Source organism: Aegilops tauschii, chromosome 3 (assembly GCF_002575655.3).
Source record: "Aegilops tauschii subsp. strangulata cultivar AL8/78 chromosome 3, Aet v6.0, whole genome shotgun sequence".
NCBI classification, from domain to species: domain Eukaryota; kingdom Viridiplantae; phylum Streptophyta; class Magnoliopsida; order Poales; family Poaceae; genus Aegilops; species Aegilops tauschii.
The window spans coordinates 549845088-549917176 of NC_053037.3; the positions used below are offsets into that span (position 1 = coordinate 549845088).

At 44.4% G+C, this 72089-nt stretch overlaps 1 protein-coding gene across 3 annotated transcripts; it reads right to left on the minus strand.

Annotated features, from left to right (window-relative positions):
* Positions 1 to 16604: 16604 nt before the first annotated feature.
* On the minus strand, positions 16605 to 51864 carry LOC109761644 (protein HASTY 1). 3 transcript variants are annotated; one of them, XM_045235148.2, is made up of 40 exons: positions 51685 to 51858; positions 51438 to 51539; positions 50857 to 50901; positions 50690 to 50770; positions 50566 to 50611; positions 50417 to 50487; positions 50156 to 50319; positions 50006 to 50077; positions 49682 to 49916; positions 49470 to 49532; positions 42988 to 43248; positions 42702 to 42815; positions 42462 to 42597; positions 42209 to 42378; positions 41685 to 41783; positions 38526 to 38613; positions 37460 to 37710; positions 37250 to 37354; positions 36102 to 36205; positions 35685 to 35979; positions 35213 to 35412; positions 32280 to 32750; positions 31887 to 32202; positions 31036 to 31185; positions 30843 to 30923; positions 29880 to 29996; positions 29698 to 29787; positions 29535 to 29630; positions 29412 to 29471; positions 29260 to 29322; positions 29105 to 29191; positions 26222 to 26320; positions 26051 to 26119; positions 25711 to 25785; positions 25385 to 25465; positions 25222 to 25311; positions 25088 to 25147; positions 24974 to 25015; positions 24830 to 24895; positions 16605 to 16994 (listed from the first exon to the last, which is right to left on the minus strand). In XM_045235148.2, exons 1-40 carry the CDS (start codon positions 51757 to 51759, stop codon positions 16953 to 16955), a joined length of 4932 nt encoding a protein of 1643 aa, XP_045091083.1. In that variant the 5' UTR covers positions 51760 to 51858; the 3' UTR covers positions 16605 to 16952. The 3 variants fall into 3 exon arrangements, 2 of the variants coding, with proteins under 2 accessions (XP_045091083.1, XP_045091084.1); XR_006672508.2 differs by lacking the exons at positions 16605 to 16994; positions 24830 to 24895; positions 24974 to 25015; ... (3 more) ...; positions 25711 to 25785; positions 26051 to 26119 and having other exon boundaries at positions 26251 to 26320; positions 29535 to 29641; positions 51685 to 51863; XM_045235149.2 differs by lacking the exons at positions 16605 to 16994; positions 24830 to 24895; positions 24974 to 25015; ... (6 more) ...; positions 29105 to 29191; positions 29260 to 29322 and having other exon boundaries at positions 29393 to 29471; positions 29535 to 29641; positions 51685 to 51864.
* Between the last annotated feature and the right edge of the window lie 20225 nt (positions 51865 to 72089).

The following is a 72089-nucleotide window of genomic DNA, read 5'->3' on the forward strand; positions in this document are numbered from 1 at the left end:
AAGTAGATATTGATTTATGTTCAAGCGATGCACGTCCACGATCGCTAGATAGTGATACATGAATGAATTGTGCAATCTCTCTCACACGCATCTCATTTCCCTGTGGCATCGAAATCACACACGCGCACTTCATGTATTTCTCTCCCTCCGTCAAGGTTAAATTCATCTTTCTACCCCGTCCTACAAGTCTCTCACACAGAAACACACACGCTCTCTGTCTAACACGCCCACCCCTTTAATTCCGCCCACCCACAGCCACTAATGTCTCAAAGTATAATAATGTCTCTCACACATATGCCTAAGGTTAACTCGAGTTCCGGAACCATATGAATACATACAATGGGATTCCAACAGAGCACCTTTTGTTTTGAGATTTCTCTCTCTCTCTCTCACACACACACAAACACGCGCGCGCGCACACATTGTTTCTTGCTTCATTTTTTCCGGCACTTGCATGCACACCGTTTGTTTATCTTCGTGATGCTTTAAGTATGCCTCGCACAAATGCTATCTACCTATCCCTTAATATAGCTAGATATGTGTCACACAAACTCCTTTTCCCTACTACCAAGATGCCCATGCGTTGCACGGAACATCAAGATGCATTTGTATGAGTAGTTTATCTTGTGGGAGAAAAGGATGAACGAGGGAATGCCTTATTTGCAAATGCCGAGAGGGGTGTGGGTATCTTTTTGCAAAATTGCCATAGTTTCCTTCCTATCCGTCGGATATAAATCGGATGGCCTATATTGCAGGATGGCAGGAACACCATCATCACCAACTCTGTTTTTTATAAGAGTAGAGATATGTGAGTGTCACTGCCCCCCCCCCCACACACACACCCACACACCCATACTCCCACACTTCCCAACATCGAAGGAGTAGGGTGACACCTCGATCTTGATACTCGATTGGCTTCTCTCTCAAACATACACACACACACACACTACCCGACACCGAAGGAGTAGGGTGGCACCTCGATCTTGATAGTAATCTATCTACTCCTCTTTCAGACACACACACATACACACACACTCGCTAGTTGTGCCTCTGTGCCTACCGCGCACACTCTCGATACGTCTTTCTCTCCCTCCCCCCCCCCCCCCCACCCCAACAATGACAGCAGAAGGGTGACAACTCGATCTGATCATAATTTGTCAATTGGTTTCTCTCTCAAACATTGTGTCTCTGTGCCTCGCTTAGTAGCCCCCTCGATATGTAGACTTCTCGCGCGCGCACAGCTGTAGTGACGATGACGCTGAACCCATCGTGCCTTGTTTTTACCGGCCTCATGTGATAGTTTTCACCCTGTTTTCTGTTAATTAACAAGGCAACCTTTTCTTTGTTACTACTAGTGAATCTGAAATCATTCGGGGCAGACATAAAATATATCACTTCAACCCAATTATCGCAACAACTATTTTTAAAGAAACTAGCTAGCTGCTCGTGCGTTGCACAGAACATCAAGATGCATTTGTATGAGTAGTTTATCTTTAAAGGCTGAACGAGGGAAGGCCTTATTTGCGAACGTGGAGAGGCGTGTGGGTATATTTTCGCAAAATTGTCATAGTTTCTTTCCTATCCGTTAGATATAAATCCGACGGCCTATATTGCAGGATGGCACGCACACCATCATCACCAACTCTGTTTTCTACTCCCTCCGTTCCTATATACTTCCTCCGTCTGAAAATACTTGTCATCAAAATGGATAAAAAGAGATGTATCTAAAACTAAAATACGTCTAGATACCTTTCCTTTTATCCATTTTGATGACAAGTATTTCCGGACGGAGGGAGTATTTGTCTTTTTAGAGATTTAAACAAGTGACTATGACCGGACCTTACCAGCATACTCAAAAAAGTAGTCCATAATTTTGATGTTATCCTCTTTTCTTGGCGGTGCAGTGCCATCTGGATACCTCATAAATAAATCAAGGAGAAATCTGACCCCTTCCTAAAAAGACATACGGAGCAAAATGAGTGAATCCACACTCTAAAATATGTCTACATACACATCCGTATGTGGTAGTCCATTTGAAATCTGAAATAGACAAATATTTAGGAACAAATGGAAGAGTACACATAGAGATATATCTCCAGCATGGTCTACAACAAAAATGTGCTGGACTGGTTAGCGTCGGATGCTCGCAACGCGATGACATGAGTTCGAATTCTTTCTTTTAACTTTAGATTTTTATATTATATATTACTTACTTAATATATACTTCTTTCACTACTGTACTAACAGTGGAACCCATAGAGTACTTAGAATACAAGATTAAGGATGGACTTGTTTCTTTTTAACTTTCTGTACGAAGCTGTAGCCACCCTGCAAGTCACGTGTACACTGTACATGCAAGTAACTTTTTATAGAGGGACAATCATACAGGCAATTAACTCAAATGGATTGGATGTCACTCTATTATTTCCAGCATAAGAGCATCTCCAATGGCAGCCGGCAAATTTCCTCCCACTTCCTTCCGCGGAGGACGACATCAAACGCCAGCGGCATACATTTTCACAACTCTGACCAACCAGATGAAATTCGTGCAAACACGGACTGATTTCATATAAGCATGAAGGATTTTGTATAGAAAAGCCGGATCTTCATATAAGCATGATGGATCTCATTACATTTACATGAACTAAGCGGTGCCAATCCGGCTCTCTTGGTATAATTAATACTCCCTACGTCCGGAAATACTTGTCCTAGAAATGGATGTATCTAGACTTATTTTAGTTATAGATACATACAATTTATCCATTCTTAGAACAAATATTTCCCGCCAGCTGGAGAGGGAGTACATAATCTAAATGGCCGCCCGCGGATCCCTTTGTCTTCCTCATGTCCGTCAGACACTTGCAGGGTCGACGAAGGTCCTCGGAAGAGACGAAGCAGCAAAGAAACCACCTGAATGAGCAGTCGTCACCTCGGCGGTGGCCTTCATTGGTCCCAAGTGGCGGCAGCCTCCCGTGTTCTACTTCTCCTCGATGATGGCGGCGGACACGGAGAAGCTGGCCACCGACTCGTCGCTCTCCACGCACCCGGCTTCTGTCTCTGCCTGCATGGCGCTGCCGCGGGCACGGGAGGCGCGCCCACAGACACGGGAGGCACGGCCACCACAGACATTGGAGGCGCGGTACGACACGGCAGCGACGACGCCCGTACCGGCGTGCTCGCCACCATGCTGGCGTGAAGCAACTCGCCACTCCTCATCGAGCTGAACTGGAGCAGCGAGTTGCTGAACCACGTGCCTGCTTGGGGCGGCAACTGGCTCCGTTGGGCCAAGCGAGGTTCGTGAAGCACCAAGCGGCCTCGCCCGTATCCGGAGGGCTCGGCGAGCCACCCAGCCGGGTAATATGCCGGAGAACGGCTCCTCGGAAGCCATCGGAAGAGTGGAGAAAATGGTGAAGGAGGAGATGGGGGAGCGGCGGAGAGGTGCGATTCTTGCCCGCTGTCTGCCTGGCCTCGTGTAAATAGAGGGCAGACGGTAGGAGCTTGGCCGGCGTCTGGCCTCGTTTAAACTTGGGGCGGACGGGAGGAGCTCGGCCGGTGTTGCGTTTAATTCCGGCTCGCTCATATACGGACGTGTGGCCGGAGTAGGAATCTCGGTTTGCATGTGGGTTTAACGGAGGGGTTTGATGGAGGCGAGGAGGCGTGTTCAGCCGGGCGTGCAGCGGGCGGTGCAGTACTATTTGATTTGACAGCAGTAATGAGCCGTCAAATCACAAAGGCCCTCGCCTCTCGTGAAACCGACCAAGCTAGACTGCCCCGCCCTCTAGCCTTTTAAAAAATGTATATACTCCACTTTTGTACAGTAGTAGTTTCAATGGATTGCGCCATGGAGCAAAACGTGAAATTAAAAAAAAGGTGGTACATATAGAGAGCGCTCATCGCCAAATTATGCATATAGTACTATTAAAAAGCTAGTGCGTGCTTAAATGGGGTGCTAAATTCTATTAAAGAAATACTAGTAGTATGTACATACTGAAGAGTTAAAGTAACGAGAAGAAACATAACATAGTTCTGCTGGGGGCTCAGCATAACACACCCCTCAAATTAAACTAAGCACACCTAAAATTAAACTATGCAACTAATCCGGTAGACACTGCATTAGAACCACCATGAGCAACGACACTGACACCTTACTCACTCGGAGTCCTCGTCCACATCCTCGACTTCGTCCTTGTCCCTCTTCCTCTTGGCCGATACTTCTTTGCTTGAACCGCACACTTGGCTCTTGCTCTTCATCCAACCCTTGTAAATATTGAAACAAAGGTAGCCATCCATTGCAGCGTAGTGGATGTGGTCTATATCTAGTACATTCCGCTGCCATGCATGACGATGAAACGTGTAATGAGGTTTCTCCAGTTTTCCGTACGAAGGATGAACCATGGCTCCTGCCAGGGTCAGCATTGAAGGCTGGCCACTGGAGGGCAGCAGCCGATTCTTCTGGAGGTCGAAGGGGTTGCCTACAACGAGGCCTATCCGACCCAGGACTTTTTTGTCATTCGTAAAGTCTACAGTAACGAATTTGACTAGGTTGCTCTTGAGGAAGTTCTTAAGATCCAGGCATTCAATGTCGGCATGGCATATGTGGTAGACCAAGCATAAGTCATGCACGCAAACCTAGATCACGGCGGGCTTCTTCCTCTCTTCCTCCTTTAGATCCTTCTCTCGTCCCAGGACTGTGGTGTACTCAACATCTAGCCCAGCGACCCACTCATCATCTGAGTTTTCGAACATGTGTATGAAGCGAGAAAGGCATCCTTTCACCGCCGCAAAAGAACGGGTGTAGATGACGTCGAACTCATCGCCGGTGATGGTTCTAACCTTGTACACACCGCCGATCATGGAGATTTGGGACGTCATGGATTTGGGAGGAGGGTTAGGATTAGTGGAACTGCCGTAATGTGAAAGGACGGGACGACTAGGAGCGAACCGCCGTAATATTAAAGGACGTGCGGGGACGAGTAGGAGCGAACTGCCAGCGTGCGAACGGCAGGGTAGTGGCTTTCCATTCTCCCATGATACGGGCTTCCGAGAGCCCTTGGATCTGAGATTGAACGGTTGCATGGCGTGATTCTAGACCTATGGGTGAATATCCTATCCTGGAGGGTTATTCTGCAAATTTTCAGCAACTTAGCATGCGACTGTTCGATCTCAGATCCAAGGGCTGCCAGCAGCCCGTATCATGGTCGCGCCTACCACGACCGTCGCGTCGCTCACGCGGTCGTGCCCTTGGAGATTTAACACGGTGTTTTAGGCTATCTGATGTTGGCATGTCATACATAGTCATCACTTAGTCACTCATACTACAACAAGGTTAGCTATAAGGTTGGTTATAAGTGTATTTATTTTTTTTACTCCTCTCTATCTCTTTCTTCGTACTCCCTCCGTCCCATAATATAAGAACGTTTTTGACACTAGTGTAGTGCCAAAAATGTTCTTATATTATGGGACAGAGGGACTAGTATTTATTGCATTTGCCAAGGAGTGACCTCTTCCAATGAAATGGTGCTTAGATGAGGTGCTAAGGGCATTAAATGGCTTAGCAATCAAGTCCCCAATGCATAGGTGCTTATTAGTTTTTTGTTGCTAAGTTTGCTCCATTTAATTAGCTATAGACTCAAAATTGTCTTTTCACCTAGGTACATGCGCTTAGCACCGTTTCTTCCTTGGGTCACCAAACTAGTCTCTCTCTTCTTAATTAACTTGCCACATCAGACTTTATGCCTATGTGGCAAGCTTAGCACCTGTAGGAGCAAGTACTACAATAGTGGGCTATAAGCCCGCTTTACATGGCATTTTTGCATATGTAGAGGAAAGAGGCAAGGAAAAAGTGGAGAAGTGGGCTCTCATGCAAGAGCCAGCCTCAACTACATGGTGGAGCATTAGGAGAGGCACATGTATGGAGGTGGTCAGGAATCGGGAGACTCGCGCCGGTCGTAGCGCCGCAGTTAAAATGATAATGGCAAGTCAAATCATGGGGCCCCACCTGTCCAGCAGTAACTCGCTGTCAAATCACACAACCCTACATTTGCAACAACCTACTCCCTCATCCTCTCGCGTCTCTGTCGAACCGACTAGGCGGAACTGCCCCGCCTACCGCGCAGGAAAAGCCCCGCCCTCGACTTTTAAATAGTACTACAGTATAATCCCTCCGTCTAGGTGACCAAGGTGGAGAGGAAAACGAGAGAACTTAATGTTTATTTGCTAAGGCTGGTTGTAATGGTAGTATCATAGCTAGTATCATGCATGCCAACTAGGCAATTTTGATGAGATTTCGTAGAATTAAATGAAGAAAGTCAAAGTTGAGTATCATATCATGATACCGTATCATAATAAATGCTATGCTACTATGTGTCATACATGGCAATAAATAAAGTACTACTCCCTCCGTTCCTAAATATTTGTCTTTCTAGAGATTTCAACAAGTGACTATATACGGAGCAAAAAGAGTGAATCTACACTCTAAAATATGTCTATATACATCCGTATGTAGTAGTTCATTTGAAATCACTAAAAAGACAATTATTTAGGAACGGAGGGAGTACATGATACTAATATATGATACTAAGCATTATTAATATCATTGCGTGCAATGAACTGACCACTGCATGTCATGTTTGATAGTCTCAAGTCAATAAAAGCATACAAGCCCCACATCTCTTATTGGTTGATTCCTCTATTTATGTCAAAAAATAAGAAACATCGTGAGACTTCATGCACCACGCCTATGTGTTTACTATTTGGTTTTCGTAAGATGACTTACTCACCTAGACAGAGGGAGTATTCGATTTGACAGCGGGCGGCGCAGTTCCCGATACGGCTTTAATGCAGACGAGGGAGGGAGTGGCGGTTCCCGAAATGTTGAACGGCCAATGCATCCTCCTTCAATTAATGCATGAGGGAAGTAATGGGAGGAGGTCCGGGAAAAGAGGTTGCACGATGTGAATGCAACGCAGTTTGCCCTCATATAAAGGTGCCCCTCCATTCCAATGCATCTACCATATCGTATGCACCTAAGCATTTGCCTAAGCACCTACACTAAGCGCAAAAGAGCTCACTCTAGACCCATGGCGGCGATGCGCGCGAGCCACCAGCGGCTATGCCAGATGGTCCACGACGCCGGCCTGCGGCATGGCACCGACGATCGTCTCCAGACGGTGTTGGAGACCGGCTGGTGGATGGCCGCCGTCGACGCCAACTACGACTCTCAGTTGGACCAGATGATCGTTGCCACCAGCAACAAGTTCACCGTCCTCAAGAAGCTCGCGGACGATATCGCCGTACTCCTCCAGCCCGCGCGCCCGGGCTCCTCATTGCCTGCCACCCTAATCGGCCTCCATGGCCGGAACCTCTTTCAAGCACCGGTGGCCCTGCGACTGCCCGCCGACGCCATGAAGAATGTCCACCTGGAGGTCGCGCTCGCCGCGAGGCGCCTCGCCCTGCAACAATTCGTCGACCTACACATCCACGTGTACGAGCAAATCGTGTACATAGGTATCTACAAGGCCAGTGAGGACGCTACGACACTGGCCTTCCTCAACCGGCTGGAAGCCTTGGATGCCTTTGCTGAGAAGCACCTCGACCTCGCCACAAAAGCCGCCGCTCCTTAGCCGCCAGTCGCTGGTCGGCGCACTAAGTTGAGGAGGAGGAGGTCGTACGTTGAGGGATCCATCTTTCTTCTTGCCTTCTGTAACCACCACTGCGATCTCATCATCGTGGCCGTAATTCTAATTGTGTTGTTGCATTCTCGTTCCAGTCAATACCGACATGTGCGATCCCTTTGCTTAATTATATGCATCACTGTAACTAGTACTCCATCCGTCAATTTATAAGTTGTGCTTACCTTTTCCATCAACTTCGTGCAACGCGCGGGCATCTTGCTAGAAACACTAGAACATGTTGGACCGCGTGTGACCAAACCGACGATGCGCCAACCTAGTACTACGTACCCTGCTTATCTGGCGGAAATAGCCCCTCCCTAGCGTTTCCAATCGTTATTTCTATCTATCGATCGTGCCAAGGAGCGGAACCAAATGTTACAATTTATCCATGTTTCTCTACTCCTACTCCTATAAAGACTCAGTTGGTGATGGTGGTGTGTCTGTCATCCGTCGTTTGTGACCATTAGATCTGCATCTAACGGCTGTGAGGTGAGTTGTGGCATTTTTGCAACAATAGCCCACTTCTCTGCTCCAATTTGCAGAAAACCCCTTATTATCTTGAAAGCAACCACATCCCTCCCTCACCTCATCAAAACAGCCTGAGACATATATTTTGAGTGAAAAGTACTCCCTCCGTTCCTAAATATTTGTTTTCTAGAGATTTCAATAAGTGACTACAAAATGAGTGAATCTACACTTCAAAATATGTCTATATAATCCGTATGTGATAGTCCATTTGAAATCTCTAAAAAGACAAATATTTAGGAACGGAGGGAGTAATATATTAGGAGTATATCAAAACAAGAGTGATTTCTTTCAAGTTTGTGAACAAGTACTACTATTCTACTACTTTGGATCCGTCGCAACGCATGGGCACATTGCTAGTAAAAGGAAAAGGCCTGCCGCGTTCGCGTCGCACCCCCACACGCCCGGGAATCGGGAGTACTCCACGGCCTGTCCGCCACGACACATAGCTTAGGGAAGGCGTGTTGCCCAGCATTTTCACTTTCATGTGGGACCGCCGTTGAGCAAACCGACTATTGGCAAACCGCACCCCGCCCGCCGTCGGGTTGGAAAACAGAAATGAGGGGAAGATCTAGCTGTAGCACGGAAGCCAAGAAATTTGGTGTCAGATGGGGCTCGTTGATAGAATAGGAGCATTCCGTGCTAGTACTACTCCTACTAGTACCAAGTTTGTACTCCTAATATATTACTAGTACTACCACTATACAACTAGTAGGTACGTGCACGGCACAACATCGTAGGAACAAAAAACGGGAAGATCTTGTTTTGGGTGATTTATCTTTTTTTAGTCAACATAGTATGAATAATATGATGTGGGGGGCAGCAATGAAGCTTATGTGGCTTGGTTGCATGGCTACGAAAGGTTAGAGAAAAATAAATAGATAATGTGTTTAGAGTGCACTCCACTAAATAGATATACTTTGGATCCATTGCAACGGACCGACACATCTATATCTATACCCCCTATATAGTGTGTGAAAAACTTTGAAAGTTGGTCGTTGGATGAAGCCAATCCGACGGTACAAAGATGGCAAATCCAAGCACTACTGGCCGTTGGATATCATCCACCAGATTCTGCCACATGTATAATCTTGAAGACTCCATGGTTGAACTTAATTCATGACTAACTTTGCCACAACTAAGCTTAGGCAAAGTTATTAGTTCTTCAAAATGAGAGCCACAAGTTGGCAAGCCTAAGGGAATCTTGCCACATTTTTTGTGTGTATGTCATGTGGGACCTTAGTGTGGCTTGCCTAAGGTGTGGCTTGAACCAAACACTCACCTAAGTTAGTCAAACTTGTCTAACCTTACGTGTGGCAATCTTTGGCAATCTTAAAGTGTGGCAAGATTCCCTTAGGCAACCCAAAGTGTGGCTAACAAAGCAACTCAACTAAGGCAAGTGTGGCAAGTGTGGCAAAAATCATGTGGCAATATATGGCAAAGATAGTCACAATTCAAACAGCCCTACTAACCAAACAACCCCTAACCTTAGGTAAGTTTGGCAACATTGTATGATAAATTGTGGCATTGCTAGGCCTAAAACCAAACAACCCTTGTGTCTGCCACAAAAAAAATGTGGCTAACAAAATGGGCACCACAAGTGTGGCAAGATTTGGCAAGAAGTTGAGTCTATGACATGTGGACCATGTAGCTAGAAAAGTGTGGCAAGCCACAAGTGTAGCAATGAACCAAACACATGCCTAAGATATTGTGGCATGCCTAAGCTTAGGCGTGGCAACCTTAGGCTACAAACCAAACATCTATATCTATATCTATACCCCTATATAGTGTGTGAATAACTTTGGAAGTTGGTCGTTGGATGAAGCCAATCCGACGGTACAAAGATGGCAAGTCCGAGCACTACTTGCCGTTGGATATGATCTACATTCCACCAGATTTTGCCACATGTAGAATCTACTCCCTCTGTTCCTAAATACTCCCTCCGTAAACTAATATAAGAGCGTTTAGTATACTAAAATAGTAATCTAAACGCTCTTATATTAGTTTACAGAGGGAGTATAAGTCTTTGTAGAGATTCCACTATGAACGACATACGGATGTATATAGATGCATTTTGAGTGTAGATTCACTCATTTTGCACCGTATGTAGTCTGTAGTGAAATCTCTACAAAGGCTTACATTTAGGAACGGAGGAAGTAGAAAACTCCACATGTAGAAGCATAATGCACAAACCACCAGAATCTCATGCGTGCAATGCACGTGTACCTTACTGGTACTAGTTGGTAGTAGTAAGAAACAAATTCCGGTTTTGGCACGAGCTCGTACTGCGGGAGCACCGCAAGGCCTGCCGCAGGAGTTACATTTCCCTCTCGGGGCCCACGGGACCGAACTTCAGTGGCTTAGTGCCCGGCCTATGAGTCAATGACATGCGGACCTTAAATGCGGCTGGCCCACATGTCATTCTCATGGTGGTGGCGTGGTTCGCGACTCACTCGTTCGAGATGAACCGGCCGGTGGTGGCGTGGCCGTGGCGAGGGTGCCACAGCTGGGCGTCAGGGCGTTACGAGGCGTAGATGGCCACACCGGCAGGTACTACCTGTAGTACAGAAGTACTCCAGTTGAGGATTGATGCCCGGGACGAAATGTGTCACAGCCGCTGGATGAAAATTCGATGGTGCGTGAGTACGGATCGGAGCACAGCAGCGGAGCAGGCAAACCGCGTCCAATCGGGTGTGTCTGTGGTAGAAAGTTGATGGTCGTTGCAGTTCAGCTGGCCCGCATGTCATGCACACAAAGGCAGAGGAGCGGCGGGGCCGAGAGGGATGAGGCGCACGTCGGGGGGATGAGGATCCCCTGACGCGAACATCCTACCATTCTGTCACTGACATGTGGGACCCCCAAGCGTGGGTCCCACCTGTCAGCGAAGGAAAGGCAGGGCAAGGCAGTGATAGCCACGTCAGAGGATCCATGTCCACCTCGGGGGACGTCATGCCGTGGGTTGGAGCGGCGTCGTGGGAATCGTGTGTGGGTGTGGCAGTGGTAGAAACAAGAAACGTGATGGTCGTCGTGATTCAACTTCCATGGACAAGTTGTCATGTCTACTAACACATGTATATCAAAACTAGAGTGTTTATATTTCAAGCACGTGAACAAGTATTATTCTACTACTTTGGATCCATTGCAACGCACGGGCCAGCGCATTGGTAGTAGTAGTAGTGTCTATCTCTATCTCTAGAGGCCTTCCCTCATTCATCCTTTTCTCTCACAAGATAAACTACTCATACAAATGCATATTGATGTTCCGTGGAACGCACGAAGATGTTTCCTTGGGGGTCTCTCCAGCGCGGCGTGGCCATAGTTGCAAGTTGACGCCCCTTGAGATGCCGACGTTGAGGGGCACTCGGATTTCCTCCGAGAGCAGGTAAGATGAGTTTGATCATGTAGTAAATGCATTCTAAAGACTACTTCCGTGTCCATTTCCTAATTCTCCCCCTGCCCACTGTTTCACAGGTTAGGCTCGGTGCGATTGGAGATTGGCTTGCATATGTACGGGAGGGTACCAACATCAATTTGCACAACATTTACAACGGTGACACCGTTCCCGTAGAACCTTTGTCCAACATTGGGATCAGCCATGCAACGGGCCACCGCATGAATTGGTACGATGGAACCACAGTGAGATTGAATAAGATAGCACGAACCTTGCACATGGCGGTCAAAGGCGGACCATGCTGTCTGCGGCCGATTTGTAGCCGTACGAGTACCAAGACGTTGTGCTCCTTTCTAACCACATCTTCACGGTGACAAACCAGGGGACTTATTCGTATGGGACACGTCCTACGATATACTCCCTCTCTCCCATTTATTTGTTTTGAATCTTTTCGTTTTATAAGTTTCAAATTCAAATTTAGAGCTCCCCATCACATGTTGAGATTACAATGTCCATTAAATCGTTGCGTGCATGTATAGTAAAGAAACAAATCTCGAGGTTGGCACGAGTTCATGCAGCGGTAGCACCACAAGGCCTGGCGCAGGAGTTACATTTCCTTCTTCAGCACCTTACTACATCTGCCTTTGAGTCAATAACATGTGGACCCGATAGGTGGCTGGTCCACATGTAATGCTCCCGAAGGCGGAGGGGCAGTGGGGCCGAGAGGGGTGAGCCGCAGGTCGGGGGAATGTGTGGTGTCATGGGTTCAAGCGGCATCGTGGGAATCGCGTGTGGCTATGGTAGAAACTTGATGCTCGCCGCATTTCAGGTGGCCCACATGTCATGCACACAAAGGCAGAGGGGCGGTGCGGCCGAGAGGGGTGAGGCGCACGTCGGGGGACGTGGTGACATGGGTTGGAGCGGCGTCGTGGGAATCGCGAGTGGCAGTGGATGAAACATGATGGTCGCCGTAGTTGAACTTCCATGGACAAGCTGTCATGTCTACGGACACATGCATTGCATACCGATCACTGGAAGGAGTAGTAGAGAAAGCTATATATGCGAACAAATAGTTCCTTCTAGTCAAGCGGACCCATGCTACTACTTTGTTCCAAAGACATGCACACCATCGAAATAGTCCATCTATATCAATATACACCGAGAGGGAATAAATTTTTTTACAAGAGAGGAAATAGTTCATCCATACATAATGCCCTCCTGCTGGTGCAGCCTTTTCTTCTTCTTCTTCTTCTTCTTCTTCTTCTTCTTCTTCTTCTTGTTCTCATTTTCTGTGGGAGACGGCTTCGCAACAAGCTCTTTGGACCTTCAGCTATCTCAAAACTCACACGAGCATCGAGGGCAGCATATTTTATCCGCTCGTACGTCAAGGGATAATTCTCCCATCCAGACGACCTTAATGCCACCGTCTCGTCACCCTTCTGAAGATTTGTACCGAGCACAAAATTTGCTATGTCGAATAGGGATGGTGTCTGTTTATCACAATCTTCTACAGGAATTTTGATTCTGGTTTGTAGGTCAGCGATGCTTTCCAATCAAGGTTGTACGGCTCCAGCTTCTGTTTGTCCCCTTTGATGGCTGCCCCACAGAAGTATACGTCCTCCCGAGACAAGAAATCGTGAAGCTCACCTGGTATGGAGGGCGCATGTATGATGTGGTACACCAAAACATCATTTTTGAGGCACAGCTGAAGGACGGCGGCGCATTGGATCTTCCCAGTGGCACGCTCCGTGTACTCTGCGTCGAGACCGATGACCCTCGTCTCTACCTTTTCGAGGGAGTTGGATACATTGTTGATCCACTTCCGAACAACCCTTGGGTGGACGGTGACGGTGGCAACTATGCTCAACGAGCCTTCGACGAGGACATGTTGGACGCTAAAAACCTGCATCTCGATCTCTTTCGCCATTTGGAACCGCTGGAACGGAGGGCTATGGTTTGGAGAATTAGGATTAGATGGCTAGTCTAATTGAAGTAGTAGATGATTATTTAAAGATGTTAAAACAATGTGAACGCAATGGGGTTTGGATGAAAATGAAGATGAAGGGGAGGTGAAGAAGCCGAGGAAAATCGGTTCCCGATGGAGAAGTAAATGGGAGAAGTGGCGTGCAGGCAGCTGATTAGACGGCTAGGTAGACTAAACGAAAAGGCTATGCGGGTAGACTGAGGAGTCGTACCTGTTCGTGTACGTGCCCATCCTTCCTGATAGGTGGGACCTATGCAGACAGATAAAAAAATGTGTCGTAGCTGGTTCAGATGGATATTGGCACGTGAGTGGGAGACACAACATTCTCTGGTTAAGGAATACTACCTCCGTCTAGGTGAGTAAGTCACCTTATGAAAATCAGGTTTTCCCAAAACCTTTAGGCGTGGAGCATTAACTTCCTGCTCGATCCCCTCCCAGCCTCGTTAGCCAGCGTGCTGTTCCTCTGTTGCCGCATTCTACCTTTCCATTTTTCCTTTTCTCAAGTGTGGAACGATCTGCATGCCGTCCTTGATGCACCAGAAGGACCACTGCATGCATCACGGCAGGGCGTTGATTGGGCCTGCTTGGAGAGCTGAAAAGGCATCCATATAACTACGTATTAATTGCTGATTTTGCTTCCATTTGTAACAGTGTCGTGGTTGGAAGTTTTGCTCGTCCCGGTGCTCTTTCTCGTCCAATCTACAGCCACCTATGTTGCGCTCATCTAGACGGAGGGAGTACACGGTTATCCTCATCAAAGGCCCATCTTCACGCTTCCGCATGCACGAGAATTTGGTTCTGCTCGCAATATGGATGATACATGGAGGATGAAGTGAACAGGCATGCTAGCACGGGAGACCTATTTCCGCTATACAATACTGGAGTACTCATGTTCCTACTAGTAGTAGTAGTAGTAGTAGTAGTAGTAGTAGTAGTAGTAGTACAACCGTGGTACACTTGATGGTCAAAATACTATTCATCCGGTCCTCACAGTGAAGTGACAACACCCTGCGCCTGACACTAGTCCACGCGGCGTGTTCGGGTTACCAAAGTCAGCCTCACCCTGTGAACTGTGCAGTCTATCACCGCCGTTGTACAGCACATTGGCATGCCTCGCCTCGTCTCCCTCTCCCCTCCCATAGCACCACTCCATCTCCATCTCCGTTTCCGTCTCCATCTCACTGTGCCCCCGTGTACCGTCGCCTCGCTCGCCTCCCCCAGTACCACTATTCCCTCGCTAGCCGCTCCAGCACCGACAGCCTTCTCCCCCGTAAATCAAGCCCCCAAAAAAACCCCACCTTCCAAGCTCCACCATGGCCGAACGCGAACCGCACAGCATCCATATGAGCCGCGATTGGAGCAATCTCCCCAGTGACATCCTCGACCTCTGTTGTTCGTGTATGGATATGTTGAGCGCCCCGCGGCTGGCTGCATGCTCGAGGGACATGCACATGGCCATCGTCGAAGCGAGGCCTAAGCTTTTCAAGACACCCTGCTTGCTGCTATCTGGTCTTGCGAGATTGGCTCACCATGATACGGAGGCATACATGATGCCCCTCGACTTTAATCCGATCTCCATTAGCCGAAACTTCTTTGCAGGTATGTAGTGGGTTGCCGTACATCATTTCCCTCGACTTCGATCCGATCACCATCGCCCGAAACTTCTTGGCAAGTATGTACTGGGTCGGCATGAACTCCCACTGGATGGCTGCCTTCAGAGAAGACGGTAAAAAGTTGATGCTCGTGAACTTCAAGACCTCCCATGAGATTATCCTTCCTCCGTTGGATTATATAGAGTTTTGCCATCGCGGTCCAAGTCATCTAGATTACCACGTCAGTTGGACGGACCTTGTTTTGCAGAAGATTGTAATCTGCCAAGTGCCCACACGACATGCGAATTACGCAGACTTCAAGCTAATTGCCTTGTTCGACCGCGGACTCGCCTATCTTTACGCCGGTGCCTTCTTTAGCTGGAGACAACTCAGCTCGCAGTGGATCATCGTCAAAGCTAGCGCCACCTCTTTTGCTTTGGTGTTCGTGTTGGTCGCCTCAATCTCGAGCTTCCTCCTTTTGACGGCCCCCTCCATCTCGAGCTTCTTCGTTTTGAGATTGATGTAGGCCTTCACTTGCTCCTCTTTTTCTTGACGCTTCCTCTCATCCTCTGCTTCCTTTTGGGTCATCATGCCTTGCCAAGTTTCTTGCAAGGGGAACGACGCCGCACCACGCTTCTCGTCCACCTTGGAATCGGTCTTGCCTCTTGGCTACTTCCCTCCCTCGTGCTGAACAACGGCCAATGACCCTCCTCTTTTGGGCGGTTGTTGATCTTTAAACTTGAGGAAATCTTTGATGATCGTCCAACAATGGGTGATGGTGAATGGTTTGCCGCCATGTTGGTCCTTGAAGGCTTCCAAAGAGTTGAATGCCTGCAAAATGAAAGTGAAGGCCACAATGTAATAGAGGACACAAAATGCAACGAACATGTAAATATGGTCATGCATCGGATGCATACCGACTGTCCACGATGTTGTGGAGGAGCTCGGCGACTGCCCAGTGGGCGGCGAATGGGCAACAAGCAGACGCTCGCCACGGCCATGTGGTCGTTGGAAAGAGAGAAAAGAAAGAATAAAAAAAGAAAAATGTGGTCCATTCCTCCCTGTATATGGTGTGGATATGAGGATTACTGGGACAAAGTAGGGAAGGGTCCGATTGAGTGGTTATTTATTCTCTACTGTCTGGGCAGTGATCACACTGCAGTGAGTGTCTTGGTTTTAGATGCTACTCACGGCATTTGTGTCATGGTCTACCCTTCTCTGCCTGAAGCTTTCTTTCCGTTCTAAGCTCACGAATGAGAGGTATTTGGACTCGATGGCTATAACAATTCCAGTGCCTCCATGCAGTCACTTTCCACCACCAGCGGCAGATGAGTCCAGTGCAAGGCCAGGGTTAGTCCTTCCTCCATGGCCTTAAGTTCCACCGAGGGAATGTGTGGTACTGCAACGGAAATGCATAGCCCACATGTACACATGACATGTTGCCCAAGCCTCTTTTTCCGTGGATGAAATACAGATACAACAAACTCCTCTATCACTAACTTCTCACAAGATGCTAAAAAAAACTACTGTATATTACTACTAATAAAGATCCAGAGGCATCCGTGCGAACACTCCGAACTATTAGGTGATCATCCAGCAACACAACTTTTCGCATAATTCAATCCATCCCCAGAGCAGCATGTTAAACGCCACATGAAAAAGATGCTCTAAAAGAACACATAGCTAAAAAGGGTGTGCCATGAAAATTGATAGCATCTTCTGCCCTGAGCTTGTGTTGCTCGATCTGGTTTCCCCAGAATCTGATATCTGCAGTTGATGTGATCCTATTACGTGGGTCTCATTGATACAGACTCGCTTGATTTAAACACCTGTACAAAAAGGTGCAGTACAAATAAATAAACAAACAGATGAAGAACAATAATTTGTATAACCTGACAGAGCATAACTCGCAGTGCCAGAATTCAACAAGAAAATAGATCGCTTAGAGAAGGCCCCATTTTTTGGCCACTAGTCCTAAATCTTGTGGATCTGCACCCTTTCATCCATGTCCCATTCGTTTTAAATATAAGGTACCTACGAGATTCAACTTTGATCAACAAGCAAGTACTAATTTTATGTTCTAACCAAATCCACCGGGCGGCCTTGTCCTCATCACCCACTCCCTTATTTTATGACCTAACCAAATCCACTGGGCCGCCTTTTCCTCATCACCCACCCCCTCACCAGTACACTCCCTCCTATAATTCTAAGTTTTTGGTGGCACCAGCACTGAGTGCCTCACACTGCTTACTACCCACAAAAAGTAGATTGTGCTAGGATTTAATTAGCAAATGTTAGTGACCACATATCTTTATGTCACTTGATTAAGTCATATAGATTCCTCACAAACGCAGATCGCAACATATGTTGTGTAAACTGTTGAAGTCACTCTATGTCTTCAATTAGTCGGAATGGATTTGGTCCAACCGACTTACTGAGTTCCTTATACAAAAGGTCACTCCCTATAATAATAATTGCCCATGTATGTTCATCAAGAAATCCTCGACAGGATTTTGCAATATCTCAGTGTGTTGATGATTTAACATCATTTGACAACGCGCGAGTTATTGACAAAGCATGTGATCATCCTAAGACAGGACTTTGAGAAGGATCTGGGTAATAGCAATTTTGCTTGGGATCAAAACTCAAGCAACTTCACACATGTATTACGGTACACCAAGTTGTCTACATAGCGTTGTGTGGCATTAGTTGTAACTCCTGCATATCCATGGTACCGACCCTTCGTTGCAGGTTAGTGTGATCCTCCAGTCCATTGATCGAGTATATCGTACGCTGTGTTTAGCTAAATAATGCCGGATTCCACTGTTTCCAAGCTGGTTGTTTTGGAAATTAATGAATGGTTCTAGGTTGGTTATTTTTAAAATGAATTTACAGTTTATAGGTATCTTTCATAAGATGAACTTTTGGTACATTCCTTTTACACCATAGCATTTCACTCCTGCGATCAAAGTATATTCTGTAACAGCACAAGCAAAAAATTCAATATGGACAAGTCATATCCAGCCAAAACTCTCGTGGATGTTCAATCGCAGACACGCTTTGTTTCCTACTTGGTGTAAGAGGCATCTCATGTAAGTCTCCTAAAGAGTTCCTATTGGCTATATCCACCAATCATTCTGAACTACAACACTTGAATTCTGTACGTGGGGTTGATAGTACTGAGTACTGAATCACCAACCATCCAGTATATCTAAGATAATGTTCCTAGTGTTGCTCGCATTCAACCAGGTTACAGAATGGGCAAACAAGATCATGTGACAACCTTGCAGATTTATTCACCAAGTCCCTTCCATATTCAACATTCCATAAATATGTTCATGAAATTGGTATACGACAACTTCATGATTTGCAGGGATCAGGGGAGTCACTCTCTAATTAACCTGTTCATACACCATATTGCACTCTTTTTTCCTTTTTGAGTTTACTCTCTAGGTTCTCATCTAGGCTTTTAATGGGGTAATATCTCTACAATACATATGCCCGACTTTTTATTTTCCCCACCGGGGTTTTTCAAAGAAGTATATATGACATATCTATTGAGTGCTACCTTGCGAGATAAATTCACTAGAGGTCATTGGACTCGCCCTCAAATTTCACTTCGGTCACTAAACTCAGGAATACCCAAAATACGGTCAATAAACATTCATCGATGGTCACTGCACACGCTTTGGCTCTGCATTCTGCCAATGTGGCATACTGCTTGACCGATTGAACGTCCACGTATGTGTAGTACATGATGATCATTCAATCGAACACTTCGCTTGCACCCATGAGGCTAACGTCCGTGCCCGGGACTCGCTGGTCGCTGCAGCCGGATGCGCTGGATGTTGTCCTGGTGTCGTGCCAATCAAGGACTCCATGCTTGGCGTTGGCGCCTGCGTCGTCCGTCGTCCTGTCGGACAAGACAAAGCCGCAGGGCCTCTAACTACTACTTTAGAGTGCACCGTCGCAGCCGTTGTAGAGGGATGCTCATCAGCTCCGAGGCCAATTAGTATGTGGTAGCTTGATTGCTTGCTGCCATGCCAGATGTGCCGTTCCAGATCGAGGCAAGGGCGCGCCACGCTGCATCTTAGCCCAGGAAGAGGTTGTCAACGATGAGCAGGGATCAGGTCCAGCGAATCAAAGAACAAAGAGGTAGCTCTCATGACCATCGTTGGGGCCTCTAAGGAGGAAACGCATGCCAAAGCTCCCCAATCGCATCACGGCGCACTAGGAGGGCAGGAAGAAGCTCCTCGTGGATGTGGCTTTGGCAGGGTTGTCAAAAAGAAGGCAGCTGCGACGACAGCAATGAAGACAAAGGTTGTCGAGGCGCCAACATGGAGGACCTCCGCGAGGGCAAAGCGCTGGCAGGTAGGCATGCACAATTCCAGTTTTTGATGCAACAGGTTGGTACTAAAGCTACATGGAGATCTTGCATTTCCTGCCCTCCCGTGACATCTTCAGCTAAAATTACCATCTAAAGGATTTTCATATCATCAGTACCAATCCATCCGTTAGGCAAGCCGTCGTGCAGCACACACCAGGCATGCACGGACAGAGCACACCACCGCTGCGCGTACACACCAAACTGCTACTATCGAGGCATGGTGGAGCGGGGCCGGCAAAGAGCATCAGGGCCATGACTCAACGTCCTTGGCTGCCTTAGCGAATGGCAGAGTTGCAGAGCCTCAGAGCCTCATCTTGCGCACTGTCAGCTTGGTTCATCGCGACGCCATTGTAATTCTTCCGGTTCCTGAAGAAGCGGTGTGCGCCCTCCTCAAGCAGCCGCCGCCGGCAGACCTCTTTCGCCGTCGCCAAGAACTACACTGCATGTTTGCCGCTCGAGCGAGAGAGAACGACCTGAAGGAAACAGCACCACCGCTGCCCTCCTCCATCTTCCTCTCGCTGCCAGCCAGCGAATCCATGGCTCCACGCTCGTAGCTGAGAAAGGACTCCACAGCAAAGGGAGAGGATGGCTGACAGAGGTGGTCAGCCAACGATGGAGGAGCACGGCGGAATTGGGGGAGGATTTTCACGGTACCATCTACTACACGAGCGTTTCGCAAAAAAAAATCACCGCAATGAATCCGTAGCCCCGCGCTCGTAGCCGGGAGAGGACGCCATGGCAAAGGGAGAGGACGATTGACAAAGATGGTCGGGGGATGATAGGGACCGCGGCGGAATTGGGAGAGGAGGATTTTCACGGCATCATTTACCAGATGAGCGTTTTCGCAAATAACAAATCCCGGCGCATTGGGGGCGCTCGGGGGCTCCGGCGCAAGGGAAAAACACGCCTGGCCCACACCGCCGGGCGAAAAGTCAAGCCAATCGTCCAGATTCGATTTGCCTGCTCGGCAATGGACTCGGACGATGAGGAGGCGCTCGCCGAGCTGCTGGAGGAGGAAGCCGATGCCGACGTCCAGGAAGAGGAACATCCCATGGTCCTCACCGCCCTCGCCGGCCTACTCGCGAGTAATGAAAAGCCGCAGCGAGGTGGCTTGGCGCCGGGGCGGATGAAAGCAAAGAACCGGCATCGTCTGGAAGGCTACTGCATGCTCTACTCCGACTACTTCGCCGACGCTCCACTGCACGGCGACAAAGTATTTCAAAGCTGTTATCGGATGAGCCGAAAGCTTTTCCTCAGGATTGTGAATTCCATCCAGAAGTTCGACAGCTACTTCAAGTGCAAGAAGGATTGCACCAGCAAACTTGGATTCACCTCAATCCAGAAGTGCACGACAGCGCTGAGGATGCTTGCATACGGAGCTCCCGGTGATTCACTCGACGACTATGGGCGCATGGCCGAGTCCACCACAAGTTCTGCAGGGCAGTGGTGGCAATGTTTGGACCGCAATACTTGTGAAACACCCAATGCGGAAGACACTGCTCGGATCCTAGCACAGAATGCAGCAAGAGGATTTCCTGGAATGCTTGGAAGCATCGACTGCATGCATTGGAAATGGAAGAACTGCCCATTTGCTTGGCAGGGGATGTACAAAGGCGCCAAAGGCGGTTGCAGTGTGGTACTTGAGGCGGTGGCCACACAGGACCTCTAGATTTGGCACTCCTTCTTTGGTATGCCAAGAACTCACAATGACATCAACGTGATGTAGTGCTCCCCTGTCTTTGCCAAGCTTGTTGAAGGTCATTCTCCTCCGGTAAACTTCGAGGTCAATGGGCAGCACTACAACAAGGGGTACTACCTAGCTGATGGCATCTATCCGAGATGGTCGACATTTGTGAAGACTATCTCAAACGCTGTGCCAGGAGGCAAGAAGTCCTACTTTGCCAAGGTTCAGAAGGCTTGCAGGAAGGATGTCGAGCGGGCATTTGGTGTGCTCCAATCTCGATTTGCTGTTGTCCGGCACCCTGCTCAGACCTGGTCGAAAGATCAAATGTGGGAGATCATGGCTTGCTGTGTCATCATGCACAACATGATCATTGAGAGCGAGCAGGAAGAGCCAGTGTTCGACACTGAACCATACTACAGGCAGGGTCCTCTTGCCGAAGTTGATCACCAGCTACCGGCGACCTGGGCTGCCTACCTCAACATGCGTTAGGAGATCCGAGACCCACAGGTGCATCAACAACTGCAGCAGGATCTGGTGGAGCATCTATGGAGGATCAAGGGCGACGCCTAGCTCGACGTGTGATGAAACATGAGTTTTTATTTTTGAACAATATAATTTGTATTTAACTATTTGTTGTTGCACTATTTGTTGAACTATTTGATTTCCATTGATTTTCTATGATGAACTATGTGATAAAAGAATTATTTATGTTGAGAATTCACGCCGAACCACGCCGAATATGGGCCGATTCTCGCCGATATCGGGCCGAAAACCTGGCCGACATCGGTGCCTGGGGGCGACAGTTGGGTGCCCAACCGCCCCCAGAGCCGATTATACCGCCGGCTCGCCCCCAGGCTGCGATTTTTATGCCTCCTGGGGGGGCCAACGGCTGGAGATGCTCTAAGCTTTTCTTACACGAATTATCAAGACAATAACTCTTATATGTTGTATCATTTTATCCATGTTTTCGTAGGTTTGAAGTGGTTTTAGCAACATATGAAGACACTTTTCTCCTCATACTTCTCCCCACATGTTTTTTAACCTGTATCAAGATGATGTTGCTCGCAAAGATAAGCATTGATTAGGAGGGTTGTTTGGAAATCAATGGTTAACTCATGCTTATGGAACAATCAAGTGGTTCCTAATTTGCTTGCATCTCTTGTAACACTATAAATACCTCAATTCATCATTAAGGATTACACATTGTTTACATTACATCATTAGTTTATTCTCTCATCGTTTCTACTTCCAAGACATTATCATCATCGTCGTCGTTTCTACTTGTAACACATTATCATCATCAAAAGAGAATTATTGTTCCTTTCATAGTGTTATTACTCTTCCTAACTACACTGGATACAAAACACGTTATCATCACACTCCATCGAGGTAGAAGAAACTACGCCGATGAGATGTTGTTTCTCACATCTCTTTCTCCGCCTTCTCATGGAGGATCGCCACCATCGCTTGACATTGTCGTTGCTTCGTCCACCATTGTTGGGGTGCTTCACCTCAACAATTATGCGTCACAGTGGTTGCAGCCACCACGCTGTGTTATGGACAGCGCCACTATACCACTGGACATCCTCGCAATGACCGCCACGCCGCCCCAATGAGTGCAAGGGCCAGAGACCTCAACCTATGGTTAACGGCTGGATTGAGCGCCCCATCGCTGGATGCAAAAAACGCCACCAAGCCTTGATCCTGCCGCATAGCGGATGGCCTGCTGCCTAGTGCACGGGTACAAACTGTATCCAGTGTGCAAACAGAGGAGGCCGTGCGCGCATCACAACCATCACCATGAACCGCCATGAACCGACGAAGGAACGAGCTCGCGACGAACGTGGGACCAAGTGGCCCCTACAAGCCGGTGCGAATATTTGTCTCTACCGACACACTGTCATCTCCCTACACTTGAGGGTCATTGCCACTTCTACGAACGCATTGCCGCCGACGACAATCAAGCTCGCAAACGAGCACAAGCACCGCAGCCTCTAGCAACACCTCGTTGCGCGAGGAGGGCTTCATCCCTCCACCACTGATAGAGCTTGAGGAAACACGCAAGGAGGCGCTACACCTTGAGACCTGGCTCGACGAAGCAACCAGAGCCAGTTGGATCAGTTGGACCCCGAAGGGACCCTAAATGTCGGCCTATCACATACAACGGGCACCAGACCTGCCAAGACCCAAGTCCATGCGCTTGTGGCCTTTTTGCTAAGAACTCCCTATATTTTTAGGTTTCACATAAGGTCACCCTATCAGTATTGTTTTTGTATTTGTATTGTTTAGCTCCTGCATTCCAAAATCCAACTTTGACCATAAACTAGACAAGTAATATATATTTTTTGTGACTTAACAAGTATACCATTGGAAACTTCTTTTGAATATAAATTCAGTATACCATTTTTTTCACATATAACCCCCATTTGGTTGTTCTAATTTATGGTCAAAGTTCAATTTTGAAATGTGTGCACGCCTTATTCATTGGAATGGAGAGAGTAGGATGCGGAGCGGTGGAGGTCAAAAGCATGCAAAAGAATCAACCTACAGGACATAGGGGGACCACACTTCCAAAAAATCAGAGAAAGGAACGATGAATAGGGACCAGCACGTGCCCAAGAGAAATCATTAATTCCTGATTGGGCGATCTGACGATGGAGTGGGTAGTCGATGCATCCCGAGATATCAGCCACGCCGCGTGATTTGAAGATTTCTCCAATGTACAATGCAAATACACAGTAGCCACGCGCTCGAGCCAAGCAACAACGCGCGACCTTATGTAGCCCACGGCTCTCTAACTCCAATCACAGCCTCACTGACCTAACCCTTCATTACTCCGTGTGCTCGCTCAGTCGCTCTGGGCATCTCGCCACCAACGCCATTCCTGAGTTCATGACTTATTTTTTAGATTGTTCGTGATCCAGCTTACCGCTCGTGTCTCCGTTTTCTAGTGGAAGTGTCTCAGATTTATTTAGATACTGCATGGAGGCTTTGGACTGCATTCTCAGTTATATGATGTTTGTATTATTTAGATATTGGTTGGGAGGCTTTGGACTGCATTCTGGATTATATGATGTTTGTAAACCCTAATTCTATATTTCTGTGGGCTTAAAGTTTTGGCATATTTAGACGCACCAAGATTAGTATTATGATATACATGTGCACTAGTAAAAGAATATATTGCAAAAACGTTTGTGGGTGCAAAGCCTCCATAGCCCCAACTCTGGATCTGCCCATGCTGCTTAATATGTACTCCCTCTGTCCCATAATATAAGAACTTTTTTACACTAATATAGTGTCAAAAGCGCTCTTATATTATGGGACAGAGGGAGTAGTTATGATAACAAATGACAAAAATAAGTTTGGTGGCGTGGCATGAGGCGGAGTCAGGTCACTAAAGGTGGTAGGCCAACAACAACGAGGCAGTTCTGGATATAGGAAGGAATGGGCAGAGATCAAGGGAGGACAAAGCTAAAGATAGGAGTGGCTGCAACGTGGGATCAGGTTCATTATGTGGCAGCTTACGTGCTATAGTTATACTTCATACAACAAATGTTCCAGGTACAGTGCACGAGGATTTAAAAAATGCTCACCTTCTCAAGAGGTTGTCTAAGCATGTCGTAGTATTTATGTTCATAATGCCTTGTGTCCCTCCAAAACTGAAGAAGCAAACAAAATAGTGAACACAACAACACAATAGTCCCAAAGTTATAGCAAGATATTATACTTCAACATACATGCTCAAGATTTGCCTTCCACACCTCGTTTGCATAATCAACCTGTCAAAAGTTGACGATGAATAATTTCCATGAATACAATGAGTTATAATTGACCTTTAGGAGGAAGCCTACCATTTTAACAGCGTCATGACATGTGTCATCATCTTTTCTTGGTAAGAATTTTTGAAGATCCTGATATTCGAGAAAAAGAATGGCCCTAATCAACCATGTAATATGAGAAAACAGAGATAGCAAAAGAAGTATACCATTATTGCTTGGATTGCATAACATCCATCAAAGCAATGCCCAGTCAAAGCATTAAATTGATCCAATAATTTCTTAAATGATTCTTTATCCTTCAAAAGGAAAAAAAAATGTCAACATACGAAATATGGAATTAAATATAACAGTTATAAATAAGCAAAGTACCCAATCAATAGAAGAATCATCAGTACTGAAAAAGCCTTCTTCATCCAGCAAATCCATCAAGCTTGCAAGTTGACCTTTCACCTGGAATTTTTCAATGTAAATACATGGTTCAACTCAGCATTAGATTATACTCTCTGAAAATTCTAAACCATGGTGATGCAAAGTCTGAACCATGAATTGTTCAGAGTTAGGTGTAGTCTTTTTTTTTTGCTAGAAGAATTGTATTAAATTATTATTGAGAAGTAGGACAAGCATCACCAGGGAGAGAAGACTACACCTAACCTCTCTGAAAAGTTAAGTTGAAAATACAGAACAGGTTTCCATACCTCATCATTAAGATCTCTCAAACTCTGAGTGTAAGAGTTCATTTTGTGTTTCCGCTCAGCAATATTGGTCATCCGCTATAAAAGAGTAAAAATGTGTAGGAGAATAATTTGTAACATAATCATCAAAAACATAAGTACTCCCTCTGTTCCTAAATATAAGTCTTTTTAGAGATTCCAATGCGGACTACATACGGAGCAAAATGAGTGAATCTACACTCTAAAATATGTCTATATACATCTGTATGTAGTCCTTATTGAAATCTCTAAAAAGACTTATATTTAGGAACGGAAGTAGAAGAGTATAAAATCGACCAAGGAATTCATGTGAAGTAACAAGTACCTCAAAGGACATTTTGGCAAGATCAGGATCCAGTTCTGCAAACTTCTCATCATCTCTACGAGCACTTTCCTGAAAAAAAGTCAGCATACAAACAATGCATAAGGAAATTAATAGATAGATGTGTCGAGCCATATAGTGAAACATTTCCAACAACAGAAAATGATGTTCTACCATGAAAGAAGACAAGTCAATAGCATCATCCCATGTGCATGTAGCCAAATAATTATCGAACTCTTCATGCAGACGTACTTGTTTTTTCGCTGTATAATACTGGAAAAAAGGACCTCCCAAGTTAATACAGACTAGAAGGTGACCAAGTTAAAAGAGCTAAAGCACCAACAAGTCAAAATTTAGTAGTCCTGAGATGGTAACAACAATGAAGGTACAGAATATAAGGCTGAATAAGTGAATATAGATTACCATTTTTTGAAATTATAGGTTCCCATTTAGTTGTATTTTAAAGTGATAAATGATAGGCCAGAGAATACAGGAGTAGGTCGAAAAGCAAGAACACGCCATTTTTACAACTGAATTTCAAGAGAATTATACTCCGTATGACATAGGGGCAAACCAGCTCAGCCCTGGGATAGTTTGCCAGTTCAAGATCCACACAACGCCCGGGCCTTATTTGGAGTGGGCGAGTGGCTGTTGAATGCATTATCGACAATGTTGAGACCGACCAAGTTCTGGTCTGACTGCTGGTTGCAAGCTAAAAACAGTGGCGGAGTTGGTCCTAATTTGTTCTCTTAATTCTCAAACAAGACATTAATTGGTGACGCTGGCTCAAGCTCGTACCAACCGAAGATAGGTGACTGACATTAAGGGAGCATTAATTGTGCAAGTTATTGTCAAATATCTTCAAATTTGGGATATGGTTGACAACCTTGTCTTACACCATGATGTGCCGAATCAGCACAAATGGCGCCTAACTCAATCAGGCTCCTATACCAGTAAGTCCACCTACGATGGTTGCTCTCTGGGATCCATCGAGTTTGCGCCTGGAAAAGGATTTGGAAATCTTGGGCTCTGCTGCTTTGATTTTTCATCTGGTGGGCTGTCAAGAAATGCTGCTGGACAGCTGATTGGTTATCTAAGCATGGGCTGCCACACTCTGCTGCTTGACCTTTGTGTGATCAAGAAGAAGAAATTCAGCACATCCTGGTTTCTTGTGTGTCTCATGGCAAGTCTGGATGCTGGTTCTCCAAAAGTTGGTATATCAGCTACTGCCCCCCAACCTGGTGCAACTTTTTTCTCCAGGTGACGGTGCAGTGTAATCAAGAGGGCTCTCCTAAAGAGATGAGGAAAGGTCTTAAGTCCCTCATCATTCTGGTTGCCTGGGAATTATGAAAGCACCAAAATGCTTGTGTGCTGAGAGAGCAAACCCTTGTATTCATATGGTTTTACAAGTGGTGGCTAGTGAAAGTCGTTTGTTGTGCTTTGCTGGAGCTGCAGCACTCCACAAATTGCTCCTGTGGTCGCTTACCCTGGACACTTAGTCCACCTTGGGGTAGTGTGTGATAGTGGTCGCTGTTCTTCTGTGTGTGGCGCAACTGCTTTTTTGTATGTTCTGGGAGCAGGCCTGTCAGCCTCTCCTTTGTACTCCCTCCGTCCGAAAAAACTTGTCATCAAAATGGACAAAAGGAAATGTATCTAGAACTAAAATACATCTAGATACATCCCCTTTTATTCATTTTGATGACAAGTATTTTCGGACGGAGGGAGTACTTTATTCCTTTCTTCTTAATGAAACAACACGCAGCTCCCCTGCATCATTCGAGAAGAAGAAAAAGGGCAAAAGCTTATAAATAGGTGTTTTCCTGGCTTATAAGCCAAAACTAAGCCTAACGAAACACCCCTAAGCTTAAGGCAGTAACTTTTGTAAGCTTGCACCTTCAGCAGTCAAGCTTATAAACCTCAAACAGAACATAAACTGAGTTTAGTGAAACAGAATTCAGAGCTTAACTAAAAGCTAATGTATAATTTTCTGAAGGATCCTGAATCTCACTTTTGGCAGAAAAATTGGACTAGGCTGTTTTCTCTGGCTTCTTTGCCTTGAATAATACTTATATTTTATCAAGACACCATACAAGTACCACTGTAACACTGATGCTAGATGACACCAACAGGTAAATTAACAACTCTGACATTCCTCCATCTCTGTTTGTGATATACTATATTACAATGAAGTGGCTTATGCCGGACTTCACTAAGTCTACGCAGGTTGATCCCCCAAAAATAAAATCTTATAAGTATGTTCAACCATTTAAACAATCAAAGCTTGTCAGCTGGCAGAAGTGTATAACAAGTTGAACCAACAAGTCTACTGATGAACTACAACATATACACAACAAAAGAGAACTCATAGTTCTGTTCACAACGAGTCAACAATTGCATGCATTCACGTCATATGCTAGTTTTAGATACAATCTTCCACATATGAGCATGTGCACACCAAATGTTATACAATAGCTATGTGTATAGCCCTGTGCTTGCATGTAACAGCTCCTCAGTTACTAGCTTAATAGGTACTCCCTCCATGCTTGAAAAGAAGGAAGAAGGCATACAAGTTTTGCCTACGGTCAAAAGGCGCAAAGTTTGACCAAGTTTATAGGAAAAACTATCAACAACAACAACAATACTAGATAGGTATAATATGAAAGTATATTTTATACAAAAAATACAATACCAAATTAGTATAACTGAATACACAATAAAATATACTTTCATTAAGAGTTCAAAAATGAAAGTATATTTTATTGTGTATTCAGTTATACTAATTTGGTATTGTAGTTTTTGTATAAACTTGGTCAAACTTGGCACTGTTGAACTTCAATCAAAATGTGTAAGCCTTCTTTTCAAGCACGGAGGGAGTACATAATTGTGTTACACAGTTCTAGTTATCCATGACACATTTATTGTACTATCTGACCATCTCGTCAACAATAATGCTAAATCTATTAGAATATCAGTGCACATAACACAGTTTGGATTTAAAATATGCATGGATACAACTTTGGGGATGGGGAAATACAATTAAAAATAGTGATGGCGTACCCCAAACTGTTCCTTCTTACTCTCAAAGTATACCGATGCATATGGCCGCAAGTGCGCCAAGAAATCATCAGGGTCAGGTTCCAGTGGCTGTGAGAAGGAACTAGATTAATGAAGTTCTGGCCACGCCCCCCAAAAAAGAAAATTAATGCACAAACCTCAATAATTGCACACCCTTCAGCTAACTCACGGGCACTTATTAGCAGTTGCTCCTTGTGGCGCTAGAAAATGTCAGTTTTTTAGCTTGCAACATAGGCGACAAAAAGTAATCTAGGAAACATATGAAACAACTTTAAGACATCATAATAACCTCACGTATCAAGGGATGAAACTGAGGCTCCCAGAAAATCAACAACGAATCAAGGAAAATCTACAAGAGAGATAGTCAGTCCAACCTTCCGTTAAATGGATCACAGAGTAAACTAATACTTACATCAACTGCCCTTAGTGCATAACTTCGCCAAAGATCAGATTGTGGTTGACAGCTTTCCACAAGACGATCCATAACATCATCCGAACAATCAGTTTGCTGTAAATGATCTAAGATCAAGTTAGGGATGCCCCTGTTACAGAAAAGTAAGGACCAGGCCAAATACCTTAACGTAAGGTTTCAAATTGATAAGTTCGACCAAAAAATCGTAGATCTCTTCAGTACGTCGCCGATAGCATACATCATACTCCTTTCTCTTAAAAACAACAAAAAAAAAACTAACATGAAACAGGAAGAAAATGCATGCGCATATTGCAAGCTGAAGGTTATCAAGAATACAGTACTCACCTGTAGCATACGGGACATGATTCGCAAATGAGGATGTTGCAAGCTGTTAATGGCATACTTTGCCTTAAACTCTGGATTCAATCTCTCAAGAAGAGCATCACCATTTAAAAATTTATGCTGCAAAATTAGTTCATTAGTGCAACTTACAGTTTTACTAACAAAATATGAAGTCAGAAAAATTGTAGTGTTCTTAAATCCCCACTAAAGTTATGTTGTACAAAACAAGGCTTTCGAAGGCAACTCCTAAAGGTAACACCCAAGGCTTTTCTGGTTGTATCAGTAATCTAACAAGTTTTTTTCCAGCTCTATAAGGGCGTACCCAGTGCTGAAAGCTCCCAAACAAGGTGGGGTCTGGGAAAAGGAATTTCTAGACAGCCTTACCCTTGCATAATAATTCTGCACGGAGGCTGGTTCAAACTCAGGACCTCCAGGCCACAAGTGGAGAGACTACTACTGCGCCAGGCCCGCCCTTCTTTTTCCAGCTCTATCTCTAGAGGAATTTGTTTTAATTTGAAATGACTGTATCAGAAATCAAACAAGTTTTTTCCAGCTCTATCTCTAGAGGAATTTGTGGAATTTTGAAAATAGCAAACAACAGCTAAAAAAGGCGATAAAATAAATTAAAAATTAAAAATAAATACCCACTAAAAAGAATCTTTGCCTCCCAAAAAATTGATTCTTGCAAGCACATACATGCAACAGGCTGCGTGCCTCCTTAAGTTTAAAAAATCACAATATTTGCATTTGTTCATATGGTTGACTTCGATTGGCACAATAGGACGCCATGGAACCACAAGAAACACGATGGAATCTAGTTAGTCATAGAAGGCAAACAAAACATGTGTATGGACACCAGAAAACAAGTTTCGTTGACTACATGGTAAGACACAGCTAAGCATTTTATTCAACATTGGATAGTATGTGCTTAATAAATAAATATCACATGATGGAGCAAAAATTTACCTCCAGACAGTCATTCATTGTATCCACCTCATGCAACATTTCCATATAGGTAGGAAAATATCTGTCAAATTCTTCGTTGAACTGCGCAAAGCATAAAAGGGAACATATTGGGAAGAAAAATAAGCACTAGAAGTAAGCCGAGTAACTTCTTTGAATGTGAGACATAAAATATAAGAAAAACAAGATAACTCACCTCCCAATTCCACACAACGTGCTTTGGGAAAATATCTGGAGCAGGCAAAGACGCACGATAATGAAGATCCTTCAATTCCTTATTGAGCCAATCGATGAATCCATCCGCACAGGTTTTTCTGTCTGCCATTTCGCCATTCGTCATAGTAACCTGGTAAAAAATACATGCATCATAGCAGAATTCACTTACAGTGTTTGACTGAACCGAGCTTTGCCTAAAAAAGAAAAGGCTAATGCCAGCATACCAAATCAACATAAATACCTATATGCTCGTGATTTAAGTTAAGCTTTACAAAAGTATCTCGCAGCTAAGGCCAATCATACTATAGGGAGCTAAATGGAAAATCCAGGACTAGCAACCAAATTGCTTTGTTACTACAGTGCTCTCATGGATTATTATCCACATGATCACTCAGACATCATTACGTTGCATCTCATGCCAATAATAATGTAATACATTTTGGACTAGAAGTATAACAATCACCGAGAAATGTCAATATGCTATTTGATTTAACGCAGTTTACTCCGAACCATCTCAAAGAATTGGTCCATCAGCAAACAGTACTCAGCTAGATAACAATGAATACAAAAGCAGTCATGGCATGTCACTGTTAAAAGTAGACCTTGTAACCATCAAATTTACAGACTCAGGCAAGGTATGAAAGCAGTTTACATTCATAACTTATCAAAAGCAGTTACAGACACAGAATTTGGACCTGCTGTTTACGAAAACAGGACAGAAAATTTCCATAACACACATTTTGTATTGATTTGAGTGCACATATGGCTTGAACCCTTGAGATCACAACAAATTACAAGTATATAATAGGAGGAGCTACATTCATAACTTGCCTGATTTTGTAAGTAAACGTTGTATATTTCCTGACAAAGGCAAACAATATCCTTCATAGAACTCACTTCTATGCCTGAATTTGACTCCGATTTTAACCGTGAGATTCCACTTGGGGGACTCCTATCATCAAACCGGACAAGAGTTGGAAGCATTTCATTCAGAATAAACTGTTTTAGTCTCTCATCATCAGTAGCAACGGCAAGGCGGATCAATGCATGAAAAAAGGGTAGTGCTTCCTTAGCTGATTGATAATCCACCAAACACCCAAACAAGTACATACTAAACCTCCCAAAGCAATTGTGAAGTAAAAGATACCTACAAGAAGCATTGCTAAGCAGTAAGTAATTGTGAAGTGATCACACACAGAAAACACAACTGAATGACGTTCATACCCCATAAGAGAGCTGGAAGATATGGATTTCAAGTCAGACTTTGGACAATTCAAATCCGGAAGGCCGCTATTAAGTTCTTCTGATGCTAAGACCTTGAGCAAAGAAGATACAGAACGAGTGAACTTAATCAGTAGCTCCACTTCTAATTTCTTGAGTTTTTCTTCTGGTCCATATAGATCACCAAAGAAAGCTGGTACTTTAGCTCGGCCCTCGTGTATAAGACTGAGCCACGCATAACGAAAGATATCTTCACAGTAGAAAAATAAATATTCCAACAACAACAGCACCCATTCATCCCAACGTTCTCGAGGGCAATATCTGACTAATGGAATGAAGGTGAGCTGTATAAGTTTCCCCAAATGATCAAATTCCATGATGCTTATATCCGCTACAAGAGCGTGGTTGAAAAGAGAACTGTCCAGTTCGAAAATTGATCTTCCAACATTCGCGCACAAGCCTATGACATTGTACCTGCAACATTATACAAAACAACATCTTTCAAACACACAGACAATTGAAAGATCAGAGGGAAGCAGTTCAGTGTCATCTGGCACATTAGAACCTCCACTGCAGGGTATTAAATAGTGATCTGAACATAAATGAACATGTTGGCCAACTAAAAGGCGACATGTCCAACAGCTAGGTGTAGCAGAGATGCGCATGCTGGAATGGATAGGCCACTTAAGAAAGGATCGGGTCCGGAATGAAGATATCCTATATAACTAAATAGTTGATCCCCAGTATCTTAATTCTCTCAACATGCACACATGTCACCTCATCACGTCACTAATATTTTCTCTTAACATGCATGGGAAATGGTATTTATATTCTCTCTCAACATGCACACATCCCAACATGCCATCTCATCAGTAACACTAATTATATCTCTCAACATGCATGAGAAATGTTACTCATGTTCTATATAGGTTTACAACTATATAATAATCAAATACAATATATTATATCTATTTTAATTTTCATTTAAATTTCATCAAAAAATGTTACAACCAATCTCCGTAGCAACGCACAGGTTATCATCTAGTTTAATTGGAAGAAAAGCGATGCATGATTGCATACAGCAAGCGGCACTCCAAAAGAAGCAAGGGCACTACTAACACATCAAAATCCATGCATGAAACATTAAGTTCAGTTTCCAGCCACATCCTGCTAATGTAAGACGTTTTGGCCGTTCAATTTGAACTGCCAAAACGTATTACATTAGTGTTTTGGCAGTTTAAATTGAACTCCCAAAACATCTTACATTAGTGGACAAGAGGGTTTACTAGAAAACTGGATTTGGTTACTACATTTCCAAACAGTGAGGAATTTGACGAATATGCGGTCTACTTGTGTGCACTTCTTTCGGTGGGACAAAATGCAATATGCAGATAAGATGAACAGTGCTATGCGGACAACAAAAATCAGATGATTGGGGAACGATGATTAAATCCAGCCGGGGAATCTCTTCCTCTTCCCCTGCACCGGCTGCTGGATTCTTAAACGTCCATAGATCGTCCACACTTTGTCGTGTGTGGAGCAGTTTCGGATAAGATTTCATATTTTAAGGAAAGTATTACCAGCACTGGACACACTTCAAAAGAAGCAAGGTAGAGTGGTGGTAGCACAAGAAACTTCACAGCATTAGCAATTCTGTTTGGGTATTAATTATTATCTTCAAAACTGCTATAAAGTCTCAAATCTTTCTGAAGAAAGCAGTAAAAAACTACAGCAATTGATTAAATTGCATAAGATATTTAATAACCGCGTCCAAGCAGTCTCGTCTTGATCCCACCAAAATCAATACTCACATGAAATTCCACATTTCATGATACACAATCAGGCTTCAACACTTCCAGCATGTGCAATCAAATAAAATTTAACGAACATTTGGAAGAAGCCACATTTCTTGTCATCGAGTGAGTTAACGGATGCTTACTGTTCCTAGAGTTAATAATTGATCTATACCACTTAACCCCTAGTCCAAATTATTAAGGAACTAAGCAACCATAAATCTAAGCAAAAGAACTATCCCCAAAGAAAGCTATCCCCAAATTATTAAGGAACTAAGCAACCCCTAGTCACATTTCAGGAAGGACCGCAACACGGCCCTTTTCGACGGCGTGCGCCGCACATGGCTCTGGGCTCGAGCCAGAGCCAAAGGCTTAGATCGATTAATTCCTGTAACCTGAAGCTAGCACTATGAGGCTGAGCAACCTCCCTCCCTGCTCAACCAGCGCTCTTGGTGTCGCCATCTTGTGTACGCCACGGAGAGTAGCCCTTCTCCCCTACCTATCAATGGAATGATACTCAATAATGCGTATTCGTGAAAAGAAAAAACTAACATCGCACAAGATTTTATCAGGCGCAGCAATGACTTGTCAAGAGTGTTCAGTATATTTTGACTGATCAAAAGTACACCCGGCCCTCCATGTAAACTCAGAGCAATAGCTTGTCAAGGTATACTGAAAGCTCTGAGTATCGCTGCTGGGCTGGTTATACATCGCACAAGATTTTATCAGGCGCGGCAATGACTTGTCAACATACAGATAGAACCGATAGAGAAGCTTGTGCAACATTGTCTGAGATGGTTTGGGCATATAGAGCGCAAGCCTCCAGAAACGCCAGCATGTCAAGAGAGGTCGGGGTAGACCAGACTTAATATGGGAGGAGTCCGTAAAGAGAGATACGAAGGACTGGAATATCACCAAAGATTTAGCTGGACAGGGGTGCGTGGAAGTTAGCTATCCACGTGCCCCAACTTGTTTGGGACTGAAAGGCTTTGTTACTGTTGTTGTTTTAACATAAAATGCACGACTTCACAATATGGAAAGGGTGAATATCACTAATGCAACCGGAATACAATTCTTTCAAAACATATATCTCTAGAAATAATAGAATCGGTTTGACAAACAGGTGTGAAGCAGCAGACTTACCCAGTCTCTCGAATTTTACGCAAGCATGTTCCGATAGCATCCACCCTAATAGCGTCGACTCCATCATTGTCAGGTAAAGTATTATTCTCCGCTAGAAAAGTGGATATCTCCATGGTACTCATGAGTTTAGCTCTTCTAACAATTTCTGGCAGATCATACGCAGAGTGATCCATCCAAGCCATGTGTATAAAATGAAGGATCTGAAGTAAATGTGAGAGACACTGTAACTACATAATCACAATAAAACATGAAAAATAGCAATGTAAAATATGGTAGTTTCCACAAGCATTTGAACAGAGGGAGACCCCAAAAAATACCACTAGTTGTGTCGCCCATGTAGATACATCTCTGCAATACTGGTTTAAAAACAGAAGTGATTTTCCTAGTTACTGCCTGAAAAAATCCTAAAAATTCTATGGGGGGTCTACTATCACAATCTGCAAGGAATGAAGTGTTGGGGGTAGTTATTTACCCGTAAGAGCAGGGCAAGCATTAGTTGTGGAAAGGTAGATGAGTACAGATAATTGGTAGTTGATGTTGGACGGCATTTTTCCTGTGTTCCCGTAGAATGTTCAATTTTGCTTCCTTTGATCTCCTCCTCAAATGACTCTACCAACAAACATATTGTCTTCATAAACTGATCATTGCAAAGAAGGCCAGGTAGACGATATGCATAACTCATGTATTCTTCATCCCACTCTGGCTGGGTCCAAATTTTGTTCAAAGGGTTCAACAGAGACATAAGCAACTGCTTCTTGCATTCAATCCTGACAGACAAAAGGCATAAACTATGTTTTGCATCATGATTAGCTGTAGTGAGTGAACTTTATAACTTAGCGCACTTAATACAACAACATGGAATTCCAAAATGATGTTATTGCCAATGTACCCAGGGCAGGCCGTCACACTGATGAATGCTTCAGACAGGAGATTATGCTCCCAAAGAAGTAGCTTGGCCTTTCCTTGATAGCCTGGCGTTACTTTAAACTTACCCTGCACCATCGATGATACTAGAACAGTCAGGAATGTAAATCCCTAGAGCAGCATAGCAAGCTACAATGGCTACTTTCAGTATCCAACCCTCAAAGTGAAACATAAGCTACGATGTGAACCAAACAAGTTGGGCAGGCTAGTGCTGAAACCCACAAGATTCAGGATATTCAAAGAAAAATAAAACTTTCCCACTCTCCTAAACTCTGCAATGTTTGACTGCTCGAGGACAGCAATCTCTCCACTTGGGCTCCATCCCTTCCGTTAGCTTCCCTATTCCTCTTACCTATGCTAGCACTAAAATTAGATGTTTATTTTTGTCCCTATTTGGGGCTTCTTCCACCTCTCCATTGCTAGTTCTCTCCTCAATGGCCATTGTCAACCCATCATCTACCGGTTGAGCATGATTTAGCCTGGGTACATGTTTAATGCTAGAGTGCATTGTTTAGTTGGCAAGATGGATTTGGCATCTGGCCTATCACGTGGCAAGGTCGGCTGGAGCCAAGTCAATGGGAAAATATAAAAGAGTGCACATGGTGAGGCTAGATAAGGTGGAAACCAAAGTGCAATGTGCCCATCTGTAAATTGATAAATATCAGGGTCCACACAAAACTAATTCAGTTATTTAGCCTTTAAACCAATCACAATTCCCGCACATACACCATATTCAACCAAAAAAAACTGTTACAGTGCATGTACACAGCCTAACTAGCTCCAGTCTAACTCCTACAAACCAGGCTACAATAAGTCCAAATTCCGATACTGTGATGATGGTGCATTACAATCATATATATTTACCCCCTCCGTTCCATTTGAACTAAAACCACGACAAGAATTATGGGACAGAGGGAGTACAAGGTAGGTCAAATCACAATCATACAGTTTCATAATTAAAAAAAACCTACAGGACAAGTGTATTATCGTAACTCCGAAAACAAATGTTTTAAGAATCACTTGAACTTTAGAAGAGGTAGTTCGGCAAAACCACAAGTCCAAATATGTGGGGGGCAAACAATAAGAAAATGGAGAGAATAACACGACACTTACCAGCCATTTTGGCACAAAAGACTCGGTGGATCTTTCCAAATTACTAGTAGCACTACCCTGAACAGGATCGTATTCTTGATCATCAAGATTGTTAACAGCCAGGGCCTGATGGAAGATAGGCAACAATTTATAAACATATATTTTTGATGGTTAGGTACGGTATCACGCACAGTACTTGTGTGGTAACGAGTTCATTTAAGGAAGCCTCACCTCCAATCTTGATTTATCGGTGTCATTGACCACTTGCTTCACAGAAGTAGAAGAATTTTGAAGTTCCCGATTCATATGAGGCACTTGCCTTTGTGTAGGAAGAGAACAATAAGATTCCCCAATTAAAGGAGTACGAGGTAGAGAACAGCTGCTAGAACTTCCAGCATTAATTTCAGATTCAGAACTTAGGCTCGAACTCTTGCCTCTACAGAAGGGGTCAATAGTGCGTCTGTCTTGACTCCCATCTCCCCCTACATAAGGGGAAAAATATAAGAAAAGAGCAGACACATTTGACAACTATGCATAGATATTCAATATGTATACCATAGTAACAAAAAGAACGCAACACCCTATATATCTAAGCAGGTGATCCAAGTTTCGAGCACATGCAAGCCATCCACATTCCATTTTCCAGCACATGCAAGACTTCCACACCATTATTTTCTGTTTTTTCAGCAACAAAAAATTCAACATACTCTCTCCATAACTACTCCCTCCGTTCCAAACAAAGCTAGAACTTCTTATAGTTTGGCAAGGACAGAGTACATTGTAAGCAGGAAAGGGTCTATTACTTTTAGCCGCTAGGTTAAATTTAATTATTAAAAGACACTCTGCACATAAACTAGTGCCAGGATATAGCAATATTTTGCGTCTGCAAGTTTGATGGTCGCCATTTCTCAACTATTCTGTTTTCAGATAGAATTTACTGTTGAATCCTCAGAAGAAAAAAAAGGTCAGACTAAAACAACTACAACTCAAGACAAAGCTAGAACATCTTACAATTTGGAAAGGACGGAGTACATGTTAAGCAGAAAAGGATCTATAACTTTTAGCCGCTAGGTTTAATTTAATTATCAAAAGATGCTCTGCACATAAAACTAGTACCAGGATATATTTGCATCTGCAAGTTTGATGGTTGCCGTCTCTTAACTACTATGTTTTCAGATGGAATTTACCGTTGAATCCTCAAAAAAAATGTTGAGTTACTATATATTTTCCCTTTTCTCCAGCAAGAGTTCTCAAATAGTTCCATGTTAGTGGCTTTAGAGCAAAAGGTGCATCTTACCTTTGTTCTGTTCGATGGAATAATTTGCTCTGTCTAGCATCCCAAAGGCTAGCACATCTTCTTCGGTGATGTAAGGAGAGAAGAAATCCTGCATGTCAATCGATTTATTAACTTAAGAATTGAAGACACTTGACAAAATTGATTTCTTATACATTTCTATGCTTTAGTCAATAATTACCAAAATTATGTAATAAAATAATCAAGTTAAAAGATCCCCAACAGAGCTGAATATCCTATAAAGCAAAAGTACCACTTAACCTTACCGAACAAGTTAGTACAAAGTAAAAACAGAAATACCCCCTGTTGGACTGTGTGTGCGCGCACGCTTAAGGCCCATGTGGCCCATGTAACCCAGCAGCTTATATATGTATTGCCCTCCTGTACAGGAAACCCTAACCCCAAAAGAATACAACACCACAGGTTAGCTCTCTATCCTAGCCGCCACTCCTCTACTTCAACATGGTGTCAAAGCTTGGGTTCCCAGCAGTGGTGATGGTGGCTGGCTGGTGGTGCTTGCAGCGACCGTCTGAGAGGAGGCTTGTGTGGAAGGAGAGGTGGAAACACAGATCTGAGGGGTGGAGGTAGCAGAGGTGTTGAAAGTGGGGAGCAGTGGTTGCTGGAGGTTGCTAGGGGTGTGATTCAAGCTTGGAAACATGGGGGACAACCAGGGATTAGCATAGGCGTTGCAGAAGCAAGCTGAGCTCCTTGCCGACAAGGCAGAGGGTGTGCCTTCCCCAGATACGCATGTTCCTCAGCCCGAGGTGATTCGGAAAACAGAACTGATGCCAGATGACATCAAGCTGGCCTAAGCTGGTCTAGAAGGGCATTGCTAATATTGAGGACAAAGGGGCTGGAAGACTATGTCAGAGAAGAAGTCAATGAACGGAGGAACGGGGCAAGTGAAGAGAGGAAGAAGTGGAGCGTCATCAACTCTCTGGTGGTGGCATGTCTACTGAACTCCTTGACTCCATCCATTGCAGCAGCCGTGGAGACTCTTCCCCATGCAAGCAGAGGTATGGAAAACCCTGGAAACAATGTACTTCAGGAAAGGGAGCATAATGCTTATGGCGCAGACTGAAGATATAGTAAATGAACTAAAGCAGGTGGATAAGTCGGTGATAGAGTATCTAGCAGAATTGCAGCATTTGTGGGCTGACTTAGACCGCTATGTTCCACTGGAATTGCCACATTCAGAATGTATATAGTTGACACTAAGAAGTGGGTAGAGCATAGGAGTGATGAAATTCTTGAAAGGACTTAACTCGGAATTTGAAGGGACGCATGCTGGGTTGTTTCATCAGCCAAAGCTTCCCTCACTTGAGGAGGCAGTTGCAGAAATGGCACAGGAGGAGGTCAGGTTGAAGTTAACCAAGACTGGAGAAGTGAATGCATCTCGCTCAACATTTATTGTGTCTGAGTGGAAGGAGACAAGAGAGTACTTCAACTGTTGAGAGAAAGGTCACATAAAGCCTCACTTGCACAGCACCACGCAGAGAAATACATGGTAGGGGAAGAGGTTCCAGCCGAGGAGGATACCGGAGAGTTGGAGGTAGAGGTAACTCTAGGAGGTTAAATTATTCAATGGCTTCAAGGCAAACTTGGCAACACAAGAAGGGACGTCAACAACCTCTCAAGGGGAGTCAAAAAGTATAAGCTAGGAGGAATAGCCCTATTCTTGCAGTATATGTGGATGACACCACAATAACAGCAGACAATGAAGAAGAGATTAGAAAACTGAAGAAACGCCTAGGCAAAGCAATTGAAGTTAAAGATCTTGGAGGAATGGGGGGAATAGCTAAAATATTTCCTGGGTATCGAAGTTGCCAGATCAAAAGGGGGAATAGCCCTATCTCAGAGGAAGTATTACCTTAGAGCTCCTAAGTGATATGGGAATGCTTGGATGAAGAGCAGCTCCAACTCCCATTGAACAAAATCACAAATTGACAGCTCAGCTTGGTGAACCGGTAATTGGTTCAACAATTGGTTGGCAGACTTCTGTACTTATGTCACACTAGACCAGATATTACATATGCAGTAAGTAGATATATTCATGACCCCAGAAATGGACACCTTGATGCAGTCTATAGAATCCTGAGGTATCTAAAGGGCAGCCCTGGTATGGGGGACTGCTTCAAGAGTAATGACCATTTGAATATTGACGGTTATAGTCATGCTGATTAGGCTAGCTGTCTTGACGATAGACGGTCAACCTCAGGCTATTGTGTGTTTGTTGGTGGAAATTTGGTGTCATGAAGAAGCAAAAAACAACCGGTAGTACCAAAATCAACTGCAGAAGCTAAGTATGGGGCAATGTCTCAAGGGCTGAGTGAGATGTGGGCTGCTCGAGGTAAAGGCGCTGAGACAAGATCCTTTGAATGTGTGATATGTCAACAAATCTGCTAGCAGCATTGCTAATAATCTAGTCCAGCATGACAGAACAAAACATGTCGAGATAGACAGATTCTTTATCAAAGAGAAATTGGATGCAAGAATCATCAAGATAACTCATGTGAGCTCTGGAAAACAAGTCGCCGATTGTCTAACAAAAGGCTTGGGAACAAGGGAGAGCAATCTTGCTTGTGACAAGATGGGCATGATAGATATCTATCACACCTCCTGAGAGGGAGTGTTGGGATGTGTCTTCTCTGTGCTTCTATGTGTGTACGTGTGCTTAAGGCCCATCTGGCCCATGTAACCCAGCAGCCTATATATGGGCTGCCCTTCTGTACAGGAAACCCCAACCCAAAAAAATACAACACCACAGGTCAGCTCTCAATCCCAGCCACCACCCCTCTCTCCCCTACTTCAACACCCCCTTATAGAGCAAATTAGCAAACTCATTGCATATACCGTGTAACAAAATGTAAGTATATCGTATACATGTAATTACCATGCAAAGTGGTTCAAAGTGTGCTAATGAATAATGAGAAACACATGATAATATTGTATGTGACCTCTAGCTTGTAAATAATGAGTAATGAGAAACACATGATAATATGGTACGTGACCTCTAGCTTGTAAACAATATGCAGCATAACATGATAAAGTACTTTTCTAATCAAACTGGCAAGGTACCCCATACATGTGGCTAAAATATAACAGAAACGAGTCTGTCTCATATCTGAATACAAGGTCATGGGAAGTGAATCCAAAACTAACCTTCATATCTGAAGGAAGAGCAGTGCTATCAACAGCTTTGCATACGCGAATGATACATGAACATATTTGCGATTGGGCACTCTGGGCTGTTGAAAGATCCTGGACAGCAATGTTAATAAGCAACGAGAAAGTAAGTTAACCAAACTTATAGAGAACTCGGACACTATAAAACAGGATTTCTAAGCCTAGTTAAAGACATGGAATAGTTATCTATGCCCGTCTCCTAGCATGTTATTTGCACAAATCTTTGACCACTTAGAACACCCAACCTTGGATAAAAATTCAATTATTGTGAAATTTTCAAGGTAACATCTCAAACAGGTAGACTAAATATCCAGAAGCAAATACCCTACTTCAAAAAAGAACAGCAAACTAAAATCAGGGAGAGTGATTTCAGGTTCATGGGCATGGAGTATTAGTTTAATAGTGGACTACAGTCTAAACTGCCAACAAAGTTCAATTAACCAATCTAAACAGGTTACAATTGTGTTTTCCTTTTGACTGAAAGAAAGTGTTAAGCTTACATGAGAGCTGGCAGTGATTGATGACAACAGTTCAAAAAGTTTTTTCACAACTGAAGGAACTACAGGTGGATGACGCCTCAGGTAAGGGCAAAACGCAGTCAAGTAGTGTCCAAGGATAACAGCCAGTCTTGGTTCCATCCACTTCAAAGATAGAAGCTGAGCAAGTAGATCTGATTTACAATTACAGGGTGAGTTAATGATAAAACAGAACAACATTTACTACAAAAAAACAGGAAGTGAATAATCTGCAGACCTCCAAATATGTGGTGTATCCTGAGCAATGAAAATTGTGTGTCCAGAATGATCTCTCCATTCTCAATCGAATCATCAAATATTGCATTGACAACCGTGTTAAGCACTAGCTGTGCACTTTCAATTGCAGCCAAATCCTAAAATACTCATGCAGTCAGCACGATTTCACCAGCACAAATAAATTTATTATGAGATAACACGACAAATAGTTAAGCTCTGGCTGAATAATTAAGGGTCCAACCTTGGGGGGGGGTGATACAGTGCTTGCATCTCCAGTGACGCTATTAATTCTATGTGCAGCTTTGCTGGCGGCAAGGATTGGTCTTCGATAAGCAATATATTTTATGAGATCTAACTGAGTGGAGGAATCAAATCGTTACATTCAGCAGACAGCAAACATAAGAACCACCATAAGCAACTCTATGATAGAACTGTTGAAAGCTTCAACAGATGGTAAACATGCAGTGGTAGACAACAGACTACTAACTGGAGGAGGGCTATGAGATGTAATGTAACAAGAAACACACCAGTCTGGAGTGGTACTGTATGAAGCCATTCTTTCCATGAAGTTCATCACTCCATAACTCTAACGAGTTTGGTAATATGGTTGCAGGTGTCTTGAGCATTCTTTTAAATGAAATGTCCAGAATCACACTGCATATATCATCGCTAAAAAATAAAAATGTTCCAATATTCCCCTTTTCTGCTGAATTTGTCCCAGCTGAAGAAGCAACATCCGCAGGGTCAGCGGCTAAAAAAAATTCTTTAGGTCCCTCGGTTAGCACCATCTGCACAAGGAATAAATTTCATAAGGATAATGTTGCATTTACTCCCTCCATTTCGAATTATTTTTCCAAGCCTACCATATGCATAGACCAAGGGTGCACAAGAAATTTTAGTGGTGTTGGATTAAGCATACTCTACTAACTTACAAACTACCACTACAACATCTTTAACAATGCCAAAGCAGGGGTATAATGCGCAACTAGTGTGATAGCTGCACAATGATTTACTCATTGGACAAACATTGTCAGATGACACTTCCCATAAATCTGTACTCCTATATAGTGTATGGATATCAAGTCATGGATCTTTCTTATCCGACGGCTCACAATTAATGTTGGGCTATGTCTTATCTGTATTTCAGTGTGTGTGTGTGTGTGCTTATGGCCCATGTGGCCCATGTGTCCCATGTGGCCCATGTGGCCCATGTGTCCCATGTGGCCCATGTGGTCCATGTAACCCAGCAGCCTATATATGTGCTGCCCCCTTGTACAGGAAACCCTAACTCCAATAGAATACAATACCAGGCCATCTTTCTATCCCAGCCGCCACCTCTCTCTCTCCCCTGATTCTACAGCCACCCCTCTCTCTCCCCTGATTCTACATGGTGTCAGAGCTTGGGTTCCCAATCCCAGCAGTGGTGATGGTGGTTGGCTGGTTGTGCTTGCTGGCGATTGTCTGAGAGGAGAAGGCTTGTGTGGAAGAAGGAGAGGTGGAATCCCAGATCTGAGGGGAGGAGGTAGTAGAGAGGTGAAAGTGGGGAGCAGTGGTTGCTGGAGGTTGCTAGTGGTGTGATTCAAGATTGGAAAGATGGGGGACAACCAGGGGTTGGTAAAGGCGTTGGAGAAGCTAGCTGAGCTCATCACTGTCAAGGCAGAGGGTGTGGCTTCCCCAGGTGCGCTTGTTCCTCAGCCTGAGGTGATACAGAAAATAGAACTGATGCCAAATGAAATCAAGATGGAAGGGGTCACAAACTACCTAAGCTGGTCCAGAAGGGCATTGCTAATATTGAGGACAAAGGGGCTGGAAGGCTATGTCAGAGGGGAAGTAGATGAACCGGCGAACAGGGCAAGTGAAGAGTGGAAGAAGTGGAGTGTCATTGACTCTCTGGTGGTGGCATGGCTGCTGAACTCCTTGACCCCATCCATTGCAGCAGCCATGGAGACTCTTCCCCATGCAGCAGAGGTATGGAAAACCCTGGAAACATTGTACTCCGGGAAAGGGAACATAATGCTTATGGCGCAGATTGAGGATAGAGTAAATGAGCTAAAACAAGGGGATAAGTCGGTGATGGAGTATGTAGCAGAACTGCAGCATTTGTGGGCTGACTTAGACCACTATGATCCACTGGAGTTACCACATTCAGAATGTATAGTTGCTACTAAGAAGTGGGTAGAGCGTAGGAGAGTGATGAAATTCTTGAAGGGACTTAGCTAAGAATTTGAAGGGAGGCGTGCTGGGTTGTTTCATCAGCCAAAGCTCCCCTCACTTGAGGAGGCAGTTGCAGCAATGGCACAGGAGGAGGTCAGGTTGAAGTTGACCAGGACTGGAGAAGCGAATGCATCTCGCTCAGCATTTACTGTGTCTGAATGGAAGGAGACAAGAGAGTGCTTCAACTGTGGAGAGAAAGGTCACATAAGCATCAATTGCACAGCACAACGCAGAGAAATACGTGGTAGGGGAAGAGGTTACAGCCGAGGTGGATACCGGGGAGTTAGAGGCAGAGGTAACTCTAGGGGTTCGAATTATTCCAGTGGCTTCAAAGCAAACTTGGCAACGCAAGAAGAAGGGACGTCAACAACCTCTCAAGGGGAGTCGAAGAGTAGAAGCCAGGAGGACAACACCTTTGGGAACTTTGCCCACTTTGTCTACACAGGGGAAGGTAACTTTGCAAATGCATCTATATCCACACATGATTTCCTTCCAGATTGGATATTAGATTCTGGAGCATCCAAGCATGTTGCGGGTACCTCAACTGAGTTTGAATCATATACTCAGTACCCAATTACACATTGTGAAACAATACAAACTGCTGATGGCACCTCACAACCGATTAAAGGAGTTGGATCAGTTCAATGTACACCCACTATTAAATTATCTGATGTATTACATGTTCCAGCTTTTCCTGTGAACTTGCTTTCTCTAAGTGCTTTGATTGATCAGATAGATTGCCGAATAACTCTTGATAAGAAAATATGTTTGATTCAGGAGAGGATGACTGGAAGGAAACTTGGGACAGGAACCAGGCGTAGTGGATTGTGGTATATGGATCGTGATGTGTCTAGGTCTGGTGCTAGTCCTATTTTGGCTGTACTAGTTGGAGTAAGTGAGACAATGGCGATGATCCATCACTGTCGCATGGGGCATATGGCTTTTGATAAGATGAGTAAGATGTTTCCCGATGTAATGCGTGGAGTAGACAAGAGTAAGCTTATGTGTGATGCATGTGAATATGCAAAGCACACAAGAATCTCGTATTTGAGTAAGGGGCTAAGGAGTATATCCCCGTTTATGCTGATTCACTCTGATGTGTGAACATGTCCTGTTGTTTCTGTTAGTGGAATGAAATATTTTGTGACATTTATAGACTGCCACACTCGCATGACTTGGGTGTACCTCATGCGACATAAAGATGAGGTATTCCAATGTTTTCAGGAGTTTTATGCCTATGTGCGAAACCAATTTAATGTGCAGGTGCAGGTGATCAGATCTGACAATGGAACTGAATATGTAAACAAGCAATTTGGAGGTTTCCTGTCAGCACAAGGCATAATGCACCAAACATCATGTCCAGATACCCCTGCTCAGAATGGTGTTGCAGAAAGGAAAAACCGACACATTTTAGAAGTGGCTCGATCACTTATGTTCACCATGAATGTGCCAAAATTCTTGTGGAGTGAAGCTGTCATGACTGCAACGTTCCTGATCAACCGGATGCCTTCAAAAATGCTTGGTATGAAGTCCCCATGTGAGATGCTATTTGGGGCGAACAAATTCTCAGTTCCTCCGAAGTTATTTGGGTGCACCTGCTTCGTTAGAGATCACAGACCAGCAGTGGGAAAGCTGGATCCACGAGCTGTAAAATGCATATTTGTTGGATATCCTGCAGGGCAGCGAGGCTATAAGTGTTGGAGTCCTGCTGAAAGGCGCACATTTGTAAGTATGGATGTCACCTTTCGAGAATCTGAGCCTTTCTATGGTGAGAAGACAGATCTCAGCACTTTATTCGAAGAACTTGACCACTCACAATCTATGCAGGGTGGTCAAGAGGGGGAGTGCAACTTGAGTGGTGAGTGCAGCGCCAATGGCGACAAGGAGCAGCCAATACCAACCCCGAAAATAGTGGGATCCTTCATTCCAGTTGTAGTTGATGGGGCTGAATAGCAGAGGTGGCAGAGACCAAATGAGGAAAGGAATCCTCAGGTGTATACAAGAAGGAAGAGAGTTGTGGAGGAACAAGTGCATGAGGAGCAGTCAAAAGAAACTATGGAACAGGGGGAGCAGTCAGAAGAAACTCAAGCGACAGGAAGCTCGTCTGAAGTGGAGTCATATGAGAATTCAAGTACTGAAGAAGCATCACCTAACCTGCCAATTGCTCTCAAGAAGGAAGTAGCAAGGAAAACTTTGAGCAAGGGCAATCTTGAGCATGACATCAGTAATTATGTCACCTATGAAGCCCTATCACCTTCATTTAGAGCATTTGTCGCATCACTTCAAGCCGTGATTGTTCCTAAAGACTGGAAAGAAGCAAGACAAGATCCAAAGTGGTGTGAAGCCATGAGGGAAGAGTTGGAGGCCCTGAGAAAGAACAAAACATGGGAGCTAGCGAATCTTCCATATGGGAAGAAGGCAGTCAGTTGTAAGTGGATCTTCACAGTGAAGCAGAATCCTGAGGGTAAGGTTGAGCGTTACAAGGCAAGACTAGTAGCCAGAGGGTACATCCAAACGTATGGTATTGATTATGACGAAACATTCGCCCCAGTTGCAAAGATGAATACAGTGAGGATTCTAATCTCATGTGCAGCTAACTTTGGATGGCCACTACACCAACTTGATGTAAAAAATGCCTTTTTACATGGAGATCTACAAGAGGAAGTCTACATGGAAATTCCTCCTGGACTTTCTACACCTGGGACTGTTGGGAAGGTTTGTAGATTGAGAAAAAATCTCTACGGTTTGAAGCAATCGCCAAGGGCTTGGTTTGACCGGTTCAGGCAAGCAGTTTGCAGTATGGAGTATAAACAATGCAATGGAGATCACACTGTTTTCTATAAACATTCCAAGCAACAGATTACTATTCTTGCAGTATATGTGGATGACATCATAATTACGGGAGACAATGAAGAGGAGATTGGAAGACTAAAGAAATGCCTAGGCAAAGCATTTGAAGTTAAGGATCTTGGTCAGCTAAGATATTTCCTGGGTATCGAAGTTGCAAGATCAAAGAGGGGAATAGCCCTATCTCAGCGGAAGTATACCTTAGAGCTCCTAAGTGATATGGGAATGCTTGGATGTAGAGCAGCCCCAACTCCCATTGAACAAAATCACAAATTGACAGCACAGATGGGTGAACAAGTTAACAAAGCAAAATATCAACAATTGTTTGGCAAACTTCTGTACTTGTGTCACACTAGACCAGATATTACATATGCAGTAAGTGTAGTAAGTAGATATATGCATGACCCCAGAAGTGGACACCTTGATGCAGTCTATAGAATCATGAGGTATCTAAAGGGCAGCCCTGGTATGGGACTCTGGTTCAAGAGTAATGGCCATTTGAATGTTGACGGTTATAGCGATGCTGATTGGGCTAGCTGTCTTGATGATAGACGATCAACCTCTGGCTATTGTGTGTTTGTTGGTGGAAATTTGGTATCATGGAGAAGCAAAAAACAACCGGTGGTGTCAAAATCAACTGCAGAAGCTGAGTATAGGGCAATGTCTCAAGGGCTGAGTGAGATGTTATGGGTAAGAGGCCTTCTGCTTGAGCTGAAAGTGCTCAGACAAGATCCTCTGAATGTGTGGTGTGACAACAAATCTGCAATCAGCATTGCTAATAATCCAGTGCAACATGACAGAACAAAACATGTGGAGATAGACAGATTCTTTATCAAAGAGAAACTGGATGCAGGAATCATCAAGATAACTCATGTGAGCTCTGGACAACAAGTCGCCGATTGTCTGACAAAAGGTTTGGGAACCAGGGAGAGCAATCTTGCTTGTGACAAGATGGGCATGATAGATATCTATCATCCCTCTTGAGGGGGAGTGTTGGGCTGTGTCTTATCTGTATTTCAGTGTGTGTGTGTGTGTGTGTGTGCTTATGGCCCATGTGGCCCATGTGTCCCATGTGGCCCATGTGGTCCATGTAACCCAGCAGCCTATATATGTGCTGCCCCCTTGTACAGGAAACCCTAACTCCAATAGAATACAATACCAGGCCATCTTTCTATCCCAGCCGCCACCCCTCTCTCTCCCCTGATTCTACAGCCACCCCTCTCTCTCCCCTGATTCTACAATTAACATCTTTAGCTAAAGGACAACGTGGCTACAACTACACCATTGGATAGAGTAATCAAACGGTTCATAGTGCAGGAACTTGCGGTGGCCCCGGCAATGTGCTGCAGCATGCCCCTCTCTGAACAGGCTTGTACGCACGCGTGATTCTCCCATCTCTGTCTAGAAAGTTCCGGCATGCTCACGTGAGTAGTACTAGCAACTACTAGCAAAAAAACAGAGGGGGAGCGAGAGAGATCAGAAAATTCTGGCATGGTCACGTGATAGTACTAGCAAGTAGCAAATAGGAGATAGAGAGAAATGGCATGCAGCTGCACAGCCTCCGGAAAGGCGCAAATTTTATTTTACCAAATTAGAGAACCGCAAGTGTAATATAGAAGTATGAATATGATACATGTTGTAACTAAATAACTTCACCTTTGCTTATAGTTCCATTTTACAATGTTATGACGTGGTTTTCCCTTTGTTTTTACCAACAATTTTTGTGTATAAGAATCGATCAAATCGTTGTTCGCATAATCGTCTGATTTATTATCGTGCCACGTCTATGTGTGCGTATGGATCTTACTTGAAGAAAATAAGTTAATGAAATTGACATATGTCCCTCCTAAGATATGACATTTCACAAGACATGCATGGAAGTGCCGTAGAGAAATATTGCCAAATGGAAAGAATAATTTAGTAAAGCTGTGTGAGATACAGAGTATACCAGCCAAAATGGTAAGGACTGAAAATGAAGTGCAATCTTGTAATGTTGGTAATATTCCAGCATCTACAAGCAGAAACATAAGGTAGACATCAGGGCCACCCAGAACTCAAAAAAGGGGCAAATTACCAACCAATATACATTAAAGTATTTAACAAGATGCCAAAATAAGAAAAAAATACTATTTGGTGAGCACTGCTACCATGAGCACTGACCTGTCGAAGGAAACAGGAGGTCTTAATGGTATCTGCAATAATACATTGCATGTTGGATGAAACCAGAGTAAACAAACAGTCGCAGATACCCTCGGCAACGTTGAGCTCCCTTTCACTACTAAAATCAGAGCATGCTGCGACTTTGGTCAAAGAATCTTGTGAAATGCTCATCAATATCTCAAAAACATGGCTCATTGCATCATCATAATCCTTTGCGACAGTAAGAGGCCTTCTTCTGAGAAAACATTCACAGTCACAAGCAATACAGAAGGAAGGGGGGAAGTTGTTGGCTTACGAGAAAGGAGAAACCAATATTATACACACCTTTGGCACAGAATTTTGAAAAACTTCAAAGCATATGTTTGGAATCTACTGAGATGAAGTAAGGACTCGCATCTGCAAAATTAAAGATATGAGGTCATCATCAAAATAAAGAGAACACCAACAAACAAATTCAAATTTCTGAAAGCGAACCTTTTAACTAAACCATGTTTGACAAGGTGAACCACTGGAACCCACTCCGCATACGCATTTGCAGCAAGCAAGCAAGAAGTTACCGTCAAGACATCCTTTTCAGTTGATACCATGAGCTCGTCAGGGCGTTCAGCAATAATTGATTCAGAATGTTTCTCGATCAACTACAATGAGATATCCAAAAGAAGAATTCACATTAAGAAGCCATATCTTACTAGATGAACTATCAAGGTTGAATACATAGTAAGAAAAATAACTTACTGACGAAAGGAGAAGCATGACATTTGTGAGAAACTCATCTAGTTCAGGTAAATCTGCTTCACATAGGCCACCTAACAAGGGAAGTAACATTGGTTTACCTTAGTAATTGAAATGGTTGCAAAGAAAATAACCAAGGAAAACATCATTACCTCTGAAATCTGAAATCCACTTTAAAATGAAGGCGGCCAACTCAGCCTATAAGTTTGAGCGACACTTATTAACTTCAACGCTGGGAAGGAAGGAAACTAAGAGTTTATATGTTGATGAACTCACATCGTCAGGACCTGATTTAGATAGATAAGTAACGGGAGAAAGCAAATCATCCAATAGAGAAGTTCCACCACTCCAAATTACCTGTGAAATAACATTGAGATTTGAACACAAAACAGGCACAGAAACAAACAAAACAAATAACAAAGACGGACAAAAAAAGGAAGAACCTTTGCCACTAAAGTAGCTGTAGCACTCCTTGATCTAAATAGATGCTGCCAATATCAAAATGCCACGAGTTACAGCTGAGTCGTACGATCAGAGTAGCAACTTATGCAATACTTATCAATCCCATGAATGCTACATATTTTACAGGCAAATTCCACAGCAGCCATACTAGCATCATGATGAAGTAGTGACCGAAGTAAAGCTAGACCGTGTACAAGAGTTGCATGTGCAGTGAATAAGTAAGTAGCATTATTACAAACTGTATCCTCATCTACTAACTGTCTCTGGGCAGAACTCCCTGTGTGAGAGAAGAAAAAAACATACTGCCTACATTTTTGTAAGAAGTTCTCTAAGAGGTACTGGAGTTGTTACAAATGGGAACATATATTTAGTAATGCCTAGTCTTGGTGGATGTTGTTGTCTCAATTAAGAAAAGATTAAAGCTGAGTGATAATAGATGTCTTCCCGGTCGGAGACAATAAGATATACGAATTGTGACTCCCTTCAGTGAGATCTAAGTGGGAAAGCACAAGAAAACGCAAGAGTAGCCTCGAACTGAAGCTAATTGAAAACGAGGAGTAACCCGCATCATTTTGAAGCCATGGTGCCAGACTTGAGGCGGAAGACCCTTCCCAAGCAGGTGAAGCGATGCCTTCGCCAACAAATCCTCGTACAATTCTCCCCCCTGTAATACATCAGATAATTACACGACATACCCAGATGACATACCCAGATCAATCGGTAGAAAAACACGAAATCTCGAAATGTGATCCAGAGAATTTTGGGGGGGGGGGGGGGGGGGGGGGGGGGGGGGGATGTTCGGGACTAACAAGCTCGCGCATCGCAGAGGCGGCGCCGGAGAATTCCTCCTCCGCCGACGCCTTCGTCGAGGCCGCGCTGTCCATGGGGCTCCCGGCCCGCGGAAGATGCTTCTAGAAGTGTCTGGGATGGGGGGGTCGGGGGGCATTAGGGTTTCGAGCAAGGCGAAGCTTATGGGAGAAGGGGCGCTTGCGGTGGACCCGGGGTTGGCTGGTCCACTTAGATCCAGGGGGTTTTTTGGTTCTTGTCCCCAAATTTGCCTGGCCTTGCATCCCTCTGAGAGCATGGTTAATAGTATAGCCAGCTCCCCTTAAAAAAAAAATACAGCCAGCGAATGGATAAAGATGTTGCCATGTCATACATAGCCAAGTTTATAGCCGATAGGTACAATAGCTAGATATAAAGATGTGTTATTTTGTTAATACATGGCCCACGTACCACTCTCACATAGTGCCTAGGAGCATGTGCTGCAGCTGGCTCTTATTCTGTAGTCGGCCCCTCTTTTCTCTCCTCTTCTCATATTTAGCCTGCTTACATAAGCTTATTGTACTTGCTCTGAGATCGGTCTGGACTTTGTTTGGTTCGTGCCTGAGTAACGTGAAGAAATTAAATGACATCATTAGCCTGTCTTGGAAATATCCCAGCGCCATTAGCCTGGCTCAGGCTACCGAGTAGGGACGCCTGGGTGCTGCCTGGGGTACTAATCATGCATGGCAGGAGGAAAAGTAAATTAATAGGCTGATGTGACCTGTGTAACCCATCACCAGGCATGGAGGCGAACCAAACAGGGCCTGCCTGGCCAGGCATAAAATTGTTGTTTCCCAAGCCCGAGCCAGGCATTTGAATTTATCAGGCACGTTAGCCAGGACGGCAACCAAACTGCCCCCTAATCCGCTAGCCATTTCCCTCATATCTACGGGATTTCACCTCGTTTTTGTCGGCTCCTCTTTCCCTTGCGTGAACCAACTTTAGTTTGCTTCACTTCTCGCCTCTCGCGTCGCCGCCACATCCAATTCCGCCTCCGACCTCGTCGTCCAGCCTCGAGACGCCGGAATTCGACCGGATGAAGTATCAATGATCAAAATTATTATGATGATAGCATGTCTCATATTTACGATGATTGCAATGATAATTAATGTGGGTTTGCGAGAGTGTCAACTTTAGGCAATAATTATCCCACTACCTTGGAGGGTGTTGAATCTTATTGTAATGATAAAAGTGAATTTGGAGAGGTCATGACTTTATTTAGTGATAATTCCACTATTTCGGAAGAGGTTTCACTTGACTAAGATGAGAACAAAGTTACCACTTATGATGATTATTATGATGATACTTATGTTATAAAAAGTAGTAATAATTATTGTTTTGAAACTTTTCATAATTATGAACATCATTTACCAAGCATTACTCTTTTAATGTGGAATCAATTTATAGTGTTCAAGTTCTATATGATACTCCCACTATTATGAACGAGAAAAAATTGCTTGTGAGAATAGTAATTAAAATTCTATGTTTATGGATCACGAAAAGAATGCTTTATGTGATAGCTATATTGCTGAATTTATTCATGATGCTGCTGAAAAATATTATAAGGGATGAACATATGCTTATAGATGTCTCAATAATATCAAGTTTCCTCTCTATGTGTTGAAATTCTTGAAGTTGCACTTGTTATGCCTTCATATGCTAGCTAATTTGTTCTTCAATAAATTATTTTCTTGCAAGTTTCTTATGCATAGGAAGTGTGTTAAGCTTAAATGTGTTTGTCATATGATTCATGATGCTCCCTTTATGTTTCAATTCTTATCTTTAAGTGATCATCTTTAAAACTATCAATCCCTAGCTAAAAGGCTTTAAAGAAAGCGCTTGTTGGGAGGCAACCCAACATTTTATCTTCTTTTTTTGTGTCAACATGATTAAGCTACCGTAGTAATCATGTTTGTATCTTTTATTTAATTAAAAAACGTGCCAAGTAAAGCCTTTGGGATGATTTGGATGGTAGTTGAATTGGTTCAGTGCAAAAACAGAAAGTTTTGCGCTAGGTATTTGAATTACATTTTTACTGGAGTGTGGGAATGGTCTGAAATTTTACACAGTATTACTATACAAAATTCTATGTTTTCCTAAGTTTTCAGAATTTTTAGAGTTGCAAAAGTATGGTTTTCGTTCAGATCATGACGTGTTGTTTTCTTTTTACAGATTCTATTTTGCTTGTTTTATTGTTTCCATGGCTTATATTTGGCTATATAAATTGTGGAAATGATTGAATACAATAGGCATTATGTGAGAACAACTATGAATTTTGTCTTGACAGTACCAATATGAATAGTTTTTCCATTATTGTACTAACTAATCTCACGAAGTTCCGTTAAGTTTTTGTGTGATTGAAGTTTTCAAATTTTGCGTGAGATATCGATATGAAGAGAATAAGGAGTGGCAAGACGCTAAACTTGAGAATTCCCAAGGCACCCCAAGGTAATATTTAAGGAAGACCCAAGCGTCTAACCTTGGGGATGCCCCGAATGGCAATGCCCTCTTTCGTCTTCAACAATATCGGTATACCTCACTCAGAACTATATTTTTATTCGTACATGATATGAGTTTTGCTTGGAGGGTCATTTTCTTTGGATTTGATTGTTGTTATTTAGAATCATGTCTTATATCTTTTATTTCAATACAAATGTCAAGTATAGCCTTTATCATGCTTAGTTTGCATGCTTATGAGTTGCTGTTTGAAAACAAAAAAAATTGTTATGCCTTGAATATTTCTGAATAGTGAGAACATGATAAAATCTTGAAATTTTTATGCAGTAAGAATGCATGAATTCTCTATCACATGGTAATTTTTCAAAAACAATTGAGTTAAATAAGTATGAATTTTTCTTCATCCTTGGCAGACTGTTCTGTTTAGACAGATTGTTGTTATATTTGCATATGTTTGCTTGTTTAATGTTTCTATTAGTGGATATGAGTATTAAATATGAAGGAAATATGCCCTAGAGGCAATAATAAAGTTGTTATTTATATTTCCTTATATCATGATAAATGTTTATTATTCATGCTAGAATTGTATTAACCGGAAACTTAGTACATGTGTGAATACATAGACAAACAAAGTGTCACTAGTATGCCTCTACTTGACTAGCTCGTTGAATCAAAGATGGTTGTGTTTCCTAACCATAGACATGAGTTGTCATTTGATTAACGGGATCACATCATTGGAGAATGATGTGATTGACTTGACCCATTCCGTTAGCTTAGCACTTGATCGTTTAGTTTGTTGCTATTGCTTTCTTCATGACTTATACATGTTCCTATGACTATGAGATTATGCAACTCCCGAATACCGGAGGAACACTTTGTGTGCTACCAAACATCACAACGTAACTGGATGATTATAAAGGTGCTCTACAGGTGTCTCCGATGGTACTTGTTGAGTTGGCATAGATCGAGATTAGGATTTGTCACTCCGATTGTCGGAGAGGTATCTCTGGGCCCTCTCGGTAATGCACATCACTATAAGCCTTGCAAGCAATGTGACTAATGAGTTAGTTATGGGATGATGCATTACAGAACGAGTAAAGAGACTTGTCGGTAATGATATTGAACTAGGTATTGAGATACCGACGATCGAATCTCGGGCAAGTAACATACCGATGACAAAGGGAACAACGTATGTTGTTATGCGGTTTGACCGATAAAGATCTTCGTAGAATATGTAGGAGCCAATATGAGCATCCAGGTTCCGCTATTGGTTATTGACCGGAGACGTGTCTCGGTCATGTCTACATAGTTCTCGAACCCGTAGGGTCCGCACGCTTAACGTTCAGTGACGATCGGTATTATGAGTTTATGTGTGTTGATGTACCAAAGGTTGTTTGGAGTCCCGGATGAGATCACAGACATGACGAGGAGTCTTGAAATGGTCGAGACATAAAGATTGATATATTGGAAGGTTATATTCGGACACCGGAAGGGTTCTGGGGGTCACCGGATAAATACCGGAGTACAGGGAGGTTACCGGACCCCCCGGCCTTAATGGGCTTTAGGGAGAGAGAGAGGGGCTGGCTAGGGCTGGGTCGCGCCCCCCCCAAGCCTAGTCCGAATTGGACTAGGGGGGAGGGGCGGCGCCCCCTCCTTCCTTCTCCTCCTCTCCTTCCCTCCCTTGGCGCGCCCTCCTCCTTGGCCGGCCGCCTCCCCCCTTGCTCCTATATATATGGGGGCAGGGGGGCACCCCAAGACACACAAGTTGATCATTGATCTTTAGCCGTGTGCGGTGCCCCCCTCCACCATAATCCACCTAGGTCATATCGTTGCGGTGCTTAAGCGAAGCCCTGCGTCGGTAGCTTCATCAACACTGTCATCACGCCGTCGTGCTGACAGAACTCTCCCTCGAAGCTCTACTGGATCGTGAGTTCGTGGAACGTCACCAAGCTGAACGTGTGCAGATCGCGGAGGTGTCGTACGTTCGGTACTAGGATCGGTCGATTGTGAAGACGTGCTGATGTCTACTACGCAACCTTCTTCTTGTAGACGTTGTTGGGCCTCCAAGTGCAGAGTTTTGTAGGACAGTAGCAAATTTCCCTCAAGTGGATGACTAAGGTTTATCAATCCGTGGGAGGCGTAGAATGAAGATGGTCTCTCTCAAACAACCCTGCAACCAAATAAAAAAGAGTCTCACTACAAAAAAAAGACACATCCGTGACATTTTGGGTCGAACCAAATAAAAAAGAGTCTCACTACTAATCCTGGAGAACTTTTACTATGTGAGGGCAGCAAATCTAATCCTGGAGAACTTTTACTATGTGAGGGCAGCAAATCTAATCCTGGAGACCTTTTACTATGTGAGGGCAACAAATCTAATCCTGGAGACCTTTTACTATGTGAGGGCAGCAAATCTAATCCTGGACATACTCTGTTGACTTGTCCACCAGCCGCCACTTTCTATCCATTTTTCAACCAATAATAGATCTGTTCCTTATCCAGTTTGTACTGAGTTTTCCCATTATTTCCCTTTCAAACAAGAGACCGGTTGGGTACCCGGTCTCTACTACTTTCCCCCTGTTATTTCCTCTTTGAATCAAGTCCTAGATTCAGGCTATGACTTTCCCCCCTTCCTTCGTTGTTTGAACCAAGTCCTATATTCGAATGCATGAAGTAGCTTTACCTCTAATAATACTAAAAATTTAGGTGGATTTGGAAGAGCTGATGGAAGTAGAAAAAGATACACATGCAGACACGTTGGGAGCTGGGGCAGTAGAGCAAGGCCGCTTTCGAAGAACTTGTACCTGAGGTTCGCCGGGATGTCGGCGGCGGCAGGTCCGATCTGCGCACAATACGGCAGGGAGGAAGAAGGGTCAGAGGACCACCCGAGTCGGTGATGTGTCGAAGAGAACGGCACGGGCAGAGGATCGGGCCCCGCCGGCAGCTGTGGGTTTCCTCCCTCGGTGGCGATGACCACGTGAACGATGCACCTTTTAGTCCTCTACACACACCGGCCGAAGGGATCCGGCCGGATCTGTGACCAGCGGTGAGCAGAGAGAAAATGTCGCTACCACTGTCTTGTTTAGATCTGGAGAGGATGAGAGAATGAAGAGAGCAACCCTAGTAAAGCAAGCGCTCAGGCCCCTGCGTACATATATAGTGGAGTGATTATCTTTTTCTCTCCACAACAAGCATTTCAATTTGTGTACTTGGCATTAAAGAAAAGAAACTCTCTATTTAAGGTGACTACTGTAGACTCCTACTTACTACTAGTAGTACTAGTATTGTTCACTTGTGCTCCCCGCCCCTCCATTCATTGAACAACCGCACGGGTGAATAAACATACAGTAAGTATTTGTATAGAACGAACAAGCTCGAACTATTTTTGCATAGTTAAAAGTTGAGGGCGGGGCTTTTCCCGGCAGTACGCGCGGTAGTTTTTGGGTAGGCGGTTTGACAGAGAGGCGAGGAGGGTGAGCGAGTGGCGGATTCTCAAACATACTGCTGGAAAGGTCGGGCTGTGTGATTTGACGGCGCGTTACTGCTGGAAAGACTTGTGATATGACCACTCACTATAGTCATGAATTACTGGCGCTCCGACCGGGGTGATGCCCCCCTTCCGTTCCGCACTCTAATCTGGTGCATGACACGTCGACCCGGATGCTGGCTCTCCCACATGTTGGTGAAGTACTACGTAGTAGTAAGAAGGAGCAAAGAATGATGCGGTATATACTACTACTACTACTCAGGTCGGAGGAGTGCGAACCACGGCAACCCAGTGAACCAGCAGTGCGAACCACGGTAGCTCGGTGAACCAGCAGTAGAAAACAATGTGGTGATATGGCCATAAAAAACAATGTGCTATGGTCCACACTGTAACATGTACAGTACTACTCCTCTTTGTTTGGATCCCTGAGTTAGAGCTAGTTTGGGTTGAAATAGCCTCAAATTATCGAAACAGGAGGGGTTAGTTTGAGCTAGTTTGCTCTAACCCAGCTAAAAAAATAGCCCGGTGGAGAGGTTCTAATTGGGTTAGTTATCCTCGGGCCCACTAAAAGAGAACTAAAAAAATATCCCCTGCCCGCACCAGATCGCTCCCCTCCTCTCGCACGACTCCTCTCTGTTCCCCATAGGGCCGCCCGCCCAAGCGCCGCTCACCCTCTCTCTCCTCCGGCCGCCCTCTCCTTCCGGCCTCCACCGCCCTACTCCGGCCGCCCTCTCCCTCCGGCCTTCGAAGGTCGCCCCGCTCCCCCTTCACCGGTCGTTTTTCTCCCTCTATCGTGTGCGGCGGCGGCGCATCTACCAGGGAGGTCGCGAGAGGGGTGAGTTTGTTCATTCCTTCTCTGTCTCACAGCCATATCATTGATCTTGCTCGCTCTAGCGCTAATTTGATTTGGAAAAGTAGATCCTGATCAAACTTGGTATAGATTTGTGGTGCACGCATGGAATTGTTTGATGCTGCTTGAGGAGGTAATAAATCTTTCTAGAGGCCCACAGATTCAGTTCACCTTTCTAGGTATTTCAGTTTCAGGCTTGCATTATTTCTAGAGGCCCAAAGATTCAGTTCACCTTTCTAGGTATTTCAGTTCCAGGCTTGCATTATTTCTAGAGGCCCAAAGATTCAGTTCACCTTTCTAGGTATTTTAGTTTCAGGCTTGCATTATTTCTAGAGGCCCAAAGATTAAGTTCCCAGTCGGCGGCAAGCGGCCCTGCTACCCATGCCGGTGTCGACCTCAACTCGCAAGGGCCGGCGTCGGAGGGGTTCCCGGGGCTTGGGCTCTACAGAGCCTTCCTCCAGAGAGACGATGGCGAGCTCCTCCCTCGGTGCGTGAGGGGCTCCGGGCTCCCTCCCTATCGTGAATGACTTCTGTGATGAGTTAGCTCATGCTTTGATTTATGGAGTGTTTTTTTGTGAAGCTTGATTGACGACTTGTATGTTTAAGTGGGATATCTCATTTGTATGGACAAAGTAAAAATTATCATGTTTTGCATGCTTGATTTGTAAAGATGGTTCGTTTATGTCAATTGTGTCTGGGAGGAGGCCACACAAGAGCCAGCCACACCAAATCCGGCAGGAAATAGGGTCCAAAGTAGTCAAATGATTGAGAAAGAGCATTTATTGCCAATCTAACCATGCCATCCATACACCTCTTTGGTTTAGAGTTAGTTCAGGGTTAACTCTAACCTCTAACTGAGTTAGATTTCTCCTCGTCTCGGTTCATCGCCATCATACTTTCCCCATTCCCGTGTTTTCAGTATCCTGCGAATCAAAGAGGCCCTTTTTTTTGCGGGAAAAATCAAAGAGGCCCTTAGACTGGTTTAGGTCCGGTCATTTTTTATAAACGTGTTATGTCCAAAATTTAATGAACGTGCTCCGGTTTCTATGAAAATTGTCGGGGATATACCCCGCGGTATGACCCGGCCGGAAGTATGACCCAGCCGGACTTGGCATTTCACCGATGACCCAGCGGAGGACTAGCGACTCATGGGTCTGGCGGCTCATTGGTCAGACAGCTCATGAACCAGACGACTCATGGATGGCCCCGACGGCGGGTCAGATAGAAGACTAGGCCCAAGGCCCAGAAGGCCGGCTCATGTTATGGTGGGCCGGCTTAAGAGGAAAGCGTAAGGAATATTCCCTTACAAAGGAAGCAAGACTAGGACTCCACTTGTAATAGAGTAATCCTAATCCTACTAGGACTAGTCATGTAACCCGCCCCTTCAACTTATATAAGGAGGGGCAGGGCACCCAAAGAGGGACAAGCAACAAGAAACAATCTCTAGGGCTAGACACAAAGAGCCGGCTTACCGGCGACTTTCTCATGAGCATAATGAGACCTAGCCACAAACAGCATGTAGGGCTATTACCGGATGATGTTTCCCGGGGCCCGAAGCTGTCTAAATCCTTGTCTTGTGTTGCGTCTCTCAATTCCGCTCAACCCCTCTCAAGCTACCACATAGATGCACTGGCCTCGCGACTAAGTCCTGACACTAAGGACATCTGCCGTGACAATTCCACGACAGTTGGCGCCCACCGTGGGGCCTGCGCATGGTGGTGTCGAGGTCTTGGAGGGATCTCTTCAGGGATCGAGGAGCTCACGATTAGACAGATGAAAGTTTTGAGTTCAAGAAAATTAAGATGGCGTCGGGTGCATCGCCGCCACTGCAAGTTGAAGACCGATCAGCGCAAGAATCACGTCGCACAGACCGATAGGAGATTTTTGTGCCGTGTTAAACCACAAGTCGGCGAGAACATCGATTTCCTGCTGCTGCCTGTTTCTCGGGTGCGTCATGTACGGATGAGAGACGGAATTGCTGCTGTTACTTCTTGCCAAAAAAGCATCGCTCGGCATTGTGGTCTCCGCCACGGCAATAAGGAAAGAAAGAAAAATCAAGTACATTACGACCCGGAGGATATATGGACATGGGCGTAAAACACGAAGTCAGCTGTCCCAGATTCCGGGCCACCACGGATCGCTCGTCATATCCTCCGGTCGCTGTCGCTGCGCCGCCAGTTGTCTGCCCCACCATCGGAGCTGCCGCCATCTCCGCTTACAAACCGGTCCACCTCATCATATTCAGCCGCCGCTACGTGGTCACATTACGCATCAGGAAAAGTGGAGGGTCAGAGGTTATTAAATCGACCAAAAGAGCTAGTGTTTGAGCAGCTGGCAGTAATTGATGGATGTAACCTGAGTGTTGCAGGTTCGTACTACCTCAAATCTGTCATAGTCTCTCACGTGATGGAAGCCAAAGCATATAAGACAAAAATCTGGAAGGATTTCCATACTGCGTCCAGTGTTGCCCGGAGGCTGCGGCCGGTTCATCTGTACCCGGCTGCCTATGGACGTATCCACTCTAGGTCAACATGCCGGAGTCGCGCAGCCTCGGCTACCGCCAGCCGGACCACCTAAAAAAGGGAGTCAACGACGTGCTTACCTTTGATGGATCGCGCTGAGGATAAAGCTACATGTCCACGATCATCCGACAAGCACCAGGTGCTATTTTTCCTATATGTTTTTAGTACATATTAATTCATTCGAAAAACAATTACTTTGGCCAGTAATATTTTACGCAGGACAAAATCCACTACAAAAGTGGTATTATGCCACGGAGATGGGGGCATGCCGACATCATTTCAGCAAAGCTGGTCGTCGTTCCTGCACCAGTTTATAACGCCGCGGCCGTCTCTCGCGACCGCGCCGGTTTACAACACCACGGCCGGTTCATCTGTTTGAGCCACCTCTGGTGTTGCGGTCGTTACTGTCCGCCCTGCGGTCCGTCCTATCCAAAGTGCCGGGTTAGCTAATGGGATTTATGCACAGATCATGTGTCGTTCACAAACATCAGGTGATATCCGTCTAAATTTATCTATTAAACACTTATTGTTTTTTAAAAGAACAATTACTCTGTCCTGTAATATTTTTACACAGGACAATTATCTATGCCATTACACCATGGATGCACGGTCGGCTGTGCTATACAGCTTCACGGACGAGTGTGTTGCGGTCCGGTCTACATCAACGTGCCAGCCGACTCGCCCATCCGCGCCGCCTTACAATGCCACGGACGACTTGCCCGTCCACCCTTGCGGCCGGCTCACACGTTTGCGCCGGCTTACAATGTGACGGACAACTTACCCGTCCGCCCCCGCGGCCGACTCTGCGTCCGCGTGGCTTACCGCTCCTGCGATTGACTCGCTCGTCCGCACCGGCTTACAACGCCGCGGCCGGCTCATCTGTCTGCTCCCGCGGCCGACTCAGCCGTGATTGATTTCAGCTTCACCGTGATGATCATCAACTCCGCGGTGGATAATTTCTGGCCTGACATATCAGGTGAAATCAATCCAGTAAATTTTGATATATTATATATTGTTTTCTTTAAAAAAGAGCAATTACTCTGGCTTGCGATGTTTTTGATGTAGGACAATTGTTCACTATATCAACACAACGTGGTTGATTCGCCCATCCGCGCGGCTTACCGCGCCGGCGATTGACTCGCCCGACCACACCGGTTTACAACGTCGTGACCAACTCATCTGTCTGTACCACCTCTGATGCTACGGTTGTTTTTACCATCTGTCTCTCGCGGCCTGGTCTATATCAACATACCGGGCCGCACCCGTCTGCGTGAGCTGATTATTGAATATGAGCAAGTCACTGCTTGGGAAGCCCGGTTTTTCTTCCAACAAAACTGGAGGCAAATTATCATGTATTATCAGCCGCCGTCTGCACTGGATGGTTCAAATGGGCAGGCGCACAAGTCGCCGCCACTATAGTTTGGTTAACTTCAAACAACCAGTTGGAAGGGACCATTGGCCGAGTTGCTGACACGGCTCATACAGGATCATTTATAACTCACCGCAGTCACCTCAACTTTCTGTGGATTCACATAGCGCTATCAACACCAATGATATACACCTTATGCTATGGTCAATATGGAGAATCTAAAAGCCAAATCCTCGAGTCGTCTTGAGACTCGGGGGCTACAATGATATGACTCGGCATCATTGGTCGGTTTCAATGCATTCAAGAACTCCGGGTCATTGGAGGAAAAAAATAACCCGGTCCCGGAGGCTACCGCCATATTGGTGAAAATTTAAGGGCCGTCAGAAAATTTCCGGCTTAAAAAGAAGGATTCCGGTTTAGATCCGGATCAAGAGACTTGACATCTCCCACAAAGCACTGAAGCTCTTAATGTCCGGTTTAAAATCCGGTTCAAATGAAATTTATCTGCCACAAAGCTTTGAAGCTCTCAAATCCGGTTCAAAATCCGGTTCAAGGTAAATTTGTCTATCACCAAGCTTTGAAACTCTCAATATCCGGTTTAAGAATTTCCGGTTCAAAAATAATTTATCTCTCGCAAAGTTCGAGTTCTCAGGAAAAATTAAAGGGACCAAAGAGAGTCTGTTACAAAGCACAACTCAAACATAGGTACCCTGCTTTAATGACCATTGGGAGCTGATCGTATTCGAATTTAGTTTAACCCTTTTGGTGTGACCCTGATCATATTCGAATCAGAGTCGTTAAATATTCTCATGATCACTAGGGGGCTTCCTGTTCAAACATAGGTCGTATTCGAACCAAAGAGAACATAGCTGTCGGTACCCTCTTGATCGGCACACTGCTGAGCTCACTAGGGGGCTTCTTGATCGTATTCGAATCATAGCTCAACCCCCTTTGGGAACCGACTTTGATCGTATTCGAATCAAAGTCGTTAAAAAACTCTCAAGATCATTAGGGGGCTTCTTGTTCAAACATAGGTCGTATTCGAACCAAAGAGAACATAGCTGTCGGTACCCTCTTGATCGGCGCAACGCCAAAGCCACTGGGGGCTACATGATCGTATTCGAATCCTAGCTTAACCCCTTTGGAATGGTTTACTGATCGTATTCGAATCAGAAGCCTCAATTTTTCTTTCTATTTGGCTTAAGTTTTTTTTGAAGCAATCTTTGATTTTGTCTTGGGACCCTTTTTGTTCATATCTGAAGCATATATGTGGCTTCGATTAACCCGGCTTGACTTTGGATGATAAGTCGCCATCATTTGACAATCATAAACATTTGGAAGCATTGGCTTCTAAGGATTGGGTTATCGCCCTTACTGCACATGTCACATAAACCGACAGTGAAAATTCAATATCACATGTATAATATTATTATAGTTATGTTTCAAAGTTATGATTCATAACAGGCTTATCTGTGACTCCTTGTTACACATCAATGGATATATGTGAGATATTATGACCCGCCCTGCGGTAAACCGCCAAGGGATCTTGTGATCTAATTATGTGCAGGATAAGACTACATTTGGGTGGTTACCTGCCCTGGTTTTTGACGTTAAGTCGCCAGGGCATATGTTGTTTAAACTCTGCAGGATTTACAGAGCTATGACTTACATAAATGATTAAAATTCAAGCCCATCATCATAGATTGAAATTGGTGTCTCAAAAGGGTTATCAATTCTTGATTTTCTCAAAGGCTATAAGCCGCCGGGTTGTACAAATTCCGGCTTACAATGGAGGCGTATTAAATCGCCATCGGCCAAGAGCCGCCGGGTATTTAAACTCCGGATTGACTTATCAGCAGATGATGTATTCAAAGTCGCTTTGGCGCAATGGCTATTATTTTATCAATGGATATGATTTATTCTACAATGGAAAGAATAGTCCCGAGTCGCTGCAGGCTTACGACCCGGCACTTGGGGGCTACATTATTTAAATTGAGATCACATCAAATATGCAAGTCCCATGTCACTGCCAGCATGCACCATGGCACTTGGGGGCTAATGTAAAGACATTTTTTGCTCAACTTATTGAAGACCCGACTCATCACATTGTAATGAGCCGGCCCTTGGGGGCTACCAATTGCTCCTGTCAAAAATTCAAGGTACACAAGCCTTAATCCATTATATTGAAAGATCCACTACTCAGTTGGTAGAGTACAAAGCTCTTAACCTTGTGGACATGGGTTCAAGCCCCATGGTGGAGATTACATCATATGCTGTTATTATAAAAGAATCATATACAAAGTCCTAGCTCGGTAATATCTTACTTACCCGGCCTTGGGGGCTACACATTGCTGGTCAAGTTTACATGATTATATTTACAAAATCCCTGCTCATTATTGCATAATGACCCGGCCCTTGGGGGCTACACTGGTTGAAGTTTTTATGAGCATAAGGCAATTACAAGTCCCAGGTTGCTGCAAGCATGACAACCCGACACGTGGGGGCTACATATGTGGAGTATTCAGTTTATGACTAATGATTGAGATGAATAACCCGGATTTCTTCAGGGTTGCAACATTTATATTGAAGCAAGTCTTAAGTTATCACTATGTTCTCCTCTTAAGACTTGGGGGCTACAGGTGATATACATATAAGGGGAAAAATCTTCAAATTCTCAGTTTTGAGAAGATCAAGTTGACCCGGTGTTTGCAACAATCATGATCCGGTGTCACCAACAGTTATGACCCGGTGCTATCAATATTTACAAGCCGACAATTTTGGTTATGATAAACCGGCAAGTTTTACCTCTTCAAGCCGGCTGAAAGTCTGATGAGTATTTCAAAACCAATATATTTTAAGCCGGTGCTTTGGAAGCCGATTCAAGTGGATTATTTCTTACAATATTTCTCTACAAGAGACCAATGACAGCAAATTGACTCTGAAGCTGGCCTATTGACCCGGACTTTTCAAAAGAAGTATCTGGATTTTTTGCATTGACAAAGTTGAAACATATCTGCTAAAGAAGATTTACTATGAGATCATAGACATATACATATGAACAAGGAAATGACAAGGACTTAAAGATGATCAGGTGCCGGTTCAGGAAAATATTTAACCCGGAACACAACCTATCAAGTTTGTTCTTGTGTTTATTTTACAGGATCAGTTTAACATGGATAAATCCAAATTAAACTGGGGGCTAATGTCGGGGATATACCCCGCGGAATGACCCGGCCGGAAGTATGACTCGGCCGGACTTGGCATTTCACCGATGACCCAGCGGAGGACTAGCGACTCATGGGTCTGGCGGCTCATTGGTCAGACAGCTCATGAACCAGACGACTCATGGATGGCCCCGACGGCGGGTCAGATAGAAGACTAGGCCCAAGGCCCAGAAGGCCGGCTCATGTTATGGTGGGCCGGCTTAAGAGGAAAGCGTAAGGAATATTCCCTTACAAAGGAAGCAAGACTAGGACTCCACTTGTAATAGAGTAATCCTAATCCTACTAGGACTAGTCATGTAACCCGCCCCTTCAACTTATATAAGGAGGGGCAGGGCACCCAAAGAGGGACAAGCAACAAGAAACAATCTCTAGGGCTAGACACAAAGAGCCGGCTTACCGGCGACTTTCTCATGAGCATAATGAGACCTAGCCACAAACAGCATGTAGGGCTATTACCGGATGATGTTTCCCGGGGCCCGAAGCTGTCTAAATCCTTGTCTTGTGTTGCGTCTCTCGATTCCGCCCAACCCCTCTCAAGCTACCACATAGATGCGCTGGCCTCACGACTAAGTCCTGACACTAAGGACATCTGCCGTGACAATTCCACGACAAAAATAATCCGGTTTCATGTAGTAATTCATTTATTTATTTATTCTTCTGCGGGGGGTTTGCATGTAATTCGTGAGGTCTGAAATGTAAAGTACCCCGACATATGCTCCGAGTCGTGCATGCACTACGACCCAGATGCTCTATGTCCCACATGTCGGGAGCACGTGGAAATAGCCTAGGAGTACATATATGAGGAAAAATGCGTGAAAAAATATGTACTGTGAAGTGTAGCTGCGATTCAAAAAGGAGACCTAAAGTGATGACAGCTATAGGTCGCACGCACCCAACTAGTGGTAGTAGACATACGACTACATTTTCCCTAAAAAAAGAGGTACGAGTGCTCACTACTCCTATTCTATCAACATGAGTCCCATCTGACAACAGCGTTCGTGCTACAGCTAGCTCTCCTCCCTTGTTTCTCTCTTCTAATTCTAAACTCGGCCGACGCCCGGTGGGCGGGGTGGGTTTGCTCAACTGCGGCCCCACCTCACAGTGAAAATGTTACGACTGGAATAAAAATGCCATATACTCCATCCGTTCCTAAATATAAGCCTTTTTAGATACTATTTCAAATGGAATACAACATACAGATGTATGTAGACATAGTTTAGAGTGTAGATTCACTCATTTTGCTCCGTATGTAGTAGTCACTTGCTGGAATCTTTAGAAAGACTTATATTTGGGAACGGAGGGAGTACTATACTAATAAAACATTAAGGCCACGAGGCAATGCAGTGTTGGTTACAGGAGTCAAGAAGAAGAGATGCATCCATCGACGACGTCCACCTCCTCGACTCAGGGCGCCGGCCCACAGCGGCGCCTAAGTAGCAGCGGCTTTCGTGGCCAGGTCGACGTGCTTCTGAACAATGGCGTCCAAAGATTCCAGCCATTGGAAGAAGGCCAACGTCTTTCTGTCCTCGCTTGCCTTGTAGTGGCCTATGTAGACGATTTCCTCGTAGACGTGGATGTGTAGGTCGACGGTTTCTTGCATGGCGAGGCGCTGCGCGGTGAGCGTGGCCTCGAGGTGCACATTCTTCGTCGCAACCTCCGGCACGTGCAGGGCCACCAGGGCTTGAAAGAGTTGGTCACCATGGAGGCCGATGAGGGTGGCAGGCAATGAGGAGCCTGGGCGCGGGCTGGAGCAGTACGGCAATGTCGTCCTCGTGCTTCTTGACGGTGGTGAACTTGCGAATGGAGTTGACCATCATGTCGTCCATGCGAGAGGCGAAGTCGGCGTCGGCGAGGGCTACGATGCCGGCGGTCGCCAGCACCGTCTGGAAACGCTGCGCGGTGCGGGGCCGCAGGCCAGCGCCTTGGATGATTTGGCACAGCCGACTGCCGCTCGCGTCCATCGCCTCCATAGGTGCTTGTGGCTTCTAGTCACTTGGTCTTGGATTGGAGTGAGCAGTGTTGCGTAGAGACTTAGGAGTAGATGGATTGTAGTGGTGGGTCGCCTTTATATGAGAGTCCAAACTCTGTTGCATTCACATCGTGCTGGCTCTATTCTGCTTCTCCAATTAATTCCCTCTGCATGTAATTGAGGATGCATCATTGACCGTTCAACGTCTCGGGAACCGCTACCCTCTCCCTCCTTGGCATTCAAGCACCTATGGAGGCGACTGCCACTCGCGTCTATCGCGTGTCAGGAGACGTTCCCGTCGACGACGAGGTGCCTATGGTGCCTTCGTAAATTTCAAGATGATAGTGTCGTGCGTGTGTGCGTTCATAGGGGTGAGTGTATGCGCGTGTATATGAGTGCTTGCGTCTGTACTGTGTCAAAAAAAACGTAAATGTGTGTCAAAAAGAGACTAGTCAGTATACTCAATATTGTGCACCTCGGAGAGGAAAACGAGAGAAGTACATATTTATTTACGGTGCAGATTCACTCATTTTGCTCCATATGTACTCCGTCTCGGTGTAGTCTAGTCACTTGTTGAAATCTCTAGAAAGGCTAATACTCCTTTCTGGTTTACAGGGCTATACTAGCAAGTAGTAGTACGTACTACTCCCTCCGTTCCTAAATATTTGTCTTTCTAGAGATTTCAACAAGTGACTACATATGGAGCAAAATGAGTGAATCTACATTCTAAAATATGTTTATATACATCCGTATGTAGTAGTCCATTTGAATCTCTGAAAAGACAAATATTTAGGAACGGAGGGAGTAGTACAATAGTGGGCTCAGATAGCAATTTTGTCTCATGCAAGAGCCTGGCTATATGCGTGCTCCAATGTTCGCAACTGCCACGTTCGGGTTGCGCTTGGCTCTTGGCCTCTTCGAGAAGACGAACAATGATGTTACTACTACTGCCTCTACAGTGTCGAATCCACTGCTGCATGTCCGTCCACCGCGAGCGGGAGGGATAGCTTGTTGTAGTAGCCTGTCCTCGTTTGCGAGCAACCGCGCGCATGGGCGAGGGAGAAGGCGTGTAGTAGTAAAATCAAGCTTCTCCTCATTGTACGAGTTGACGCAACACATCATAGCACTGGCCCCACATGCTTGCCTCAAAACTTGGCTGAAAGACCCGCAGTGTACAATATATTTGCTGCAACCTCTAACATTTACCCACCACAAATTAAAATATATATTCCTGTCTTGACCAGATGAGCATGAAAACTACAATCACCAGGGTGACAGGTAGGGTTATCAAGACAATGTGTTTCTTCGACAGGCGGTATATTAAGACCATGTATTTCTTCAATAGGAGGCAAATTCTTAACATCTTCAGCTTTAATACCTTTTTCTTTCATTGATGTCTTTGCCTCTTGCATATCTTCAGGACTGAGAAATAGAACACCTCTCTTCTTCGGAGTAGGTTTAGGAATAGGCTCAGGAGTTGGCTCAATTGGCTCAGGAATTGGCTCAGGAAGAGTCGCAATTATTTTCATTAGTCAACATATTATTCAATAGCAATTCAGCTTGGTCGACTGTTCTTTTCCCTGAAAACACAACCAGCACAACTATCCAAGTGGTCCTTGGAAGCATCGGTTAGTCCATTATAGAAGATATCAAGTATTACATTTTTCTTAAGAGGATGATCAGGCAAAGCATTAAGTAATCGAAGAAGCCTCCCCCAAGCTTGTGTGAGACTCTCTTCTTCAATTTGCACAAAATTATATATTTCCCGCAAGGCAGCTTGTTTCTTATGAGCAGGGAAATATTTAGCAGAGAAGTAATAAATCATATCCTGGGGACTACGAACACAACCAGGATCAAGAGAATTAAACCAAGTTTTAGCATCACCCTTTAATGAGAACGGAAATATCTTAAGGATATAATAATAGCGAGATTTCTCATCATTAGTGAACAGGGTGGCTATATCATTCAATTTAGTAAGATGTGCCACAATAGTTTCAGATTCATAGCCATAAAAAGGATCAGATTCAACCAAAGTAATTATCCCAGGATCAACAGAGAATTCATAATCCTTATCAGTAACAAAGATAGGTGAAGTAGCAAAAGCAAGGTCATATTTCATTCTAGCATTCAGAGATTGCTGCTTCCATTTAGCTAATAACTTCTTAAGATCATATCTATCATTGCAAGCAAGAATAGCTCTAGCAGCTCCTTCATCCATAACATAACCCTCTGGAACAACAGGCAATTCATACTTAGGGGGAGAACCTTCATCATCACTATTCAATAATATCATCTTCAATAATTTCATTCTCTCTAACCCTAGCAAGTTGTTCATCTAGAAATTCACCTAATGGCAAAGTAGTATCAAGCATAGAAGTAGTTTCATCATAAGTATCATGCATAGCAGAAGTGGCATCATCAATAACATGCGACATATCAGAATTCATAGCAGTAGTAGGTTTAGGTGTCGCAAGCTTACTCAAAACAGAAGGAGAATCTAGTGCAGAGCTAGATGGAAGTTCCTTACCTCCCCTCGTAGTTGAGGGAAAAATCTTAGTTATTTCGTCTTTCAAGTTCCTCATAGTGATCAGCAGATATAAATCCCAAGTGACTCAAAGAATAGAGCTATGATCCCCAGCAACGGCGCCAGAAAATAGTCTTGATAACCCACAAGTATAGGGGATCGCAACAGTTTTCGAGGGTAGAGTATTCGACCCAAATTTATTGATTCGACACAAGGGGAGCCAAAGAATATTCTCAAGTATTAGCAGTTGAGTTGTCAATTCAACCACACCTGGATAACTTAGTATCTGCAGCAAAGTGTTTAGTAGCAAAGTAGTATGGAAGTAACAGTAACAGTAGCAAAAGTAACAGTAGTAGTTTTGTAGTAATTGTAACAGTAGCAACGGAAAAGTAAATAAGCAAAGCACAATATGTGAAAAGCTCATAGGCATTGGATCAGTGATGGATAATTATGTAGGATGCGATTCCTCATGTAATAGTTATAACATAGGGTGACACAGAACTAGCTCCAATTCATCAATGTAATGTAGGCATGTATTCCGAATATAGTCATACGTGCTTATGGAAAATAACTTGCATGACATCTTTTGTCCTACCCTCCCGTGGCAGCGGGGTCCTAATGGAAACTAAGGGATACTAAGGCCTCCTTTTAATAGAGTACCGGACCAAACCATTAACACATAGTGAATACATGAACTCCTCAAACTACGGTCATCACCGAGAAATATCCCGATTATTGTCACTTCGGGGTTGTCGGATCATAACACATAATAGGTGACTATAGACTTGCAAGATAGGATCAATAACTCACATATATTCATGAAAATATAATAGGTTCAGATCTGAAATCATGGCACTCGGGCCCTAGTGACAAGCATTAAGCATAGCAAAGTCATAGCAACATCAATCTCAGAACATAGTGGATACTAGGGATCAAACCCTAACAAAACTAACTTGATTACATGGTAAATCTCATCCAACCCATCACCGTCCAGCAAGCCTACGATGGAATTACTCACGCACGGTGGTGAGCATCATGAAATTGGTGATGGAGGATGGTTGATGATGACGACGGCTACGAATCCCCCTCTCCGGAGCCCCGAACGGACTCCAGATCAGCCCTCCCGAGAGAGATTAGGGCTTGGCGGCGGCTCTGTATCGTAAAACGTGATGAAAATTTCTCTCTGATTTTTTTCTCCGCGAAAGCAAATATATAGAGTTGGAGTTGAGGTCGGTGGCCATCCAGAGGCCCACGAGGCAGGGGGCGCGCCCAGGGGAAGGGGGCGCGCCCCCCACCCTCGTGGATAGGGTGTGGGCCCCCTGGCCTTGATTCTTTCGCCAGTATTTTTTATATTTTCCAAAAGTAATCTCCGTGGATTTTTAGGTCATTCCGAGAACTTTTGTTTCTGCACAAAAATAACACCATGGTAGTTCTGCTAAAAACAGCGTCAGTCCGGGTTAGTTTCATTCAAATCATGCAAGTTAGAGTCCAAAACAAGGGCAAAAGTGTTTGGAAAAGTAGATACGTTGGAGACGTATCAAGGTGACAAGTAGCAAGGATCCCGGCGACGTCGCCGTGTAGGAGCTGACCTTCTTCACAGTTCCGCCAAAGCTGCTGGCCGGGGCTAAGCTAGTGTCCCTCCACATTCAGATTGACAAGCTCACGTCCTAAATGTTTCTACAGTGCCTTCTGTTTATCTTAGTAATATGCTAATATAGGTATTACCTCGGTCCACTTTAGCTTAAGAAATGGCGGGTTTTGGTGGCGATGCAGCAATTACTTCGAAATCAGATCAGTAATTTCCAACAGTCGAACGGATATTTTGTGTCTGTTGGATATAAAGTTCCTTTGGGTAAGAAGTACTACTTTTCATCGAAATGGATAAAAGGAGATGTATGTAGACGTATTTTAGTTCTAGATACGTCCCTTTTTATCCGTTTTGATGACAAGCACTCCCTCCGTTCCATAATACATGCCTTCCATTTGT

Excerpts from the sequence above, each read along its gene's own strand:
- LOC109761644 (XM_045235148.2), bottom strand. The coding sequence starts at position 51,759 with ATGGACAGCGCGGCCTCGACGAAGGCGTCGGCGGAGGAGGAATTCTCC. Across the intron at positions 25,148-25,221 it reads ATGCAATCCAAGCAATAATG|GATCTTCAAAAATTCTTACC; the intron begins GTATACTTCTTT and ends CTCGAATATCAG. Across the intron at positions 16,995-24,829 it reads TTAGACAACCTCTTGAGAAG|GTGTTTAAATCAAGCGAGTC; the intron begins GTGAGCATTTTT and ends CTTTTTGTACAG.